At 33.0% G+C, this 72,089-nt stretch overlaps 2 protein-coding genes and 1 long non-coding RNA gene across 8 annotated transcripts in view; 2 read left to right on the top strand and 1 right to left on the bottom strand.

Moving 5' to 3' along the window:
- Nucleotides 1-21,314: 21,314 nt before the first annotated feature.
- Nucleotides 21,315-48,979, bottom strand: LOC100255714 (pentatricopeptide repeat-containing protein At2g34400). 2 transcript variants are annotated; one of them, XM_019222799.2, is made up of 5 exons: nucleotides 48,054-48,979; nucleotides 45,464-46,489; nucleotides 44,049-44,103; nucleotides 23,280-23,381; nucleotides 21,315-21,630 (listed from the first exon to the last, which is right to left on the bottom strand). In XM_019222799.2, exons 1-2 carry the CDS (start codon nucleotides 48,956-48,958, stop codon nucleotides 45,538-45,540), a joined length of 1,857 nt encoding a protein of 618 aa, XP_019078344.1. In that variant the 5' UTR covers nucleotides 48,959-48,979; the 3' UTR covers nucleotides 21,315-21,630; nucleotides 23,280-23,381; nucleotides 44,049-44,103; nucleotides 45,464-45,537. The 2 variants fall into 2 exon arrangements, with proteins under 2 accessions (XP_019078344.1, XP_002266689.1); XM_002266653.4 differs by lacking the exon at nucleotides 44,049-44,103.
- LOC104880771 (uncharacterized) lies at nucleotides 36,007-36,957 on the top strand. Of its 2 annotated transcripts, XR_009466936.1 has the most exons (3): nucleotides 36,007-36,161; nucleotides 36,267-36,596; nucleotides 36,686-36,957. It is a non-coding gene; the product is annotated as an uncharacterized LOC104880771 (long non-coding RNA). The 2 variants fall into 2 exon arrangements; XR_009466935.1 differs by having other exon boundaries at nucleotides 36,007-36,596.
- A 19,183-nt stretch (nucleotides 48,980-68,162) lies between the features above and the next one.
- Nucleotides 68,163-72,089, top strand: part of LOC132254645 (uncharacterized) — a 9,393-nt gene continuing 5,466 nt past the window's right edge. For 3 of the 4 annotated variants that reach the window (XM_059740801.1, XM_059740803.1, XM_059740802.1), the window contains exons 1-2: nucleotides 68,164-68,420; nucleotides 68,534-68,577. The gene's annotated coding sequence lies outside the window, so the exon portion shown is untranslated. Of the gene's footprint in view, nucleotides 68,421-68,533; nucleotides 68,578-72,089 lie in introns of all 4 variants that reach the window. The other variant, XM_059740800.1, reaches the window with a different exon arrangement.

The raw sequence follows: 72,089 nt of genomic DNA, 5'->3' as shown, positions 1-72,089 counted from the left end.
TCTCATGTTTAGTTGTAATATGAAAAATATTAAAGAAAATTAAATATAATTATGACTACTTAGAAATTTATACATTTTAAAATTATTTAAACTTTAAATCGAAGAGTTAAAATAGGTGAAATAAGTTTAAAGTAACAAATAAAAACAATTTATTGATCTTAAATTTTTTATTTTATTTTTATTGTTTACTCTTTACTCTTTCTTTCATTCCATTTTTCCTCTCTATATTTTTCTTTCACATTTTCTCTCAAAATTTTTGGGAACCACAATGCCTACGAAAAAAGGTTAAATCAATATAACCATTAAGGTAAACTTTTGAAAAAAATCATAAAACCTTATAAGTAGAAAAAGCCAATGTTTCAACAATGATGATTATATTAATGCCAAAAAATCATAGAGAATTCCAGCTCATAAAACATATCCTTGAGGATGACTTTATACAAGTTTTAGAATAAATAAATAAATAAATGATATATAAGAAAATACAAGAAAAAAAAAACTAAAAATAAAAAGTGGAAAGAAAATAACTTATGTGAATAAGTTTTTAACCAATTTTAATTATATTTGATTTAATTTTATATTTTTATAAGAAAACTAAGCATGAGAAAATAATTTTTTGACATTTTTTTATAATACTTTTTTAGGAACAAACATAGAGTTAATGTTTAATTAAAATGGTTATATCAATGAAAATGTCGATACCTTGATAGCATTGTTAAGGGAATTTGGCCTCATGGAAAATATGTGTGAAGAAAGGTTAGAATCTGTTTAGTAACTATTTTTTAAAAAAAATTCTAAAAAATAATTTTTGAAAATTATTTTCTTATTTTTGTAGAACAAAAGTTTATTTAGAAACCTAAAATATTTTTGACTTATTTTTAAAAATAATTTTTATATCTAATATTTTATTTTTAATCTTCTAATGTATAATTATTTATTAAAGTAGTTTTTAGAAAATAAGTGAAAATAAAAAAGTCAACTAAAAAGATGTTATTTAAAAACGTCCTGAACAAAAAATAGAAAACAATTTTCATTTGTCAAACATATTTTATGTGTTTTTTTATTTTAAAGAATAAAAAACAGTTCTAAAAACAATGTTGTACAAATTTTGGAGAACTAAGTTGGAAGCCAAGAAAGACCCTATATAGAAAAGCAAAATTTTGAAATAAACATAATAAATATTTTATAACATGATTTAAAATCATGGAAGATGAAAGAAATGTAGAGAAAATATTGATTCCATGCAAGTTTTGGGGTTGCCCAAAGCCAAGTTGCACCACTATATAAGAGGTACCATTGAAAACATGAACAACACGTGAAAATAAGTTTTTCAAAGGAATTTAGTGTAGAATATATGCATGGAATCCAACTTTAGGGCAAGGGGACATGCAAGGGGAATTGTATGGTTGTTTTCATTGACAATGTACAAAGCTAATTTGAAGATCGATGTGGGAATGATAAAGGGATAGGTATTATTAAAGTCAAGTTCGATCCACCTTGAAAATAATTAGGGTGATAGTAAGTTTAAAATTCTTTTCTTTTATTTTATTTAGAAAGATAGGCAGATTCTAGTTTTGCAAATATTAGTTTAAAGTAAAGAACTTTAACCATCAAGTAAATATTCTTTACTCAATCTTTCATTAAATTTGGTTAAAATTAATAAAAAAAAATGTTTCATTATAAAAGAATACTAATTCCATTTTTTATTATTTAAAACAAATATAAATTAATAAGTATAAATTATTTTACAATTTACAAAACAAATGGAAAGACGAAAAATAAAACAAATAAGGTATTTTAAAAAGAATCTAAAACATTAATTATGAGAACTTGTCAAACAGTAAAGTAATTTTAAACTCAAAAAGTTCATATAAACTAATAAAATCAAACATTTCTTTTAAACTCATACATATATATATGCATGGAAAATGCTAAAAACAAAAAATTGAATCATTGAATATATATGATGAAATTTAAATTGTTAAATGACGATAAAAATAAATGAGAGTATTTTAAGATTTGAAAATATATATGTAGGTGATACTTTTTACATTCAAAAAAGCACATTTGTGTGTTATAGTTGATCCGACACCGGTACATGACTAAGCATCAATTATATATTGTCCAATATGGTAAAAGGTGAGGTGGGTCCTAGGCATGTATTTGTGGAGCTTTGTCTTATAATTTTCTTTTTCTCTAAAAAAAAAAAAAAAAAAAAAGGACAAAAGAATAAGGAAGAGGCATAATTTTTCATTAGGCATTGTGGAATATCCATGAAGAGATGCCATCAATGAGAAAAATGTTTTGGAAAGAAACAAAGTTGGGAAACATCTATCTATTTCTTTATTTTTTGATATCTGACTTTATATTTCTTTTCAATGCCAAAATCTTTTGTACCACAATTGCAGTACACATAGTACTATATTTTAATATTAGTCTGCTCTTAAATCATATCAAATCAACCTATCTTTTTGCTTTCTCCTCAAACATGTATATATATACCTCATAGCCGTTTCACATTACATTTTTAATTCTTATTCATTGAATAATGGATGCTCAAAAGCCTTTCACACCCCCTTTCAAGTACCCACTTTGAGATTTCCTTGATTTCATTCTTCCTCTCTCTCTCTCTCTCTCTCTCTCTTCTTTTCTTCTTTTTTTATTTTTTTTATTTTTTATTTTTATAACCAAATCAAATGTGCTCTTTAAAGCATTTATATATACACATGTATACACAATGAACATGTAAAATATTCAGAAGATGATAATATTTTAAACCCTTCTCTTTTTTTATTCTAATGGGTGAAGATTGATTTAAAGTATTCCATGAGTGAGATTAATATGGGGTGGGGGGGTTTAAAGAGATGAATTAGGATTATTGTAATTAATGGATAAGATATTTAAAAAAAAAAGTTATGAAGGAATAAAAAGGGAGAAAGATGGTATCAAATGATGTGACTGCCAATGGAACTTGGATCATCCAAATAAGGTAGGATCCACCACTTTAATCTGTGACTGCAAACACATGATACTAATGGTGGAAATATTCTTTTGATATGGATTGTCCAATCACTAGACATTTCTAGCTTTATTAATCCAATATCTTTGCCTTGTCAGACTTGTTTTTATTAAAGGTTGTGAAATCAAAAATCACAAATATTACCCATTATGTAACATGGGTCAAGTAACATTTTTGCCCATAGGATTTATATGTCAAAATTTAATTAATATTTGAGTATAAGTAAAAAAGAGGAAAAAAAAAAAAAGTGTGCTTTAACAATATTTTTAATAATTTTAAAAAGCACTCTAAGTAATTTCAAAAATTACTTTTAACATGGGTTAATCATTTTCTTTGTACTTTTTTTTTTCCAAAAAATGCCACTATTGGGAACCCTAATGGGAGGGAACAAACATTAGTATGGAGAACCCGTCAGAGTCCACATGTTTGTGCTGGTTTTGGATGACAAATTCTGAGAAAAAGGAGACTTACAATCAAGGAAAAAGTCTGCTATATTCTGAGTTTAGCAGTGGACCAGGAAGAAACAAACTCCAGAAAGGTTACAACTAAAAACAGTGAAATAGAGGCCAAATGAATGCTGTTCCAAATTCCAAAGGAAGCAGACAAAGTAATGAGACAGCAGTGTCTAGTACTATCCACAATGTTAGCAGATGAAGAGGTGATTTTAGTTAGTACCCAAGGAAGGTTTGACAGACTGAGAAGCAAAAGTGATAGATATGGATAAAATTCAAGATAGATTCCCCATAGACAACATTGTGGTTGAAATCCTTTAGGCAGAAGGCATAAATGATTTCTGTGAATTCAAGAGTCAAGAAGACCATATGTTGTAGGAGGTTTCCATAAAATCATTATCAGCTTGCTAACTTCAAGCCATAAGATCACTGCAACACTTAATCTGGAAACCCATTTAAATGTTCACTTAGCGATATTATCTCTATTACTTAGCAACTCCATTCATGTGCCATCAAGCAAATAGCTCAAGAGTCCCAACAGTCGAAAAGTAGGCCTGCATGCTCACCTCAGTGTGAATTCACTCATCTTTACAATAAATCATAGTTAGGACCTGTCCCTTTCAGCATATAAATTAATATCTCAAGGACATATAGCCTTAAATCTGCCCCCTCTCTTTTTGTATCACTCCATGAGGCACCCTCTAGTTGTACTCCTTTACAGAAGTGTATCTCCACAAACAAAGATAAAAAAAAATAGCTAAATTAATTGAAGAAAAGAAAAGTATATATTCACCCAAATTGGTTATGATCCATTGGACTGTCTCCAATAGCAGTGGGTACGTCCAAATCTACAAAAAAAAAAAAAGAAGGGAAAAGGAAAAAACAAGCACAATGTGACAAAAGAGATTACATTAAGTTCATAAAATATATATGCACCATGACTAATCATACATTGTGAACACAGTATAATTTAATTTACAGGAGTGGGTTAAAAGGGGAACCCCATGATAGGTCTTTAAGTGCTAGAATTAAAAAGAAATGGAGGAGCCCACATATGATATTCTATGGCTATGGAAACTCCCACCCTTGGAGAAAGATTAGGGTTGTGATTATGGCTTTTTCATATACAAAAAGATTTGGCAAGTACGGGAATGGTAGCACTAGCAGATGACAATCATGTGCATTGCATACCAGAAGGGGGATCACAGAGAGAGCACTAAGAGTAGTTTCCATGGTGCAATTTTAAGTGCCATGTGTCACGTCAAGGGACACCACCAAGGCATGTTGCGTACCAAAATCGTCACACATCAGTTGGTGGACATGTGTCAGCAAACCACCAAAAACACGTCACCTCTTTGAAAAGGCTAGTTGAGAGATGATTGTGTAACAGGGCTTGTTAAGCATCCAGCCAAACAGCATTGCACCCATGCAGTAGATAGAGGCCTTCTATCAGGTCTGAAGGTGACAATGGGCTACACAGCAAGATACCAACAATGGGTGTCTGATTTTGAAAAGACCCCTTGAGAGAGATTGTGTTGGGGGGTTATTGGGTGCAGGCTTGAGTGCATTGCACAGTTGCACGTGCATCATGTCTCGGAGATGCTTCATGTTTTGCTCTTTATTGTTTAGGGATTTGAAAGGAAACAATGAACTAAACAATGGGGAATCCTCCTCTGAATTCATAATGAACTACTACTAGCTAACTACTCCATTAGAGAAAAGTCTCTCAACCTTGATGAAGGTGGAATATATATAACAGCACAAGTTTCAAATACAACAACTAGACACCTTACAGGAGAACTAGCTGCCAACTCCAATGAAGTCTTATACCCTTCCACATGACCTATCAATACTTTGTACAACCACCAACCTCTAATAGACCGGACTTGCCAAAAGCCAACAGCCTTGTCACACTATCTTGTGCACTATGTACAAGTAGTTTCTGTGGTGGGGGTGGGAGTGGTGGTGGTGGTGGTGGTGACCATGGTTTTCATATATAGTTGTACAAATTGTGCATGCTTCAGGATACCCTAGGTGGGAATTGGGATGAGGACCCCCTCTCAATGATTTAACACATTCATTTTGGTGGATGTTGCTGAATCATTTCGCAATTTGGACCAAGTACCTATTCCAATATTTCCTCCACTATGGTCTCTGTTCTTTTCTTTCTACAAATATGCTAAGGCAACAATAATTTCCTTTCTTGACTCCTGCTCTGTTTGATGCCTGGAAAGTCAAACAAATCATATAACTTGTTTTGGGTTCAAAGAACATGATTTCAAGTCATCATTCCTTCCTCTACATGCCTTTCTAATCATATAAATAAAGCCTCCACGCCCTGATAATATTGATATGGTGACAACTATGAACTAATCACAAAATATCTTCAAAATTTTGCACGACTGCTATACTCAACAGAATCTAGGTAATATGTAAGTTGTTTTCTAAACATTCTCCAAACTTGTCATATCAAGGAGATAAAAGAGTTTTTAGCATCCACATATAATATCAAACAGGAAAATGTAACTTGCCTTGCCTAGTGAAAGATCCTCTAACTCTGTGCAATCCACTATCTATTTTCAAAAGACAAGAAGCCATTAACGATTTTTACCTTGAGCATCTTGGGTCAAGATAAGATATAAAAATCTTGTTCATGCATATGATTCATTATCAAGGTGGGTAGGAGGAACATCACCTTTATGTCCCTTAATATATCTATGGGGAATGGAAATCTCATATGGACGGCAAGATTCCCATCCCACTAATAAAAACAAACACGCTAATGAAGTAACTTTATGTAATGTAAATAATTTTTATGATTCTAATCCTACAACTAATATATATATATATATATATATATATATATATATATATATTTTATAACGGAGGAACCTTCTATAGCCAAGTCCTAGGACTCTCTATGAAAACCTAAACCTCGGAGTGCTAACCATCTCATAACAACAAGCACTGGGCAAATTCAGTGTATTATTAATGGTAAGATTCAAATTCGGGACCATATGTCACTTACTAAGATTACACTTCTCAATATTTGCCTTGACCAATTAGACTACCTTGACAGATATAAGTAATATATTAATGTTACTAAATAATTTAAATGATTCATTCATATTTTTTGTTTAGCAATTAATTCTATTATATTTACTTTTAGTATTAAATTAATGATATATTCGGCATCCAACTAATTAATTAATTATATCCATGTCTTCTCTAAAAAAATTAACTCCATAATTTTTTTTTTTTATCAATGATGAGAAACTAAACTAGCCTTTTTCATGGGAGTTGTATCTTTCAACATATCTCATTTTCAGTTGATCTTCTCACTAAAGTAGCCGTTTATCATGGGAGTTGGTTTCTTTCAACAAATCTCATTTTCAGTTGGTCTTCTCACTAAACCAGCCTTTATCATGGGAGTTGGTTTCTTTCAACAAATCTCATTTTCAGTTGGTCTTCTCACTAAACCAGCCTTTATCATGGGAGTTGTATCTTTCAATAAATTTCATTTTCATTGGGTCTTCTCTTACACATTTTTGTACTAGTCAAACAGTATTTATCAGATGTTATAAGATTACATTCTTCACTACCAAAAAAAATTATCAAATCCAAAACATATTCTGATAGTGAATCAGACATGGGAATGGATATTGAACTCCTTTCATTTCTGGAGGGAGATAATATCCTGGGATGTGTGGATCCTCCCATACTGCTCACCTAAAGAATCAAACACAAGCCAACAACATGGTCAATAATTTCCTTGTATAACTTGGCTTTTCCTCAGAAGTTTTTCTTCTTCTAGTCCTGGGAGTTATTTTCAGTCCATTCCACTGGATCTTGAAGTAAAATGATAAATAATATGCAAACCATGTAAGGAAGGAACTCTCCACCAAGATATTGCTTAGAGTTGTGCTCCCAATGGTCTATCCATGCATCATGATTAAGCTTGAATTAAAGTCCAATCTAGATACAACCCAAGCTTAAGAATGGTTACTGTACACACAAAATGTTCTTAAATAAAAAATTGTGGACAAGTTGTACTTTGATTTATGAGATTGGGAAAGATCCATATATCATCTAATTGTAAAAGTCAAAAACATCCGCCAATCATTTTAATATCTAATTTTGGATAGATGTGTTCTAAATAAATATAATTTTTATTGAGCATCTTTAAATAAGATCTTATATTTCTTTGATTGAAACTTCAAATCTTCCAACAAAATCTCCAAATCTTTGTGAAAATCTCGGAATCTTCGATTGACAAATCTTGAAATCTTCCATTCTTTAATATGGAGATTTTATTTTTATTGTGATAATTACCCTTATTTTAATTATCACAAATTAAATAATCATGGTGATTATATTTTTCTAATTATCAAAATTAATTAATTTATTATTATCATTTTTTTAATTTATCATATGATTAGTCTTGCTTCTTATGAGACTCATGCGATACGTGTCATTATCTTACTTAGGGACATAAATGATATACAATCTACTATGCTATGAGTGTTGTTGACACATGGCATCATTTGACTTGCACAATTGACATTTTGTGACAAATGATTACAATGTAGGGCTAATTGAAGATTCTTTATCATTCACAAATGATTTCCTTTTGTGCGGTTATTCGTGGTTAAAGTTAAGTCAATTAGAAACCTCGGAGTTGCTATCGACAACTTTCAAACATCTCTTTGCATTTTCAAGGATCCAAGGGTTTAATCATATTTATATATGATTTTCTTTTTCATACACTGCCACGGTTTCGAGTATCAGAATCTGGTCTATAAATTAAAAGGGGTATGAAGTGAACACTTTTTTTAAAACTTTTTCTCTCAAAGAATTTTGCTTTATTTAGTTTCTTTTGAATTTTGAGGGATCGTAAATGAATTTTTTTTATTCAAATTAGATATTATCCAAGATTTTATATAACAAAATTTTAAAAAAGGAAAATCATATAACCATACATAAGGGTCTCCAAAAAGCCCGCGGCCCGCGGCCCGCTTTAGGCCCGGCCCGAGCCCGTTTATGGGCGGGCTGGGCCGGGGGCCTAATTTTAGGCCCGGCGGGCCGGCCCGTAGGCTCGCCCCTTTAAAAAAAAACTACAAAAATAAAAAGTATTAAAAAAAATATACTTTATTTTTATATATATATAACTAACTCATTTAATAAGCACAAAAGGAATGTAGCTCAGTTGGTTAGAGCCTTGAAATTTAAGCTTGAGGGGAGGGGTTCAAATTCCCCCCTCTCCCTTCCTTTATTTAAAAGTCATTTTGGCTTATTTAAAAAAGCCCGCGGCCCGGCCTGCTGGCCCGGCCCGCCCAGCCCGCCAGCCCCCGGGCCGCGGGCCTAGCATTTTAGCATGGCCCGGCCCGCCCGTTGGAGACGCTTAACCGAACTTTACTTTTTAATTTTAGTGTAAAATGGGAAAAAATATTATCTATTCGTGCACTCTAATAGGGTTTTTAAATTTGTTCCACAATTACCCTTAAAAGTAAATGACAAAGTACATACCACTTTAATATCTTGTTTGACAAGTACATATGTCATTTATTTTTATTATTTCTCTCAAATCAATATATTCCCACTTTTTTTTTCTTTTTTTTTCTTTTATTTCCCACTCCTGCCACCATAATCCATTGTCACCTATTATGGTTTTTATTATTATTTTTCTCTTTTTCCTTTATATTATTTTTAATATGCTCATGTATTTTCTCATAAAACTTCTTTAATTTTAAAATTTTTGACTCTCTAATTTCTCCATATTTATTGATTTTAATTATTTTTTGACATATTAAACTTAAAATGATAATCTATAATAAATAGTTAATATAAAAAATTAAATAAAAATAAAAATATATAATGGACAAAAAAAAATTATTATCCCACAAATAATATACTTGATGATTTTAAATATTAATCATAATAATACATTTTATAAATTAAGGTTTAAATTTAAAATTTTTATTTTATTATTTAGAAGCTTATGATATAAGATTTTTTTATATTAATATTAAACAAAAGATTTATTTATTTTGTAAATTCTATCACATGTAAAAGTAAAATATCTTTGTAATACTATTTTATTATTTGCATTATTTTTCTTTTAATTTTCATTTTAAATTTATCATATCAAAATCACAATAAGTGATGATGTTTTTATCATTTTTCTTATGATTTTAATTTGATCATGGATCTAACTTTTCTTTGGTTAAACTCTTTAATTTTTCATTAACATAAAATGTAAAAGAAAATATATTTTTCATAAAAAAATTGTATTTAACATTTTATATTAATTTCATAAAAAATAAGTACATTTTTTAAAAAAATAAATAAATAAAAAAGTAAATTCATGCTTAGGGAACTACAAACACTATCATACTTATCATGGTGTATATATTTCTTTGAGACCCTTAATAAGTAATTGGAGGTCCTCGCCCACCCAAAATGAACTTTGGAATCCTAGGTATATCAATTTTTAGAGGAACCAAGACCCCTATCTCCATTCTCATGGTTCATATATTCCTTTGGGGACCCTCAAGAAGGAATTAGAGGTTGTTCTCCACCCTGAAACGGACATTGGAACCCAAAGTACATCGTAAAGACAATTTGGTACATCATTTACAAAATTTGGTACATATTTCACAAAATTTTGCACATCCTTAAAACAATTTGGTATATCCAATCCATGAGCTACCGAGATCTCTAAATTATTACCCATGGTTCATTTATTTCCTTAGGGATCTTTAGGAAGTAATTAGAGATCGTTCCCTACTTTGAAACGAACTTTGAAGCCCTAGGTACATCTTTAAGGAAATTTGGTACATCGTTAAGAAATTTTGGTACATCCAATCCTCGGGCTATCAAGACCCCTCTCTATCTTCCCATGGTCCATATTATCCTTTGAGGACCCTTAGGTAGTGATTAAAGCTCATTTTCCATCTCGGAACAAACTTTAGCACTCTTGGTACATCATTTACAAAATTTGATACATTATTTACAAAATTTGGTATATTCTTAACAAAATTCGGTACATCTTTCACAAAATTTGGTACATCCTTAAAAATATTTGGAATATACAATCCTTGAGCTATTGAAACCTCAATCTTATTATCCATGGTCCATTTATTCCTTTAGGAATCTTTGGGAAGTAATTGGAGGTCGTTCCCTAATCCGAAATGTACTTTGGAACCCTAGGTACATCATCGAGAAAATTTGATACATCCAATCCTTGAGCTAACGAGACACCTATCTCCTTTTCTATGGTCCATTTCTTCCTTTAGAAAGCATCAGGAAGTGATTGGAGGTCATTCCTCACCCTAGAACGGACTTTGACAACCTTGGTACATCCTTTACAAAATTTGGTACATCCTTCACAAAATTTGGTACATTCTTAAAAAAGTTTGGTACATCCAATCCTTGAGCTACCGAGACCCCTATCTTATTACCCATGGTTTGTTCATTCCCTTAGGGATCTTTGGAAAGTGATTGGAGGTCGCTCCCTACTCCAAAACAGACTTTGGAACCCTAGGTATATCCTTAAGAAAATTTGATACATCTAATCATTGAGCTAACAGGACACCTATCTTCCTTCTCATGGTCCATTTATTCCTTTGGACAACCTTAGGAAGTGATTGGAGGTTGTTCCCCACTTTGGAATGGACTTTGGCCCCCTTAGTACATCCTTTACAAAATTTGGTGCATCATTTATACAATTTGGTACATCCTTCACAAAATTTGGTACATCCTTAAAAAAATTTGGTACATCCAATCCTTGAGCTATCAAAACCTCTATCTTATTACTCATGGTTCGCTTATTCCTTTAAGGATCTTTGGAAAGTGACTGGAGGTTGTTCCCTACTTCAAAACAGACTTTGGAACCCTAGGTACATAAAATTTGATACATCCAATCCTTGAGCTAATGGGACACCTATCTCCCTTCCCATGGTCCATTTCTTCCTTTGGAATCCCTTGGGAAATGATTAGAGGTTGTTTCCCATCTCAAAATGGACTTTGGCAACCTTGGTACATCATTTACAAAATTTGGTACATCCTTAAAAAAAAAAATTCTTTCATACAATTCTTGAGCTATCAAAACCTCTATCTTATTACCCATGGTCCATTTATTCCATTTATTCCTTGAGGAATCTTTGGGAAATGATTAGAGGTCGTTCCCCACTCCGAAACACACTTTGAAACCTTAGGTACATCCTTAAGAAAATTTGATACATCCAATCCTTGAGCTAACAGGACACTTATCTTCCTTCTCATGGTGCATTTCTTCCTTTGGAGACCTTTAGGAAGTGATTGGAGGTCGTTCCCTTCCTCGGAATGGACTTTGGCACCATTGATACATCCTTCACAAAATTTGGTATATCCTTAAAAAATTTTGGTACATCCAATTCTTGAGTTACCAAAATCTTTATCTTATTACCCATGGTCCATTTATTCCTTTAGGAATCTTTGGGAAGTGATTGAAGGTTGTTCCCTACTTCGAAACAGACTTTGGAACCCTAGGTACATCATTGAGAAAATTTGATATATCCAATCCTTAAGCTAACGAGACACCTATCATCCTTCCCATGGTTCATTTCTTCTTTTAAAGTCCCTCAGGAAGTGATTGGAGGGCGTTCCCCACCTCAGAACAGACTTGGCAACCTTGGTACACCCTTTACAAAATTTGGTACATCCTTCACAAAATTTGGTACATTCTTAAAAAAAAAAAATAGTACATTCAATCCTTGAGCTATCAAAATCTCTATCCTATTACCCACGGTCCATTTATTTCTTTAAGGATCTTTGGGAAGTGATTGAAGGTCCTTCCATACTATGAAACACACTTTGGAACCCTAGATACATCTTTAAGAAAATTTGATACATCCAATCCTTGAGCTAACGGGACACCTATCTCCCTTCTCATGGTGCATTTCTTCATTAGGAGGCCTTCGGGAAGTGATTAGAGGTTGTTCCCCACCTCGGAACGGACTTTCACACCCTTGGCACATCCTTTATAAAATTTGGTGTATATTTCACAAAATTTGGTACATTCTTAAAAAATATTTGGTACATCCAATCCTTGAGCTACTAGGACCCCTATCTTATTACCCATGGTTTGTTTATTCCTTTAAGGATTTTGGAAAATGATTGGAAATCGTTTCCTACTCCGAAAGCTACTTTGGAACCCTAGGTACATCCTTGAGAAAATTTGATACATCCAATCCTTGAGCTAATGGGACACCTATCTCCCTTCTCATGGTCCATTTCTTCCTTTGGAGACCCTTAGGAAGTGATTGAATGTCATTCTCCACCTCAGAAAGGAATTTGGCTACCTTGGTACATCATTTACAAAATTTAGTATATCTTTTACAAAATTTGGCATGTCCTACACAAAAATTGGTACATCCTTAAAAAAATTTGGTACATCCAATCCTTAAGCTACTAGGATCCCTATCTTATTACCCATGGTCCGTTCATTTCTTTAGGGATCTTTGGAAAGTGATTGGAATTCATTCCCTACTCCGAAACAGTCTTTGAAACCCTAGGTACCTCCTTAAGAAAATTTGATACATTCAATCATTAAGCTAGTGAGACACCTATCTTCCTTACCATGGTCCATTTATTTCTTTAAACAACCTTAGGAAGTGATTGGAGGTTGTTCCTCACTTCGGAATGGACTTTGGCCCCCTTGGCACATCATTTACAAAATTTGGTACGTCATTTATAAAATTTGGTACATTCTTCACAAAATTTGGTACATCCAATCCTTGAGCTATTGAAACCTCTATCTTATTACCCATGGTTTGTTTATTCTTTTAGGGATCTTTGGGAAGTGATTGGAGGACGTTTCCTACTTCAAAATGAATTTTGGAACCCTAGGTACATCCTTGAGAAAATCCTTGAGCTAACGAGACACCTATTTCCCTTCCCATGGTCCATTTCTTCCTTTAGAAACCCTCGGGGAGTGATTGGAGGTCGTTCCCCACCTCGGAACGAACTTTGGCAACCTTGGTATATTTTTTACAAAATTTGGTACATCATTCACAAAATTTGGTACATCTGTAAAAAAATTGGTACATCCAATCCTTGAGCTACTAGGACCCCTATCTTATTACCCATGCTTTGTTTATTCCTTTAGGGATCTCTGGAAAGTGATTGGAGGTTGTTCCTTACTCCGAAATCGACTTTGAAACCCTAGGTATATCCTTGCTAAAATTTGATACATCCAATCCTTGAGTTAATGAGACATCTATCTCCCTTCCCATGGTCCATTTTTTCCTTTGGAAACCCTCGAGAAGTGATTGGAGGTCGTTCATCACCTCAAAAAGGACTTTGGCAACCTTGGTATATCTTTTACAAAATTTGGTACATCCTTTACAAAATTTGGTACATCCAATCCTTGAGCTACTAAGACCCCTATCTTATTACTCATGCTCCGTTTATTCCTTTAGGGATTTTTGGAAAGTGATTGGTAGTAATTCCTTACTCAGACATGGACTTTGGTACCCTAGGTACATCCTTGAGATGTATCAAATTTTCTTAAGGATGTACCTAGGGTTCCAAAGTCTGTTTCAGAGTAGGGAACGACCTCCATTCACTTTCCAAATATCCCTAAAGGAATGAATGGACCATGGGTAATAAGATAGGGGACTCGGTAGCTCAAGGATTAGATGTAACAAAATTTTTTAAGGATGTACCAAATTTTATGAATGATGTACCAAATTTTGTGAAGGATGTACCAAATTTTGTAAAGGATGTACCAAGGGTGCCAAAGTCCATTTCGATGTGCGGAACGACCTCCAATCACTTCCCGAAGGTCTCCAAATGAAGAAATACACCATGAGAAGGGAGATAGGTGTCTCATTCGCTCAATGATTGGATGTATTAAATTTTCTTAAGGATATATCTAGGGTTCCAAAGTTTGTTTCATAGTAGGGAACAACCTCCAATCACTTTCCAAAGATTCCGAAAGGAATGAATGGACCATGGGTAATAAGATATGGGTCTCGGTAGCTCAAGGATTGGATGTACCAATTTTTTTTTTTATGAATATACCAAATTTTGTGAATGATGTACCAAAATTTATAAAGGATGTAACAAATTTTGTGAATGATGTACCAAGGATGCCAAAGTCCATTCCGAGGTAGGGAATGAGCTCCAATCACTTCTCGATGGTCTCCAAAGGAAGAAATGGACCATGGGAAGGGATATAGGTGTCCCGTTAGCTCAAGGATTGGATGTATCAAATTTTCTCAAGGATACACCTAGAGTTATAAAGTCCATTTTAGAGTAGGGAATGACCTCCAATCACTTCACAAATATCCCTAAAGGAATAAACGGAGCATGGGTAATAAGATAAGGGTCTTAGTAGCTCAAGGATTGTATATACCAAATTTTTTTAAAGATGTACCAAATTTTTTAAAGATGTACCAAAGGGGCTAAAGTCCATTCCGAAGTGGAAAATGACCTCCAATCACTTCTTGAGGGTCTCTAAAAGAAGAAATGGTTCATGAGAAGGAAGATAGGTGTCCCGTTAGCTCAAGGATTTGATGTATCAAATTTTCTCAAGGATGTTTCTAGGGTTCCAATTCATTTTCGAAGTAAGAAATGACCTCCAATCACTTTCTAAAGATTCCTAAATGAATAAATAGACCATGGGTAATAAGATAGAGGTTTTGATAACTCAAGGATTTGATGTACCAAATTTTATAAATGATATACCAAAGGAGTCAAGGTCCATTCCGAAGTGGGGAACAACCTCCAATCACTTCCTAAAGTTGTCCAAATGAATAAATGGATCATGGAAAGGAAGATAGGTATCCCCTTAGCTCAAGGATTGGATACATAAAATTTTCTTAAGGATGTACCTATGGTTCCAAAGTATATTTTGGAGTAGGGAACGACCTCTAATCACTTTCCAAAAATCCCTAAAGGAATGAACGGACCTTGGGTAATAAGATAGGGGTCCCAATAGCTCAAGGATTGGATGTACCAATTTTTTTTAAGAATGTACCAAATTTTGTGAAGGATGTACCAAAATTTGTAAAAGATGTACCAAGGTTGCCAAAATCCATTCCGAGGTGAGGAATGACCTTCAATCACTTCCCGAGGAACTCCAAATGAAGAAATTGACCATGAGAAGGGCAATAGGTGTCCTGTTAGCTTAAAGATTGGATGTATCAAATTTTCTCAAGAATGTACCTAGGGTTCCAAAGTCCATTTTGAAGTAGGGAACGACCTCTAATTACTTCCCAAAGATCCCTAAAGGAATAAATTGACCATGAGTAGTAAGATAGAGGTTTTGATAGCTCAAGGATTGGATGTACCAAATTTTTTTAAGGATGTACCAAATTTTGTAAAGGATGTACCAAATTTTATAAAGAATGTACCAAATTTAGTAAAAGGTGTACCAAGGGGTCCAAAGTCTGTTCCGAAGTGGGAAACAACCTCCAATCACTTCCTAAGGCTATCCAAAGGAATAAATGGACCATGAGAAGGAAGATATGTGTCCTGTTAGCTCAAGGAGTATATGTATAAATTTTTTTTTTAAGAATGTACCTAGGGTTCCAAAGTCTGTTTTGGAGTGGGAAATGATCTCTAATCACTTTCCAAATATCCCTAAAGAAATAAACATGTCATGGGTAATAAGATAGGGGTCCCGGTAGCTCATGAATTGGATGTACCAAATTTTTTTAAGAATATACCAAATTTTGTGAATGGTGTACCAAATTTTGTAAATGATGTACCAAGGTTGCCAAAGTCCATTTCAAGTAAACCTTAATTTATCAAATGTATTATTATAATTAATATTTAAAATCATCAAGTATATTATATGTGGGGTAATATTTTCGTTTTTGTCCATTATATATTTTTGTTTTTATTTAATTGTTATATTAACTATTTATTATATATTATCATTTGAAGTTTAATATGCCAAAAAATAATTAAAATCAATAAATATGGAGAAATTAGAGAGTAAAAATAAAGTAAAATTAAAGAAGTTTTATAAGAAAATACATGAGCATATTAAAAAATATATATAAAGGAAAAGAAAAAAAATAATAATAATAACTATAATAGGTGACAATGGATCATGGTGGCAGGAGAAGAAAAAAAATGAAAAAAAAAATGAAAAAAGAAAGAAGTAGGAATGTGGCAAGTTGTAAGGGGGATATATTGATGTGAGAGAAATAATAAAAATAAATGATATATGTACTTGTTAATAAGTGGTATTAAATTGGTATGTACTTTGTCTTTTACTTTTGAGGATAATTGTAGAACAAATTTGAAAGCACTATTGGAGTGCATGAATAGGTAATATTTTTTTTCCCATTTTATAGTTATATTTTTTGTAGTTGGTGTATGATTATATGATTTCCCCTTTTAAAAATTTAATAGGCCACAAAATTTAAGCCAATATATTTAATTAAATATTTTGAGATTTATATGTCACCAACATTTGAATTAAAAACCTCTAAAGATATCTAAGATTTTGTAAAACACAATTTAAAAGATTTAATTACCAGTTAAAAATCTTAAGATTTAAACCAAAAATAAATAAATAATCCAACAAATTTAAAGGAATATTTGGAGATTAAATGCCATAAAACAAGTCTTTTAAAGTAATTGATTTAATTGGGTTTTAAAAAACTAAAAAAAAAAAAAGAAATTGAATTCAAAGCTATGAAATTTAAATTTTGCATCAATAAAGTGAGATTTGGCTTCAATAAAAGGCCCACTATTCTGCAACAATCTTTTATTGTACTCTATTGTGATAATATTTGAAGTATTGATGAAGACTAGAAGGAACAATCCCATAATCACAAAGCCACGGTTGTCCTAATTGCATGGGATATGATGTTCTAGCTTCAATGACATGGAACAAAGCACTTGAAGGCATGTCTTCCGTCATGAAGTTGAGTTTAATCATTTTGATAGCCTTCTAGCCTCCTTGATTGAATCCTTGGATTGTTAAGGATCCATCAAAGAGTTCATCCATAGACATCCCAAGTTCTTTCATTGTACAAGTCAATAAAATGTTAACAATCAATCCTCCTTCAAAATCCTATTTACCTAATGCTCATGCACAAATCCTACCACAAATGAGTGGTTGGTTATAAGGCTTGGAGCCAAGGAGCAAGTCTTCATCTAAAAATGTAATTTTTGGCAAACAATTTTTGCAAACTTGGCATTGAGTATTTGAAACCCTCTTTGCACTATACTTCAAGATTGATTTTTCATCTTCACTTCTAGAAAATTCCTTATCATCATGTACTTCTTCATAACATACTTTAGAAAGATAGGACTCCTCGACTTTTGCTTTAGTCATTAAAATTAACCATAAATTCTTTCACCTTTATAAGGTTCCATTTCTTCTTTTACCTTTTGTCCATCTTAGACCCATGCTTAGTCTTTCGTAGTCTCATCAATGGTGACTTAGGTGGACCTAATCTCTAGTTTCTTCGATAAGTTATAGGAGTCCATCCTTCTTGAGTGATGGATGATTCCAACACTTCAAAAATGATTTTTTTTTTCCTTGTAGAACTGTCACAATGGGCTTTTTTCATGTTGTTTGGAATATAAGGAGCCTTAAAAGTTGTATGTGAAGTTGACTTGAATAAGGTCAAATGACCCAAACTAAATTCTATAAGTAGGATGGAGAACTGATGGCTTTGGTATATCTTTGGTAGGGACTCCATAGTTGTTGATATGAAGTTTGAAGTTGCTACATACTTGTCAAGATTGATTTTTCCTTAACAAGCCAATTTCATAACCTTACCCTTTAAAATAAACCATTGTTTGATAGGATAGATAACAAGTCATGGTACTTCCAATATGGGTCATCTACTCAATTAACCTCTTCAAGGCACTTCATTTGTAGTAGTTCTATCAAGTTTAACTTCAAGAGATCTTCAAGCATTCCAAGGACATCAATCAAGGAATGAATATTTCTCTTCCTACATTTCTTCAAAGTAAACTTCCTCTTACCATTATCCTTTTAGATAGTAGTCATTTCATCTTTCACTTTTCCTCATTTTGATTGGCGTTTGGTTGGAGCCATATTTGTAGTCATAGCCTCTTTATTACTAGTTTTAAGAGAAGTCTTGCACCCTTTATGGGTTTCTTGCTTCTCCTTACCTTTCCTTCGATCTTAGACAGGTGAGTCCATACTCCCATTAACAACAATGCTAAGCTTCATGTCATGAGCGTGTGTTACCAACTCCTTAAAGGTTCTTAGTCTCGTTCTTTAAAGGGTGTAGTGCAAACCCTAATGCATTCCTTGCATACACATTTCGATGGAAAAAGTTTTAGTTATCCTATCCTTATAGTCAAGGCTTAAGTTTCTCCATCTATTTATGTAATCAATTATAGGCTCATCCTTCCATTAGTGAGACATTGATGAGTGCAATCATATTAACAGTACGTTTAGTACTATAAAAGATATTAAGAAATTCTTGTTCCAATTGCTCCCAACTATCTATTCAACTTGGTGGAAGATTAATATACCAATTTAAGGTATTTCCTTTTAGTGAATGGACAACTTGCTTGACTAGAAGATCTCCATTGGTGCATGTATTATTGAATGTCATACAAAGTGAGTGACATGTTGTCATGAGTTGTGCTTTCCATTTGTTGGAATTTTAGAGATTGAAAACCTAGAGGCATTCTCAATCATTCAGTTCTCTGCTAATAAATCTTAGCATGAATATGAGAAGATAAAACACCACCTTCATCTTCACTCTTAAGAGCTTTGAGGATGAATTCCTTTAGTTGATTGATTAGGTTGACCCATGTAAAGAGACTCAAAGCTTTTTAAGGAGTTCTTATGCTCTCGAACTCTCAATAACTTGAGAAGGATTTCCTTTTAGTGGGAATCCTATGGATAGATCAACAACAATTTGGCTTGGTTCTTTCATAAATTTTATCTCGTCCATGAGCAAGCAATTTATGCATCTTTTTCATTCATGGTCTTGGTGAGGACTTCAATTTGTTTAGTCATTTGAGCAATTGACTCTTCTAACTAGATTGAATTTGCCATCATGACTATCATGATGGTGTTAGAAGTAACAAGATGAACTATTGTTGGTTGTGTTGCTTTTAAGGTCTCACATGAAGATGCTAGTGTAGATGTGTTGCTAGACTTATTGTCCTTTTTAGTAGAAGAGGACTTTGAATTTGCCTTCTGAGACATGGCTAGGTGTGATTCCACTTGTTCAACCATGTCGTTGTTCTTTGCCCCTAAAAATGCAACGAAAATTTCTAGATTTTTAGGGCATGTCACTTTAAAAACCCTAGTTGGCTTGAGTAATGAAGCAACTTTTACCTTATTTTAAGTTATGGGGTTGAGGCTTATTTCGATTCCAATAACTTTGGTTGGATCGGACTAGGTAAATCTAATTTCTTGATGACCACATTTGTTTTTTCTAGACTCCATTATTGATAGTGTAAATTTCTTGTAAAAAAAAATGATAGGTGGTAGAGATTTGTCCTATCGAGTGTACCAAAAAGTAGTACTCAAAATGTTCTTAAATAGAAAAATTGTAAGCTAGATTATATTTTAATTAATCAACAAGATTGGAAACAATCCCTATACTGCCCTTCAATTCTTCTTACAAAAGTAAAAAATGTTCCCAAGCATTTGAATGCTTAATTTTGGATCAAAGGTGTCTTTTGAATAAACATAGAATTTTTAATGAAGATCTTCAAATAAGATCTTATATTTTTCTAATTGAAGTCTACAAATCTTCGAACAAAATTTTCAATTCTTCATGAAAATCTCCAAATCATCGTAAGTCTTTATGAAAATCTTAAAGAAATCTTCAAATTTTCAGGAAAATCTTCCTCAAGTTTTCAAATCTCCAATACAAAGACTTGATCTTGAGCTCTCCTCAAATCTTCTTCAATGTAAAAAGCGTGTTCTCTAAAAAGGGAGGTCCCTATTTATATGATTGGAGAATTACCTTTGATATTATCTCTTAATATTTTAGACATAATTATTTTTATTGTGATAATTATCTTTCTTCTAATTATCACATATAAATTAATCATTCTAAGTGTATTATTTTTTAATTATCAAAATTTATTTATTTATTATTATCATTTTTTTTAACTTATGTTCTTCCTTCCTATGGAACCCATGTGAAGCACTCACTTGGAGACAAAGATGACATGGCACAATCTAATATATCGTATGTGTCAAGTAATTGACATGTGGCATCATTTTACTTGTCACAATTGTCATTTAGTGACACATGACAAGAAACGTGTCAATTTCTAATTAGTCATTTATCAACACATGGTAATTAATGAGGACAAAATTTGTCATTCTACGATTACCTAACCCATATGAACCAAGCTAAAGACCAATAAGGACTTGAATGATACAAAAGCCTTCTTGGATGGAATATTACTGATGCAGTCAGCCCAACCAATCCATGAACAGGACTTGAGAAGTTTAGACAACTTGCAGTAATAATTGATCTTGGTCTATGCAATGTGGGGTGCTACTGCTTTTGGATCATCAAACTAAACCTGTTCAAATTGCACTTAGACCTCCCAGTTTGAAGACATAACCCTTCTACCCAATCCAAAACACAATTAGCTGCTCAAGGGAACTATCCTAGTCACATTAGAATGCTACATTCACATAACCCAACCCAGACCCACACACCATCCTTATCCCCATCCCACATGCAAGTTTCAGCAAGTGTTAGAGAACAGGGCGTAAATTACAACAGAAGATCGCCTATGGGCCTCTTCCTTAGAAACTACAAGAGCTCTCATGTGGTACAGCAGCTATTGAGGCTGACCTGATGAGATTTGAATAACAAAAATGACCGCAAATCCCTTTTCAGTGGTTTCAACATGCAATATGTTTTGATGCTGTGTTAACAGAAACCAGTGGTCTTAACCTACTGACCAGTAACTACAAAGAAATGTGCTAAACAATTGAACTTTATGTAATGCTTCCATCCGACAAGTCAGTAGGTTGGCAGTATTTAGTGAAGATACAGGTGAGGATCACCTCAAGGAACCAAACTAAACATTGAACATTTAATATACCGTGAGGGATTACTGTAAGAATCAGGAATGACACCAATGCTTCTCTTGGACAAGTATGTGTGGTCAACTTGCAATGGCTTAATTTCCCTGCCATCATGAAAACAAAGTACCATTATTTATAAACAAGATTTTCAAAAGATGTATGTACTTCGTCTAAAGCTTTTTATAAAATTGCAATGATCAATTTAATTAGTTTCAACTCATAAGTTTTTTATTAATTGCAAAGATCAATTTAACGGGTATGCTAGTGCTTAAAGATAAATTTATATTTACTCTAATCAGCTTAGAAAGAAGGGTTATTCTCACAAAATATCAATAGTTCTTAAATTTTTCTTGGTAAGTTCAAATTCAAAATATCAAGTATTTCAGAAAATGCTAGAGACCAAATCGGGAAATTCAAAATTTTGAAAAACATACAAAGTTTTATGATGACAAAGAGAATAGGATGAGAAACAAGGTCATAATATCAAATAGGGTATGTTGGGCTCTTAAGTTAGAGAATGAAAGGTATCTTACTATTTTTCCTTCTTTTAAGTTCCTCCCCTTCCCCCCCACCCGAATAAGGGGTAAATGAATAAAGTTTTACAGATAAATGTTCATTTAAGTGTAAGGATTGAAGTCAAGCTTGTACATTTTTTTCAGGTTGGATTGCAGTCAACCAAGCCAAATTGCAACCCTAGCTTCACCAGCATGGCAAACTATCATCTTAAGACATGTTTTTGCATAGAGATAAGCCTTAGGAGCTCTCATTAGTAAAAAATTCCTAGTCTCCTTTCCCAATTAATTTCATGACATGTTATCATATCCACAATTGCACTGATGAATATCTAAAAGAGATTTGTATGTTCTGGAGTATACAGATATGGACACAGATCACATCAAGGCACAAGTAAAACACACCATATATAAGCTTGCATGGTCAATGGAAGAACAGTTATAAAGGTCAAGTTGTCATTCCACCATGTTCAGATAAGATGCATCTTATTTTCTCCCAAAAATAGGAATGTGAATGACAAAATGGCTTGGGAAGGGACAGTCCATTCCTGTTGCTGGATTTCTCTCTTGCCTAGATTTCCTGCTCATATTTCAAGCTTCCAGAACTTCAGGGAGACCCATTTTAGAAACCAATATTTTCATAACATTTTAAGTGAAATGAGGAGATTTTCTATTCATCTTCAACCAATTCCTACTACATAACTCATTCATTCTAGACTAGAAACCTATATCAGATTTTCCAATGCAATTTAAAGCCATACAGCCTTCTTCTTTACTCACAATTGTCTCCTTTAACCACTTCCTAGATGGGGTAGTGAATACTGATGGTCAACCCTAGCACTAGCCAAACCCCATTTAGGGCCAACCTTTCCCAAGATCTAATTTTGAGAAATTCCCATCAAAACTGATGTTGACCATAACCAGATTGCATTCCTTAATTTCACCCCAAGAAATCCAGGTAGTTAGTATTCTAAGCCAATGAAGCATGCATATATCAATTACCATGCAAGTAAAAAGGACAAAAAATACAGCAACGGTCTACAAAAATGATGCCATGAATCCAAATTGAATTTGAAAATCGCACCTTGAACCCAACATAAAACTATAAAGGTGCAAAATCAAAATTAAGTATTCTAAATGAAGCAAAAGTGACCATAAATTATTTTTTCCAAAACATATTAAGAACAGAAGAAATTAATCGATTAGAAGAAGAGAAACAAAGGAAGAAAAAAGTAGCCAACCTCCACGACATTTCCTGGTTCAGAATTCAGAGCTCAAATCTTAACACAGGGAACTTTTCCACACCCAGGAATTGCTTAGTTAAACAGCCATTGAGGTCCCTTCTAAAGAAATGGATGAGGAAAAATTATCAGGAACTGTCAAAAAATGGTAACAACAAACTTTTGAAACTGAATATTACATACCCCATTTAATTTAATTAGGTCCAGAAATCTCCCCAAATATCATAGAAAGTAAAAGAAGGAACAAAGAGAACTTTAAAAGGGCTGTAATAATGTGCTATGAAGTTCATGACCATATAACATTCTGATCCAAAACCACATGGCATAGGAAAACATGAAAATTTAAAACATCTTAGAGGGAGATCTTATGCACAAACCATAAAGATAATCAACAAAGAAATGCTAAATTACCAGTGAAATTAAGGTTAACTAGCTGCCCACAACCTTTTGGACATACATTAGATTATTTCTTCCATGAAACATATGCTCTTACTCAAGCATCTTTCAACCTTACATCAAAGAAATTATGTATATACTCAAAATTGTGTTATCAACTTTATAGAAACAAGTTGTGGACCCACATTTTTCAGGTGCAAACCCACTTGATGCCTAAACTCTTTTTTATTTGGAAATGCCTTTTCACTTTTGAAACTTCTTGGAGTCAACACTTATTTTATTTTATTTTTAAAGGGAAAAACAAATAAGAAAACTAAAACATAAAATGACTCCTTAAATGAAAGTAAGGCAGTGGCTACGAACCATGTCAAGTTCAAGGGGGGGTCAAGTTACTTATTAGGAGAGCATCAAGACATCCCTCTGTGCTGAAGTTCAAGCTTGGTCTCTGCTAGTATGTTGAGGGAAAATGGATTTTTAACTAATTAATGAATGGGTGCCTCATCAAAACACATGCACACACACATAGATATATCAATTAAAACATGATGGATCACGTACACAATTGAATTAAGCAATAAGGATGGTTCACTCAGTTTGGTTTTCATGGAAGTCGTATGAATCATAGCATATTTTTCCAACATTTTTTAAGGTGATAATCAGTCCAAAAAAATTCCCAAAAACCAGCCATTTTATTTCTTTAAGCAATGGAAAAAGAGGCAAGGAGTATGGGTAGTGAAATGGGCTAGTAATGGGCATCATGAGTGAGGGGAATTAGGGGAGTTTGCTGCCAGAGTGCGCTTGAGCGCCCCTGACAGTGGCCTTATGGCCCAATACTGAAAAAGGCGCTCCTTTGCTTTTTTGAACTCCTTTTGTTGATCAGTTTGAGGTAAAGAACTCTTTATTTGTCCCTGATTTATACAAATCAAAATGCTTTTGAGATTGAATCAATTTAAAGCCTTTTCCTTGGTTGGGAAAATTGAGTCTTATTCAAAGATTCTCAGGGCATTTAAAAAACTGACTTTTCAATCCCAAATGACTAAAAAGGTCAAGCTTTTATCGCTGAAACTCATATGTAAATGGATATGCCAATTCTCACTACACGCATCCCACAAATTTTCACATAAAAGAACATAAACATGATCCTTTCATTTGATTCCTTTTTAGATTAAAGAAGAGATGATACAATCATTATCCATGTGCACAAATCTTTGCAAATCAACCCCATTGATAAATCCATATATGATGTGAATCATGTACTTTAAGCATGTGATTGCTAAAATCAAGGGATAGAAGCAAGTATGATCAAATAGCAGAGGGCTAAGAGTCTTAACAATGATGAGGACAAAGAGAACTCGCCTAGTTTGGTGCATTCAAGATGGAAGAACCAGGCCCAAAGCCTTCTCAAGAATTCCCATTTCTCTTCCTTTCCTTCTCTTATTTGCTTCTTCGGTTTTTTGCCCTCAGCCCAGAATTCCTTAGATCCTTATTGTGAACCCTCCAAAATCTTAGCTCCCCTCTTTATGTTTGTCTCCCTTGCTCTCCAAGAAAAACTCAATGTGTTAAAAAAAGACCCCACCCCCACTCCACAAAATCCTCTTCTTTTTTCTTTTGCACTCAATCCCTCTTTTCCTTTTGTAATCCAATTAATCTTGAATTTCAAATACTTTTCCCTTTTCTTCTTTCAATCAACCACTTCCCTTTTTTTACCCCAATCAAAATTTCTTTTCCGACAATTCCTTCTACTTTCTTCTCTCGAAATTCCACACAAGCTTTTTGTTTTGAAGTTGAATATGCATATTACTTACCTTTCAAATAATGAATCTATATAATTTTATAGGAGTCGATACACAAAAAAAAAAATAGAAAAAACTAACTTCCTAAAACATATGTCCCAAAATCAAGAAATTGGAAAAATATATATATATATATATATATATATATATCAATGAAATAAAATTAGATGGATAAATAGGGAAAAAAAAAAAGTAATTTCCTAAATTTGAAAATCTATTATCAATCAACCTTTGACTTCCCTATTCTATAAGGATTCTTAACTAATTAGTCACCACTCCCCTTCAAGCTGGTGAATAGACATTGTCCATTCCCAGTATACTCATGATCATATGAAAGGCTTGACTTGTAAGTCTTTTTGTCAGAATATCTGCCAGTTGTCCTCCTGTTGAAACATATGGAGTGGAAACCAAGCCACTATCCAACTTATTTTTGACGAGGTGTCTATCAACTTTCACATGCTTTGTACAATCATGTTGGACATGAATATATTTAATATTAATAGCTAACTTGTTGTCACAATACAACTGCATTGTTCCTTTCCATTGCACTTGTATTAAACAACTCCTTGCTTTTTAGTTCTCTAAGCAAACAAGTTTCCTCCCAAGAATGTATAATATCTTGATGTTGACCTTCGATCTACAACTAACCCCACCCATTCGGCATCAATGTATGTTTCCAAACTTAACTCCATATTCCTTTTAAATATAATACCCTTTCTAGGAGTGAATTTGAAGTATCAAAGGATTCTGTAGACTACTTCAAGATGGATTTCTTTTGGTGAATGCATAAACTAACTTATGATGCTCACAGGATAGGCTATATCCAGTCTAGTATGGGATAAGTAAATCAACTTTCCAACCAGCCTTTGATACATGCCTCAATCTATGACAGCCGCCTCCTTAACATCAAGTCTGTGATTTTGTTCATGTTGGAAGATAATTCGAATAAAACCAAATCATTCTAATTATGGAAAGATTCTGTTTTAAACCAATAGCTGAATAATCAATTATTATTTGAACATTATTTGACCCTTTTGATGTTGAATAAATGTTGTTGATTAATAGCAACAAAATCTTATGAGATATGATTTTATTATTCTTAGAATTAAAGCTTATTTCACGTCCTACTTTGTATAAATTAGAGTTTGTACCTTTATTTTATTTTTAATAAGAATTCGGTGAATACTGATTTTTTCTCCTGATCGGTGACATGGTATCAATGCCAACCGACTTCTAGTTGAGAAAAAAACAATGGTCAAAACAGCCATGGTTGGAGCAAGCAGGAGTAGTGTTTCAGAGGAGCCGACACTTCTCAGACACCTACAATTGCTCTCACCATCTTAACCTCAAAAAATGCTCTGCTATAAATTACAACAAAAAAAAAAATTGAACAGGAAAAATTTTTGATAATGGTCAAGAGCAGTGCTAATGGTGGTTCAAGGCTGCAGCAAGCTAAGGTACTTGAACGACACCATTATTAAACCAACAAAAATAGACCCAACTTACCCCACATGGGACGCCAACAACTCAATTGTGATGTCTTGGTTGGTAAACTCCATGACTGATGAAGTACAAAGCAATTATCTTTGTTATCCTACTGCAAAAAAAATCTAAGACTCTAAATCTTGCATATTTTGACTCAGAAAATTCAGCTCAGGTTTTTGAGTTGCAGAATATGGCTAAAGCTCGAATGTGTCTACGTACTTCACATCACTCAATAAAATATGGCAAGAGTTGGACTTAGCTGATGATTGCAATTGGAGCTATGCCACAGATTGTGAAAGATATAGAGCTCAGATTAATAAGGAAAGGATCAATGACTTCTTAGCGGGGCTCAACAAGGAATTGGATGAGGTTCATGGTCGACTTCTTGGAATAAAGCCACTTCCAGTGATTGAAGAAATCTTCGTAAAGGTGAGGAGAGAGGAGACACACAAACGTGTGATGCTTGGTATGGTAAAAACTCCTACTGTTCTTGGCAATACCACTACTGATAACTCAGCCCTGGCAGCCCATAAAAATGATAGTTCCCATGGAGATACGCACAATAACAGAAGAAACGACAACCTTTGGTGTGATCACTATCAAAAATCCAATCACAGCTGTGAAAACTGCTGGAAGTTGAATGGCAGACCACCGAATTTCAAAGATAACTGACGCACATCAGACCACTTCGGACACTGAATAGCAACCAGAAGAGAATTCTGTCAATATTTCCTTAAACAAAGAGTAATTAGAGCAACTCTACAAATTGTTAACATCATCCTTAGCCTCGATACCAGCACAATCAAGCACTACTACATCCCAAAACCTCATTAACTCATCATTCCTAGCCCAGAAAGGTACATTTCAAACTGCTTTGAGTGGAACAAAAAAAAAATTCAACCCTTGGATCATAGATTCAGGGGCAACAGACCATATGACAGGTTGTACAAGTCTTTTTTCTACTTATACTCCAGGTTCTAGACACATTAAAGTCAAAATTGCAGATGGATCCCTTACTATTGTTGCAGTGACTGGTACTATAATTTAATGGCCTCATATAACCCTTTTCAATGTTCTCCATGTCCCAAAACTGTCATGTAACTTGCTATCCATTAGCAAACTTACCAAAGATTTGAATTGTGCTACCTATTTCTTGCCTAATCATTGTGAATTTCAGGATGTGACTTCAGGAAAGAGGATTGGCAGTGCTGGGGAATATGGAGAGCTCTACCACTTCAAGGAAGACAATACAAGGATGGACAAGCTCTAACAGCTAGTTGTAAATCTTCCTCTAGGACTAAGCAACAAGAAATAATGTTGTGACACTTTAGGTTAGGCTATCCAAATTTTCAATATTTGAAATATTTTTTCCTTCTCTTTTCAATAATAAAGATGTCTTTCAGTGTGATATTTGTCAATGTGCCAAACATCAATGATCCAATTATCCTTCTCAACCCTACAAAGCATCCAAACCTTTTGCAATGATACATAGTGACATATAGGGTCCCTCACATCTACAAATTCTAATTGGGAAAAGGTGGTTTATCACGTTTATTGATGATCACACACGAACTACATGGCTTTATCTCTTGAAAGAAAAAAATGAGGCAAAACCAAAATTCAAAATTTTTTATCAAATGATTCAAAACCAGTTTAATACTGAAATCCAAATCTTAGGAATAGATAATGGGGAAGAGTATTTTAACACCATTCTAGGGAATTATTTGTTAGAAAAAGGGATTATGCATCAAAGTTCAAGTGTAGGTACACCTCAACAAAATGGAGTGGCCGAGCGAAGGAATAGACATTCATTGGAAGTAGCCCGATCTATTATATTTACCACAAACGTACCAAAACAATTTTGGGGGGATTCCATTCTTACAGCCTGTTACCTTATAAATCGTATGCCAACCCGAGTTCTCAATTAGCAAACACCATTAAAAAGCTTCCTTCAATTCTATCCACAAACTTGGTCCATCAACCAACTTCCTCTTAAGGTTTTTGGCTGTAAAGCCTTTGTTCATGTTCCTGACCAGAATCAAACCAAACTGGATCCTAGAGCATTAGCTTGTGTCTTCCTTGGTTATTCAGCCACACAAAAGGAGTATCGTTGTTACTCTATTGAAAAACAAAAATACTTTGTCACAATGGATGTTACATTTTTTTAGAACCAACCTTATTTCTCCCAAAATTCACTTCAGGGGGAGAATGTAGGTAAAGAAAATTTTTAGGAATTATCATTGCTAAGCCTACTACCAGAACAACCACCAAACTTGTTGCCTAATCCAGCTGTATCACCAGAACATCTATTAAACCAACCTTCTCACCAACTTGAACAACCACCAAACTCGTTGCTTAACCCAACTGTCTCACTAGAAAAACTATTAAACCAACCTTCTCACCCACTTGAATAGCTAGAACACTTCCTTAACCAACCAGTGTTTGAAACTGATGAACCAGAACAACCTAACCCAATTGAACCTAGGGTGTCAACAACAAAAACAAATTCAAGGCCAAGGGGAGATTCACTGTAGCAACCAGAACTTCGTGTCTATTCAAGGAGGAGTAACCCAAGAATAGTAAAGGCCAAAATGGACCAACAGTGTTGTCAAGAATCAGAAACAATTGTCCTTCCTGAGGTAAGTGACGTTGATTTGCCTATAGCCATGAGAAAAGGAGTTTGATCATGTACTAAACACCCAATAATTCTAGGAGAAATTGGTGTGAAGGAGGAGATGCCAATGAAGATGTATTGTGACAATAAGGCGACCATCAACACATCACACACCCAGTTCATCATGATCGGACTAAACACGTAGAAATTGACAGACACTTTATAAATGAGAAGGTTGAAGACGGTACAATTTACAAATAAACAAGTAGCTGATGTACTCACCAAAGCACTATTAAAAAGATCATTCGAGCAACTAGTAGACAAACTAGGTATGTTCAATTTGTGCAACCCAACTTGACGGGGGAGTATTGGAAGATAATTCAAATAAAATCATATCATTCTAATTATGGACAGATTTTGTTTTAAACCGATAGCCGAATAATCAGCTATTATTTAAACGTTATTTGACTTTTTTATTTTGAATAAATGTTGTTGATTAATAGCAATAGAATCTTAGGAGAAATGATTTTATTATTCCTAGAATTAAGGCTAATTTCACGTCCTATTTTGTATAAATTAGGGTTTGTACCTTTGATTTATTTTTAATAAGAATTCGGTGAATGTTGGTTTTTTCTCCTGATCAGTGGCAATTCAATGGTAGTGTCAACAAGCTTACATCCTAGCATTTGGGTTTGTCTTAGCAAATCAATGACATATTTTTATTTTTTTTTGTGAAATAAAAAGACCACCCTTTGAATGAGTTACTTCAATCTCCCAAGATATTTTATTTTAAACTCTACAAATAGGTGTTTTTTAAGCCATTTTTTTTTCTCCAAATCATCTCCAATAATAATTATATCATCCACAAAGACAATTAAGGCAACAACCTTTCTTGAAATTGAGTTACTAACAAAGAGTGTATGATTTCCCTCACTTATTCGATACTTCATCCCCACTATAGCCTCGGTGAATCTACCAAACCACGCTCTAGGAAATTGTTTAAGTCCATGTAAAGCCTTTTTTATATTGCACAGAAGGTTGTTACTAAAATTCTTATTAAATCCTAGAGAGCTTCCATATAAACTTCCTTCTGCAATTCACCATGGAAAACACATCCTTAACATCAAATTACTGAAATGACCAACCAAGGATAACTAAACATAACAAGATACGAATAGTATTTATCTTTGCCATCAGGGTAAAAGTTTCTTAATAATCACCTCCATAGGTCTATTATGACCCTTGGCTACTAATCTAGTTTTATCTCTCTAGAGTCCCAGTTGTGTTGTATTTTACAGCGAATACTTATAACCAAACGGCCCTTTTCTCTTCAAAAATTCTATAATTTCCTATGTTTGACACTTTTCAAGTGCTTTCAATTCCTCACTCACGGATTTTCTTCAATTCTCATTCCTAAGAGCCTATTGGACTATTTTTAGAATTTCAATGGGATTTAGGTGACAAAGAAAGGCTTTATGTGAAGATGACAATTTATCAAATGAGATAAAACGGGAAATAAGGTGTTGAGTCCACTTTTGAGTTTCGTTCCTAATAGTAATAAGTAAATTTAGGTCCTCAAAAACAGGTTCATCATGAGAATCATCAATGTTTTTCAACCTATGTTTAATATATGGAGAAGAAAGCAATTCAAAAGAAGTAAACAATTCAATGCCCATCATAGCAATTCAAGTGTTTGGTTGTATCTCTTATGTTCATATCCTAGTATTTTGGGGTCAAGTTTGCTACGGTTTTGATATGAACATAGGAGATACAACCGAACACTTTGGGAGGGAGTTAAGCAAAACCATGTAAATCTAGGAAAAACTTTGAGAAAACAACCATTGGAAATCAATGATCCAAGACTCTAGAAGGCATTCTATTTATTAGATATGTGGCTGTTAAAACTGCTTCATCCTAATAAGACTTAAGCATATACTTCGAAAATAATAGTGGCCTTGTAACTTCTAGAAGATGCCTATTTTTTGTCTCTACAACCTCATTTTGTTGTGGAGAATTATTACAAGAAGATTGATGAATGATGTCTTTTTCTAAGAAAAATGTTGATAAAACCTTATTGGAGTAATTCTTCCTATTATCAGACCTTGCATTTTTTATTTGAACCTCAAACTAGTTATCAATTATTTTATGGAATATAGGAAACACATTGCTCACATCATATTTATTTTTCAACAAATACAACTAGGTGACTCTAGAGCAATCATCAATGAAAGACACAAACTATCGAGATCCAGAAATATTTGAAATAAGAGGACCCCCCACATCTATATGAATCAAAGTTGTAGAAACTAAGAATCATACAAATTGTATATTCAATCGTGTGTTTTTTACATAATCGGGTCCCTATTTAACATATGTGTATAGAGAGCAAAATATGGAAATATAAAAATCAAACCAAACATTTAGCCTAAATATCATATCTAATTGGGGCCTCAATCTTCTACCACAATATCCTACAAATCACCCCCCAAATCATACGGGATTTCCACACTCCCCCTCAAGTTGGATCATAGATATTAATCATGTCCAACTTACAAATAAAATCTTCAAAACTAGATTTTTGTAATATATCTGTCAATTGTTCCCTTGTAAGGATATAAGTCATGCAAATAGTCCCCTTCTCAATTTTCTCCTTTATAAAGTGTTTATCCACTTCTATATGTTTGGTCTTGTCGTACTGAACAGGATTATGAGAAATACTAATGACAGCTTTGTTGTCGCAATAGAGTTTGATGGGGAACTCTACTGTAATGTGTAGTTCTTCCAACAGTTTCTGCAACCATAGTCCTTCACACATACCTTGTGCAACTGCTCTAAATTTAGTCTCAGCACTACTTCTAGCTACTACACTCTGTTTCTTACTTCTCCATGTTACTAGATTTCCCCAGACATAGGTACAGTAGTCGATAGTAGACCTTCTGTCTTTTGTTGATCCCGCCCAATCTACATCTGTATAGATCTCTACCTTTTTACTATCACTCTTCTTAAAGAATAGTCCTTTCCCTAGAGAACCCTTTAGATATTTGAGGATCTTATACACTGCTTCCAAGCATGGTTCAAAGTCACAGTATCGGTCACTAACTCGGAGGGTCCCGAGGCATATCGGTCTCGGTATATCGGTTTGGTATCGGACGATACGTAAAATAAGCTAATTAAAAAATTCAAGAAATTATAAAAATATTATGTAAATCATCATAAATATATATACAATTAAATAAACTCAAAAAATTAATAAAATAAAATGGTATCACATTTAACATTATTTAAATAGTTATAAAAGTATTTGCTCAAAGTTATTTATGATAATGCTAATAAAAGTAAATATATCAGTCTCGAAATCAACTTGAAGTCAACTATAATCAATATGACCTTTAGAGGTAAGATCTATAGACGGGGTGCATAAATAAAACAAAATTATCAATTTAGACTAATACATCAACATAATTATTATTTTAAGCAATTACTTAAATTATCAATCTCCTTCCGAGGTAATATTAATACATTATTCTTATATGATTCTTTAAACAAATTTTAATTTAATTTTTTTATATATAATTAATTTTAATTATATTCGATTTTTTTTATATTTTTATAAAAAAAATGCATGAAAATTTTATTTTTCTTAATATATTTTGCAAGAAATTATTTTTTTCCATAAGCTTAAAACACCAAATTTTTATTTTTTTATTTTTTTTTATAAAGAAATACATGGACTGCAGGCTTTCATGAATTGAACTTGGGCTGGGCCTAATCTGGTGGGCCGAACCAATGTTTTTAAAGGCATTTGTGGGGCGCGCCTCTTGAGGTGAGGCGCAGCGAAAACGCGTTGAGGCGTTAAAAATAAAACGAAACACCTGAAAGGCGTACGCTTTTCCGATGAGGCGTGATTGAGGCGCGCTTTGATCGCGCCTTTCACGCTCCAAGAAGAAGGCGTACGCTTCGTCGGATCTGATGTGGCAATGAACAGAGATTTAAAAAAAACCCTAAGTAATCCCTAAAACCCCAGTCCTGACTAAAAACAAACCCAAAACGAAACCCTACCTCCAACGACTCAAGCGGCGACGGAGTGCTCACCCTCGGCAGCGACCAATCGCAACGATCTTCTCCGGCGACAATCCCTCTCATCTCCAGGTATGTTGCGAACTCCCTCTTCCATGGTTTCTCCTTCTTCGTTTCTCTCTCTGCAATCCACACGGGCGTTGGCTCTTCATCCAATTTTTTTTTTTTTATCAAATCAGATGTGCTATATATCTATTTATATTTAAACCCTTTTTTCTCTCTCTCACAGCATTTAAATTCTCTCACAGCCCACACTTCCCGTCCACACTTTTCTCTCTCTCCCAGTAGGCTTTTCATCTTTTTTTTTTTTTTTTTTTTAATTATCAAATCAGATGTGCCTTTTGTTAATAAGATTTTTTTTTGAAGTTTTTTATATGTTTGCTTATAGTATCAACAAACAAATATAATTAAAATTATATAAAAGATAATTATTTGTGAATTTTGAATTTTTTATTTTTGGTTTAATTTTAATTCTCACCTCAATTTTCTTTATTTCATTATTAAATTCCAATTAAAATTTATGTGTATAATTTTTAAACTCCTTTTAAAAAAATTGGTTTTTTTTTTAATTTAAACCAATTAAATTTTGTATTTCATTTTTAAATTTCTTTTAATTGTGCTTTGTTATTATTTTTTAGTCAATTATATTGTTATATGGAAATTTGAATATTATTATTGGTGATTTTTTTTAGAATGAGTTCCTCCGATTCGAAAAATTCAAGAAAGGATTTTGTGTGGAAGTATGTGATTGAAGTTTCTGGAGAGCAATATTCAAGATGTAAATTTTGCAATCAAAGATGTACGGGAGGGGTGAATAGACTAAAGCATCACTTAGCCGAAACTCATCATGGTATGAAACCATGCAACAAAGTTAGTGAAGATGCTAGATTGGAATGTAAAGAGGCATTGGCTAATTTTAAGGATAAAAAAACGAAGTGAAATGAATTGCTCCAAGAAATTGGTATGGGTCCAACTTCAATGCATGAAAGTGCCTTGTCTAAAACAATAGGGACATTAGGGAGTGGGAGTGAGAGTGTAAGTGGGAGTGGGGAACCTATTCCTAGGGGACCCATGGATAAATTTACCACTTCACAACCTAGACAAAGTACTTTAAATTCAAAGTGGAAGTAAGAAGAAATGAAGGAAGTGTGTAGAAAAATTGGTAGGTTTATGTATTCAAAAGGTCTCCCATTCAACACTGTGAATGATCCTTATTGGTTTCCTATGATAGATATTGTTGCAAACTTTGGGCCCGGGTTTAAGCCTCCATCTATGCACGAATTGAGGACATGGATTCTTAAAGAAGAGGTGAATGACCTAAGTATCATTATGGAAGATCACAAAAAAGCTTGGAAACAATATGGATGTTCAATTATGTCAGATGGTTGGACAGATGGAAAAAGTAGGTGTCTAATCAATTTTTTGGTGAATAATCCTGCTGGCACTTGGTTTATGAAATCAATTGATGCTTCTGATACAATAAAAAATGGGGAATTGATGTTCAAATATCTTGATGAGGTGGTTGAAGAAATTGGAGAGGAGAATGTTGTGCAAGTCATCACTGATAATGCCTCTAATTATGTGAATGCTGGAATGATGCTTATGGAAAAAAGGAGTAGATTGTGGTGGACTCCTTGTGCTGCTCATTGCATTGATTTGATGTTGGAGGATATTGGAAAGCTAAATGTTCATGCTACTACACTTTCTCGAGCTAGGCAAGTTGTGAAGTTTATATATGGGCATACTTGGGTTCTTAGCTTGATGAGAACATTTACAAAAAATCATGAACTTATTCGTCCAGCAATTACACGATTTGCTACTGCATTTCTTACTCTCCAAAGTCTTTATAAGCAAAAGCAAGCTCTTATAGCAATGTTCTCCTCAGAAAAATGGTGTTCAAGCACATGGGCTAAAAAGGTAGAAGGTGTGAAAACTCGAAGTACAGTGTTGTTTGATCCAAATTTTTGGCCTCATGTTGCTTTTTGCATAAAGACCACTGTTCCATTAGTTAGTGTCTTGAGAGAGGTTGATTCAGAGGAAAGACCAGCGATGGGTTATATTTATGAGTTGATGGATTCAGCTAAGGAGAAGATTGCATTTAATTGTCGAGGCATGGAGAGAAAATATGGCCCAATTTGGAGAAAAATTGATGCAAGATGGACTCCGCAACTTCATCGACCTTTACATGCAGCAGGCTATTATCTTAATCCTCAATTGCGGTATGGAGATAAGTTCTCTAATGTTGATGAGGTGAGGAAGGGATTATTTGAATGCATGGATAGGATGTTGGATTATCAAGAACGTTTAAAAGCTGACATTCAGTTGGACTTATATGACCAAGCAATGGGTGAATTTAGGAGTCGTATAGCAATTGATTCTCGAACATTAAGAAGTCCTACAAGTTGGTGGATGCGTTTTGGGGGTTCAACACCGGAGTTGCAAAAGTTTGCTATTCGAGTCCTTAGCCTTGCTTGTAGTGCTTCGGGATGTGAAAGAAATTGGAGCACATTTGAATCGGTAATACTTCTATTTTTGTAAATTTTTATACATATATTTCTATTTCAATGTTAGAGAACTTTATTTCATTTTAACACATAAAATTGTTTCTTTTATTATTTGTAGATCCATACAAAAAAAAAAGAAATAGACTTGAACATCAAAGGTTGAATGCTCTAGTGTATGTAAGGAACAACACTAGATTGAGAGAGCGAAGTCTACAAAGGAAACAAAATGTTGATCCAATCTTGGTAGAGGAGATTGATTCCGATGATGAATGGATTGCGGAGAAAGAAGATCCCCTCCTCCCCCTTGATCTTTGTTGACTTCAAGATAATGAATTATTCAATGTTGATGCCATTAGAGTTGTGTCATCCAACTCCCAAGAGACGCAAGCATCATCGGATCATATGGTTTCTTCACATTCCTACAAAAGGAAACATAATGAAGTACCAAGTAAGCACTCAAAAATTGAAATCATAAATTTGATTAAATTTAATAAAAAAAACTTTTAATATTTACACATAATTAATACTTTATGCTAGGTACAAGTGGAGGCAAAGGCAAAGAGAAGGAATTGAATTTGACACCAATTGATGAAGATGAAGATTTAGATGAAATGGGGATACATGATAGTGGACATTTTCCTACTATTGATACATTGGATGAGGATGATGATGACCTTGGAGAGGAGGATTTAAGTTGAAACAATTTACTCTAGTTGTTATTTCATGACTTAGTTATGGATTTTTTGTAAAAGTTTAGAACTATTATTATGGTTGACTCTATTTTCTATTTCATGACTTAGTTATGGCTTTTTGTTAAAGTTTGAAACTATTAGTATAGTTGAATCTATAATCTATTTTATAAATTTGTTATGGTTTTTTGTGAAAGTAGGGAACTAGTATGTTTTTTTTTATGATTCTAATGAATTGTTTTCATGTTTTTATTTATGCTATTTTATTTTATATATTTTAAAATATTAATTAATTATATAATGTAAGGCTCAAAAAGCTTACGCCTCAACGCCTCGAGGCTTACGCCTCGCCTCACGAACACAAAAATGCCTTGCCTTACGCTTTCGCCTTTAAAAACTTTGGGCCGAACCCGTAAAAAAATGTCATGGTGCTGACCCACATAGGATCACCAATCCTCAACCTCAAGACCTATCTTCTTCTATCTTGCCCTCCACAGCTCCACTGAAAGCAGAGAGTGCAAGCTGCAGAGAGTGAAACCGCCATGGCCACCTCTCTCTTCTCCTATCTTGCCCTCCACCGTGGACACTCACGACGTTGGTTCCGCTGGTGGTGCAGTCAAAGCCTCTTTCCTTCACTGCACAAAGCTCTTCTCTACTCCCAAACTCGGAAGGAGGGTTGTCTAGTCAGCGTCCAGTCACCGTTGCGGCACCAACAGCGCACCAAAGATGAAAAATCTACACTCCTGATTTCTTTAAAAATGTTGATTCTTGTTGTAATGGGTTTCGGAATCTGTTGATTGTTTTTTTTCCGAGTCGACCGAGTTAACTCGGAATATCGGTCAAGTCATCTGAGTCCAACCGATTCAAGGCCGAATCTAGGTATAAACTGTATCTGGTATCGGACTCGTCGCGGTCAGCGTCAAGGCTGATACGACTCGGCCAAGTCATACCGAACTCGGCCGATTTTTTGAACTCTGCTTCCAGGTGACTTTCCTTTGGTGAATGCATGCACTGGCTAATCATGCTTACGATGAAAGCAATGTCTAGTCTAGTGTGAGAAAGGTAGATCAATCTACCTACTAGTCGCTAATATCTCTCTCTATCCACAGGTTTTCCGTCGCTTTCCGTCATTTTTCTTGCCTTGATAGGGGTACCGCTTGGCTTGCAACCAAGCATGACAGTCTCCGTCAGCAAGTCAAGTACATACATTCTTTGGGATATAATAATTCCCTTCCTTGATTTGGCGACCTCCATTCCTAAGAAATACCACATTTGACCCAGATCATTTACCTCAAACTCTGTGGCTAAGACCTTCTTCAACCTCTCCACTTCTCCTGTGTTATCTCCGGTGAGAATGATGTCATCGACATACATGATTAGGATGGTCATCCTTCCATCGTTGGATTGTTTGAAGAACATAGTATGATCTGAATGTCCCTGTTGGTATCCTTGGTTCTTAATCACCTTTGCAAATCTATCGAACCATGCTCTCGGAGATTGCTTGAGACCATACAGAGATTTCTTCAATTTGCATACCCTAGTTTCTTCTTCTTCCTTACAAAACCCTGGCAGTAGCGTCATAAATACTTCTTCTTCCAGCTCACCATTCAGAAAGGCATTCTTGATATCAAACTGATGGAATGGCCAGTCTAGGTTTGCTGACAAGGATAAGAGAACTCATAAGGTGTTCAGCTTTGCCACTGGTGCAAATGTCTCGGTATAGTCGATGTCGTAGGTCTAAGTGAACCCCTTTGCAACCAGGCGGGCTTTGTATCGTTCTACTGTGCCATCCGCCTTATATTTCACTATGAATACCCATTTATAGCCCACTGGTTTCTTTCCTCTTGGCAAAGTCATCACTTCCCAAGTCCCATTTTTTTCCAATGCCCTTATTTCTTCCATCACTGCCTCTCTCCATTCTGGAATCTCCAAGGCTTCTTGAATGTTTTTAGGAATCTGGATTCTATCAAGGTTAGTCGTAAAAGCACGACACTTTGCTTTGCAAAAAGAGCATTATAAGACACAAATTTTGAGATAGGATAGAGAGTACATGAACGAGGTTGCTTCCTAAAAAGCAATGGGTAAGTCATCTGTTACCTGATCAAGATTGGAGGCAAACTCCTAAAGGGTTGGAACTATCACCGGTTCTGACTCTTTTAGTGCTTTAGAGGTGAGTGTCTCATTAGACTTCGATTTTGGCCTCCTTGAGTAGACGAGTGTTTCCCTATTTGTCTGTATTTTCGTATCTCCCCCTGAGTTCAAGTGTCCTTCTATATTAGGCGAAGGGGTAGATATAAGGCTCAGAGTGGACTCGAACACAGCAACATCGAGGTAGTCTAAGGTTAAGGGTGGTCTAGCTTCACTCACAGACTCCCCCTGAAGCGAGTAGTAAGGAGTATGCTCAAAGAATGTGACATCTAGGCTAACATATGGCTTATGTGAAATTGGGTCATAGCATTTCTAGCCCTTTTGTGTGAAAGAGTAGTCAAGAAAGACACATTTAAGCACTCTAGGATCCAATTTGTTTCACTTAGGTGTGTGAGCATGGACAAACACAGTGGACCCAAAGACACGAAGTGGAAGATGTGCACTGAGTATAGAATGGGGAAAAAACTCATGGAATTTCTGGAGAGGTGTGTCAAAAGATAGGACTCAGGCATTCAGTTAATAAGCTATGTGGCTGTCAAAATGAAGTCACCCCAAAATTGTGAGGGCATGTGAGAGGTAAACAGCAAGGCACGAGCAACTTCAAGAATATGTCTATTTTTCCATTCTGCAACCCCATTTTGCTAAGAGGTGTCAACGCAAGAACTTTGATGAATAATACCATTTTCTTGTAAATAAGTGCTCAAGGAGTGATTGAAATACTCAATACCATTATCAGTACAAAGAATTTGAATTTTAGTGTAAAACTGAGTTTGTATCATAGAGTGAAAGTTTATGAAGATTGATCAAACCTCAGTTTTATCAGTCAACAAATATACCCAACACAGGCGAGTGTAATCATTAATAAAAGTAATAAACCATTTTTTATGGGTCTTATTAGGGGTACGTGAGGGTCCCCATAGATCACTATGAATTAGAGTAAACGGTATGGATGGTTTATACTTAGATTTAGGAAAAGATGCACAATGGTGTTTGGCAAGTTCACACACATCACACTGAAAAACCCATGAAGCTTTATTTGAACATGGTGAAGAAAATAAATGTTGCAAGTATTGAAAACTAGGATGACCCATCCTTTTGTGCCATAACAAAAGTTCACTTTCCCTAGGACTAGATGTAGAATTACAAACAATAGGAGGACACTGTCCATGCATATTAGCTTCGCCGAAGTAATATAGCCCCTCACGTTCCTTAGCACTGCCAATCATCTTCCCTGATGATAGGTCCTGAAAAACACAATGAGAGGGTAGGAATTTAGCTGAGCAATTAGACTGTTTCGTTAACTGGCTAATAGACAGCAAATTGCAAGATAAATTAGGAACATGTAGGAAAGGGTCGAGAGCAATAAACTCAGAAATACGAATACTCCATTTGCCAGCAACTAGGGATAAAGTACCATCTGCAATTTTTATTTGCAAATTACTGGCACAAGGAGAGTATGTAGAAAATAAATGATGAGCATCGGTCATATGATCAGATGCACCAGAGTCAATAATCCAGGGAGTAATATGAGACTTGGTACTAAGTGCTGTTAGAAAAGTACTTTTGTGGGCTAAAGAATTAGAGGACAGAGTAGTAGAAGACTGACCAGAGGCTTGGAAATTAAAAAAAGTAGCTCATATAATTTCGCAAGCTGGTCGGAATTAAACCCCACACTAGAAGCTAACTGATGATTTTCTATAAGTGTTTTGTCTGTCTGGGTTTCGGTGGAGGCCTAATGACTATGGGTTTTATTAGGCTGTTTGGGCTTCCAATCTACGGGCTTACCATGTAAAGTCTAGCAAATGTCTTTAGTGTGGCCCGTTTTCTTACAATGCTCACAATAAGTCCTCTTAGACTACCATGGGCCAGATCCAACATGAGGCCCACGGGTTACAAGTGCTGAAGCCTCGGACCCAGAAGTGAGATGTTCCCACAACATCACTTTCCTTCTGCTCTCCTCACGTCACACGTCAAAGAAGACCTCTCGGATGGAAGGCAGTGGCCGACGACTAAGAACTCTGCTCCTAACGTCGTCAAGCTCGCATTTCAACCCCGCTAGAAACTCAAAGACTCTCTCATTCTCCATCTTTTTCTTTAATCACACACTGTCACTTGTGCACTCTCATTCCTCTTCGCAGCTAAGATCAAGATCTTGCCACAAACCCAGCATCTCGATATAGTATTATGTGACTTCCCGATCTCCTTGCTTCATCAGCCAAAGTTGCATCTTGAGTTCGAAGATTCGGGAAGCATTCTTGACATCGGAGTATGTTTCCCGTATTGCATCCCACACATCTTTTGCCATCGGGAGGAACATATACGGTTTACCAATGGCTAGCTTCATGGAGTTGATCAAGCATGAGGTGATGAAGGAGTTTTCGGATCGCCATTTATAGGATGTTGCTGCATCAATCAGAGGTGGTCGCCGAGTCTTGCCGGTAAGAAACCCTAGCTTTCCCTTTCCGTCAATAACAAGCTTGATTGCCTGTGCCCACTCTCTGTAATTCTTACCGTTCAATTTTTCAACGGTAAGATGGAGTGGGGAGTTGTCGAATGCACCAGCCGAGCCCATGGAGGAGTTTATCTCCGACTCTCTTTCCTGGGTTACCGATTGACTGGACTCATGGTTGTCTCCTTTTTGGGCAGCCATGGATTGATTAGGGTTTAGAGCAATCTGTTCTCTAATACCATGCAGAAACTAAGAATCATACAATTGTACATTCAATCGTGTGTTTTTTACATGATCAGGTCCCTATTTAACATATACACAAAGAGCAAAATATGGAAATATAAAAATCAAACCAAACATTTAGCCTAAATATCACATCTAATTGGGGCCTCAATCTTTTGCCACAATATCCTACAAATCACCCCCCAAATCATATGGGATTTCCACAAAAGTAAATGGATGAGATGATTGTTTATTATTCGATGGAAATGAGGAGCTATGATGTTTGGCCAATTCACAAACTTCATGATGGAACACATTGATATCTCAATTCTTGAATAGCAAAGTAAATATTTTTGTCAATAAAAGAAATGATGAATGTCCTAATCGGAGGTGATGTAGCCAAATTTGGTCTTTTTTGGATTGGAGATTTTCTGAAAGATAAAAGAGTGGTAGTTTATCACCACTTTCATTACTAGGTTCAAGGAAGTAGAGCTATTCCTATTCTTTAGTATGCTTGATCATCTTCCCTGTAACTTAGTCATACAATAAGAAGGGAAAAATGTTCACATTACAAGTTAAATCTTAGTTGATGGACTGATAAAGATAAATAAAAGTTTTGGCACATGTAAGATTGGCTTCAAGGACAAAGATGATGACAAATTTATTGTACCTTGACTAGCTACTTTAGATAAAGCATCATCAACTATTTTAATCTTTTTATTTCCAATTCAGGGACATGGACTAAGCATCGAGAAACAATGTGAAGAATCTGTCATAAGGTCAGTAGTGCTCAAGTCACTGACCCAAGAACTTCAGAAACAATCGTTCAAGGCACTAAGAGCTTGAGAATCAGAATACTTACCTGAGTGTGCCAAAGAGAACGAAGCACTCGGGTTTTCAAGTGATGAGAGGAGATTTCTCAGTTGCTCAATTTCCTCTTTCTTGAATCCTCCAATTCCAAAATTGTTTGTTGTATGCTCTTGGTGGGCTTCTTCAGTATGAGCAACATATGCTTGTCCTACTCACTGTCCAGTTTGTGCTCCTCAGTTGTCATTGTTTTGGTTGGATGACCAAGGTTTGCCACAAGGCTTTCTTAAGGATTCATTCAGAGTTTTCCATCTTAGCAATGAATGAAGAGGCTTTGGTCATTGATTATTGGTGCATATAGCAACGTCATTGAAATCCAAAAATTTTTAGAAGTTTTTATGATTGAGAACTAGAATTGATGGATGGAATCATGGCTTGCATTTATCATAGTATCCCTAGGGAGGATAGGGAGGCCATTAGAGTTCACCTTTTTAGTTACTTCATTTTTTAAGCCAAACATTTATTTCCTGTTCTGATATGGGGTTCTGATTCCCCATCCAAGGTAGTCTTTTAATGCAAGAAAGGGTTCAGGTAAAGATCCTCACCATTGATCAACTGATTAGTTGACTGCTCTTCCTGTCTGCACAAGGTACACTAATCCATTGTGAGGCCTCCAGAAGCCTCTGCACTATATTGTTTTCGGTCTTTACCATGTCTTTTGTGCTGCCTTGTTAAGTAAAGGAAACTTGGTCAGCCTGGCTTGATGGTTTTGTAGGGAAGAGGTAGAAAGGGTGGAGAATGCACCCTTTTAGCTTAATCTGGTGCATCAGGAAGAAGTAAAATTAGAGAATCCTTTTGAAGAGGGGGGCTTCTGAATCAAAGTTGAAAAACATATCCCTGAAATTTTGGTTTTATTGGTTGGTGGACTCCCTTAGGTAGGGACATTTGTCTTCCAGATTTCAAAGATAGGATATATGTGACCTGAGCCCTTTTCAGGAATCCCTTTACTCTCTTTTGCCTTGTTTAGGCATTTGTATAACCCGTGTACCAAATGTGTGCACCCTTTAGAGGCATATTGATTATAATTCCATTCTTGCTTGCTTATCAGAAAAATAGAAAAGAAAAGAAAAGAAGCTAAGTTGAATGGAGAATCTCAAATCTCCTAATCCATAGAACAGACAAAAAACATTCTCTCACAATGGATAATCAAAAATACCAAAATGCTATTGAAAATTAAAAAGGATTAAGAAAAACAACCCGTTTCTTTAAAAGTCAGCTTAAGAGCTTAGCTTCTGATGTATTGCAAAAGACAAGAACTGTATTAGTGTTAAAGAAGTATAGATTTTGAAAAAACTAAAAATATTCCCAACATAATAACGGGAAACCAAACAAGTAAAAAACTTTAAAAAAATATAGAACACTCTATTAAGTCAATTATAAGAACACAAGAGAGTAGTGGTCAAGAAGAATAGCACGAACACTTCTGATCAAAATAAAAAAATAACACAAACACCCATAGACAGGGACAAAGACACAGAGACAGAGACATTATAAGTTAAAAATTGAGAAAGAGATAGAGTTGAACCTCTTTGAAAGCTCTCAACTGTGTCAACCCCCTGCAGCTTTGACTTTCTTGTTTTCTAACTCAAACAGAATGAGAGAGAAACACTTGATTAGCTATTTTTTAGTACTTTAAAAATCCATCAGCTTCTTTAGAAACTATAGCAGCTCATGTAAGTAAGCACTCAAATTGCCAGGTGGAGCTTATCTCTTTAAAACAACAATCTTTAATTGGGGATGGCTTTTGGGTTCTCAAGTCCCATAGACAGAAACACTTGACAATCCAGGCATTTTCATGTCCAATCTCCAGTTCTCACAACATCAGGGAGCAGGTAAAGTAGCATTCTCTACATGAGTATAATCCGGAACCGATAGTAGAAATTTCTAGCATATGCAAATAAGGCATTTTATTCAGCATGGCACAATACTCGCATAAGCAGAAATGTCGAAGGGAGTAGTTTCAAGACTTTCTACTCTGATGTTTAGGCCAGTATCAGTGTCTTGGAATGGTAGGACACCTCACCTTATGGATGACTATGCAAGGAATGTATGTCAAGGTTCACTTCATAAAGCACAGATCAGAAATCAATATCATCTTCAAGAGTGAAGGCTAAGGTTGAGAAGCAGACTGACAAAATGTGAAGCACTTGAGGGCTAATATCAGCTTAGAATATAGGGAAAATGACTTCTTTGATATTTGTAGGCAATAATGCATAACTAAGCATTTTCCAGCTCCAGGAACCCACAATAAAATTGGGTAGCAGGACAAATCATTAGAACTTTGGTAGAGAAGGCAAGATATGTTAGGTTAAATGCAAGTTTTCCAAAGACTTTCAGGACCACAGCAGCTAACTTGCTAAACTGTTAATAGGTTTCCTTCACCAGTTACTTCAAAGTTCCAGAAAAGGTCTGCAGAGGCAATCCTGAAGATAACTCTATTATGGAAATGTTTGGTAATGTGGATTATGTTTATCTGCAGAGTAAAGAACATCCAAAGTGGAATGCAAACTTAAGGCAAAAGCATTCAGGTTGCAGTTCCAGGAAAAAATTAAAAATTAAAAATTTTAAAAATAAAATAAAATAAAATAACCAAAAAAACAAGTAGGAAGACAGATTGTAGAGTTGGAGCTCAAGAATCTCCAATGGAAGAGGGTGGGTGATAATTATTGGGAGGATCACAGCAGTCCAAGACAAGCCATATTCTATTGTGAAATAGGTTCCAATAGAAGTACAGAGGTAAAGTTTTGAGCCTAAGGTTTCTTTTGCAGTGGTATCAGATAACCGTTCTTGTCATAAAGAAAATGTACCCAAAATCACATTAATGGTATCTCAAGCGGCAGCACAATATTCATACAGAGTTTAAAAATGGTAAAACTTCATTTTGTCCCATGCTTACAACAATAATATACAACAGCAAAAGAGTTAACTAAATTCACCAACCTGACAAGACATGATGGCTCCAAGCATGTTATTTGGTAGTTGACAAGCTTGGCAAGTAAAGCACACTTCCCTTTCTATAGAAAATCAACCTTTGGACCATAACCTTCTACCTTCATCTCCTCATTTAGCAAGTTAATTACCTGGCACATATCTTGCGAAATGAAGTGTAAGACATCACCAGCATGAAATTCATGCACTTGATTCTCAATCTCAATCCAGCTACAACCAGGAGTTTTGGTGACACCCCTCTGCCTCATCAACACTCTCATCCTAGCTGAATCATCCCACCTCTTCATGTTTGCAAATATCTTTGATGAGATTATATAGTTTCCAGAATTCAAAGGCTCCATCTCTAAAAGCATATGCATTACACGCTCACTGACATCTACATTTCTGCGTTTCTGACAGGCACCGAGCAATGCCCCTAATACAACTTCATCTGGTTTTTCAGGCATCTTCTCAATGAAGTCCCAAGCTTCATGCACATGTCCTGCACGTGCCAAAAGATCAACCATGCAAGAGTGGTGTTCAATTTTTGGAACCAATCCAAAAGATGAACTCATCAAATCAAATAATTGACGGCCCTCATCAACCAAACCAGCATGTACACATGCAGATAGAACTCCTATAAATGAGATATCATTTGGTCGGACAGCACCACCCTCCTTTGACATGCGCTTAAATAGTGACAAGGACTCTTGGGGCCGCCCATGAAAAGCAAGGGCAGAAATCATGGCATTCCAAGACACCTCATTTTTCTGGGGCATGTCTTCAAAAACTCTAAGTGCATCATCTAAGCTCCCACACTTTGCATACATATCAATTAAGGCAGTAGAAACGTAAATGTCATTTTGTAAGCCTCTTTCTGATGCATATGTATCAAGCCACTTTCCAAAGTCAAGGGCCCCAATTGAGGCACATGCAGACAATACTCCAACCAATGTGATTTTATCTGGGTTAACACCTGATTCTCTCATGCCGCTAAATAGTATGATTGCTTCATCTGACACTCCATTTTGTGCATATCTATCATTGATGAGCAGAATCATAATTCATATAGAACTTAATAAATAAATATTCATTAAATCAAAAGACAACCACCAAATGTTCAGTCATGGCTGACTTTTCAAGTTGAAAACAAGGTCATAAAGAAACAAAGAAAAAGACAAATGTTAGGAAGAAAAACCAAAAATTTAATCTCTTGACACAAAATTAACCCAGTCAATAGTCCAACATGTATATTCTTCAAAGTGTTGAGAAACATTAGGATACTAAATTTATAAAAGACTAAATTCATAAATCTTTTATAACTCATACTGTTACAATCACTCAGCTAGACCAATATTTCCTACAAGGCATGTCCCAGCTGCAGTTGCTATCCACTAAGGCTGCCTATCAGCTAAGCTTGGTTTATTCAATGTCAACATAAACCAGAACTGACCAAGAGGTTTCTCATTTCTTCCCAGAACATGAACTAACCAGGTTATTTCATCCAATGTAAATGACCAACAGCTGAAGGTTAAAAATTAGGTCTATGTTGTACACATCCAATCTTTATAAGATTAATAAAATTTTCTTTTTGATGAATAAATGTGTTCAATATCATACACACACACACTAAGGTGACATTTGATTTTTTTACTTAAATCTAAATAGAACTTAATTTAACTTAACTCTAAATACAACTTAATACTAATAAGTATTAAGTTGTTTGTTTTTATTATTTTATTTTTATTAAGTATTAAATATTGATAGGATGAAGGCTGTGTTGAGAATATGTTTTAGTTGTTTCAAAAAGTTATTTTTAGCATTCAGAAAAAGCCAAATATTTTGGCTTTTTCTATTCAATCAAAAAAAAATTAAAATAAGTAATAATTAGAAAAAAAAATAAAGTTAAAAACAAACTATCTAAAGTCTAAAAGCAAATTGCATTCAGCATTAAGTTGAAAAAACAAACACCATCTAAGTACAACAGGGTGTGGTTCTGGATGATTGACTTACCCAAGGCAATCTAAACAGAACACTACTGCCTTGTTGCATTCCCATTCTCTTAGGTCTTAACCCACAAGCAAACCTAGGTGCAAGCAGGGACAGACTCAAATTGCACTAAGAATTATACCATAGTACAGGTAATAGTTGAAGAAGGAAAAGTATGGCGCTTATGTTTGAACAAGGACACCTCTAAAGCTTTCCCTTCTCCTTCAAACAGAGAATATCATTCTGCCTTCCCTTCAGTAGAAAACAGTAAAATGTGACCTTCCATTGGACAAATTATTCTTCTAAGAAGAATTATGCAGAAGGCATTTTCATAAGAATATTTCCTTATGATAAAAGTCTTTATCTTTCAGCTATTGAAATCTATTGTCCCTTCTAAAACTTGAGTCATTGCCAAAATTACTGAGTCAAAAATAAATGCTATTCAACAACTCAATGTCATTACCAAAAACACCCTATCAAAATGAATACTACTGAAAATTTCACTGCCATTGTCAACCAATATAAACCAACAAAAGAACAAACCAAGTTCCATCTGAGACATTCCTGAGAATGAATTATAACAATAGATAAGCACAAAGGAAAATTTTCTCACCCAGTAATCATAGCATTCCAAGTGACCACATCTTTCTTCACCATTCTGTCAAACACCCTCCTGGCCGATGACAAATCCCCACATTTGCCATACATACCAATCAGTGCAGAACCCACAAACGAGTTCAAATCCATCTCATTTTCCACAACAAAACCCTCAATCCAACTTCCCAAACCCAAGTCCCCCAAGTCCCCACAGGCACCAAGAATGCTCACCAAAGTCATCTCATCCGGTTCAAACCCTGCATCCCTCATTTCTCCAAACAACCCCACCGCATCCCCTGCATACCCCATCCTTGAATACCCCGATATCATCGAATTCCACGACACCAAATCCTTTTCACTAATTTCATCAAACACCCTCCGAGCACACCCCAGTTCCCCACACCGGGAATACATCGTGATCAAAGAATGTCTCACATGGCCATCCGCGCACAACCCACTTTTCAAAACCCCCGAATGAGCACATTGCCCATGATTCAACACTAAAAGATTGGCACAAGCAATAAACACAAATGGGTAAGTGAAATTATTAGGCCTTATGCCAAAGTCCTTCATTTGGTAATAAAACTCAATAGTGAGATTGAATTTTTGCCATGTGGTCGTTAGGCCGCGGATCATAATGTTGAAGGCATACTCATTGGGATACGGGATTTGGGAGAAGAGAAGGGAAGCATTGTTGAAGTCTTTGAGATCAATGAATCTGTGGAGGAGGAAATTGGGTTTGTGAATGGCGTTGATGATCATTTGGGTGTGAATTTGTTGGAGTGATTTGGTGGAAGTGCATTGTTTCAAGAGAGATAATAGCTTGTCAGTGAGGGTTTGTTGTGCGTGACGTTGGGATTTAGCAAGGGCTTTTGTGAAATGGCGGGAAATGAGATGTGAAGATGCTTTTGGTTTGAGCATTTGATTGGGGAGGATCCGGAGTTGTCCACCTTACCGCTTGTCCATGTATATTTAACATGCCCACTTCTTCTTTCCCCTTTTTTTTTTTTTTTTTTAATCTCTCAATATTTTTTAATATTTAAAGTTATTTTAAATTACATTTGATTGAGAAAAAATAAGATGTATTATCTTATTATATTTCATGTTTAATCAAATATGAAATAAGATAAAAAATAAAATATATTATTCATATTTTTTTCTTATATTCTCTTTACACTTCAGTTACGATAATGGAACATACACAATTTTTATATTACATATTTTGTAAAGCAAAAAAAAATTATTCAAAAAATTAAATTTGTTATTAAAAAAGAGAAGTAATATATATAATATAATATATGAAAAAATAATACTAATATGTTGTAAAATAAAAGAATAATAAGAAGAAAAGACGAGAGAATAAACAAAGATATTCAAAGAAAAGTAAAATAAAATGTAGGAAGAGAACGAAATAAATTTTCATTAGAGGTATCTCGCTTTTATAGGGAGTTGCAAAGAGATATGCATCAATATAGATAATCATCCACAAGTTTTCATACTCTCATAAATTCTCATATTTTACAACACTTCCCCTTGGATGATCATAAGAATATGTCTCATTAAAACTTTACTAGGAAAAACCCTAGTGAAGGAAAAAAAAAGTACAATATATTCTTTTGGATTACTACAATTGTCTTGTTAAAAACCTTGTCAATAAAACCCAATGAGACAAAACTTGGATGAAGGAAAAAAGAGTACAGCATAGTGATATTATTATCAATTAGTTCCTCCTCATATTGACATGATTATATTTTCTCTAGTAGCATAGCATCGGATCTTTGAGTCGGCGTATTCCAATAAACATCTTGAGTATTGCAATTGACAATGTCTTTGTGAATAGATCTACTAAATTGTCACTTGATCTTATTTGTTGAATAACAATTTCATCACTCTTCTAGAGTTAATGAAAGTAAAAGACTTGGGTGATATATGCTTAATTCTATCACCCTTAATGTATCATTCTTTAATTTGTGCAATGCATGCAACATTATTAACTTGATAACATTACCTCTTATGGAGGGTAGTCCACATGTTTCCATTATTTGCTTGATTGATCTCCATAATATTGTCGTACCACCATTGATAAATACATACCTCATTTGAGATTGAGCTTTGTGGGGCTTTGAAAGATAGTCAACATCTACATATTCAAGTAATTAAGATTTTGATCCTTTAGAATAACATAAACCCATGTTATTATAGTACATGATTAATTTTATTCCAATGTCTCTGAGTTGGTGCAAAACTATATCTCACAAGGAATGCAATATCTAGTTTTATGTAATTTGTAAGATTTATCGGTGCACCAATAACACTGTAATATGGTACTTTTGGACCAAATAGTTCTTCATTATCTTCTTTAGGACAAAAAAGGTCATTTTTCACTTCAAGTGAATGAATTATCATCAGAGAACTTAATGGATGTGATTCATCCATATGAAAGTGCTTCAAAACTTTCTTTATATATGTTGACTAATAAACTAATATTTCATTTGAAAAATACTTGATTTGCAAGCCAAGGAAAAAAAATTTATTTTTCAAGATCTTTCATTTCAAATTTACTTTTCAAATAGTCAACTATTTTTCTAAGCTTTTCAGTAGTTCCAACAAAATTCAATGTTCCACATATACTTTAATAATTGAAAATATTCAACATAATGAATATGCATAGACAAATAAGATAATACATACATACTTCTCACTTCAAATATTCATTGAAGTGATCATACCACATGTCTTTGGATTGCTTAATCAATACAAGGATCTTTGTAGCTTAATTGAGTATATGCTACAATGTTTTGAATTAGTTGCTTCAAGCATTGAAACCCTTCAAGGATTTTCATATATATATATATATATATATATATATATCATTATCTAAAGATCCATGTAAAAATGCAGTAATGACATCCATGAGACGCAAATCAAATCCTTATAAGACTGTTAAATAAATTAGATATCTAAATATGGTTGCGTTCATCATAGAAGAATATGTTTCCTTGTAGTCAATACTAGGTTTTTGTGGGAAACCTTGAGCTATGAGTCACGTTTTATATCTCGTGATTTCATTTTTCTCATTACACTTTTTTATAAATACTCATTTATATCCAACAAGTTTGACAACTTCAGGAATCTAGACTATAGGTCCAAATACTTCTCATTTTTCTAATGAGTCTAATTTTTTTTTTTAAGGGTCTATTATTTCCATTATGACCAATCTTTTTTATGTTGACATTCATTCATAGTTTCTACTTTGGGATCCTCATCATTTCTTATGATGTCAATAGCTATTTGGAAAGAAAATATATTGTCAATGACAAGAGTATTTCAATCCCATTTTTCTTTATATATAAGTATATAATTGAGATCTCATCAATATCAAGTACTTGTACCTTCTCAAGAGCTAATTGTAAAACATATGCCTCTCATAGGGCTACTTGTTTAAACTATGCCTCTTTAGGGGTTGTTTGAGACTGATTAATCATTTTAATAACTCACCTTATATGCAACTTCTTCAAAAGTGTCACATTTCATATATCTTTTCTTGTGTTTTCCTCTTCTATGGAATGTGTTTGCCTTTTTAGGGTCTACCAGGCTTCAAGCATGCCTTAAACTCATTATTTAATTGTCTTTCAAAGACATCAACTCAATATTTAATTGCCCTTCAGGGACATCAACACATTATTTAATTGTCCTTCAGGGACATCAATTCATATTGGAATATTCTAGGTCAGTGAAAATGATTTTGTTACTTTATTTGCATCAATGAAAGCATTTGGTAGTTGATTTGCAAGTTCTTGCAAATAAATAATCTTTTGAACTTCTAGTTCACATTGACTGGTACAAGGATCAAGATAAGTCAAAATTAATGCATAATTTCACACCGTTCTTCTGGAACTAGCCCTTCTCTTCCTAATGCGCAAGAAAATTATCTCATTAAAATTATAATTTGCACAACATGTCATTCTATCTTTCAAGTGTATAGGTAGACTAATCACTAAATAAAAACTTATGGCTTTATAATGTACATCCATATGACCTTTTACTTCGGGGGACCAAGTTGGTCTTACAAGATTCTTCTAGATCTAGCATCGTATAAAATGTCATTCACATGGAATCAAATACTACTAATGACATAGTATAAGCTCTTTTGGAGTCTTTAATCAAGTTTCCATCACCTGATATAGTATTAACATTATTTGTCATCAACGTTGTGCAATTAATGAGACAAGAGTTTCATCAAAATAACAAGTCATAAAACATTGTCATAAAGATCTCGTTTTTATAGAGTTGAAGAAATATTATCATAGAGAAAGAGTTAAAATCAATAGAAAAATATTAGTCATTAATGATGACTTAATAAGTTGAGAAAAAGCAATGAGAACATATATAACACAATAAAACAAATATGAAAAAGATAATTTAAAGTTATATATTTCTTAAATAATCTCACATTTGATTTTGTAAGTATGGAACAATTTATACATGAAATAACGAGGAAGTATTTCAATAATCAAACTAACTGTAGTGATAGATTAATAATTTTATTCAAAATATTATTATGATCTAAATCAATGTGCAAAAATTAATTCATAAATCAAAATTTCAAGAGGACATATAATGATTTAAAGCATCTTGTTGTCTCAAAACTTTAATTGAAATACAACAAATCCATCTAAACATATATGTAAAGATATAACATAATATATTGAGAACAATAGTTGAACTTATTGTAATGTTAAAATTATTTTTGGATAATAAAATTATTGCATTAATAAGAATACCATATGTGGCAACATGCAATAATATATATTATTTTATATAACTCAAAAATTTTCAATCATAAAAATATGCTATAAAGAAAATTGACATGCAAAACCAATTTATTAATCATATGACCAAGTCATATATTTCTCATGCATCCCAAAAAATCTCAATTTTCTAAATCAAAAGATTATTGTGTATTAAAAAACTAGAATAAAAAAAATTATTCCAAACTATCACCTCTAATATAAAAATATCATACTGTAGACCCCCATATGGGGCTCGGTTTTCATGCAGCCTGTTTTGCCAAGTGTCACAATTCCATAAGGCCATGTGTTGATTTCTAGTTGGCTGCTGGGAATCAGAGTAGTGGAATTGGAGGACCAATGAGAGGTCGACGCGTGGCAAGAAGATTCCAAGGAATCTGCAAAAGCCGTTATGGAGGAGCGTCTCTGGCAGCTGGAGAGGAGGGTGCTTTTCAGAGTTGGTTAGGATATACAATCGGGGATGCTGCAAAGGAGGGGGTGATTCTTTTCCGGGGGGAGCTGTTGAGGAGAGCTCAGAGGGAAAACTAGGAGGAGTTTTGGCCAAGATATCCAGAGAGAACAGAGAGCTTGAGGGGGAAGAAAAGCGAGGTATGACTGCCATGGATCCTTCATTTTCTTTATCAGTATGTAGTTTCATTCCTTTTGCTTGATTTTGTCTGTGACTTGTTTGGGTATACGTTCTATCTTATGGTTCCTGCTTGGTTCTCGGATTCCTTGGCGGCTATCTTGCCTATTTTCCTTATGATGATTTGAGAATGGCTCAGCTCTGTTTTAGTTTTCGCTATGCCACATATAGGATTTTTGTCTTGTTCTTATCTCTTTAGGACGTATTCTAACTCACCCACCTACAACCAAGTCTGTTGATCTAAACATGAAACACGGCTCTGGTTGTTTTATTTGTTTCATTGGTTTGTGCTCTGTTTTGCTTTGCCATTCCCCTGTTCTGGGCATCCTACCTTGTTGTATATCAGGTTGTGCATCCCTATCTGAGGGAATCAGGTAATGCCATCACCGCACATAGCTCATGAGTGTTGAGGATGAATAAATCTCCTCCAGGTGGTTTGGGCTTGCACCGAGATCTTGAATGGGGGCGATTTCTGGGTATATTCAGAATGATTATATGGATGAGGCTCTGTTTTTGTTTCATATGAAGTCTCTTGAAGTTATGATGTTTGGGACCGATTTCCCGATGTTTGCCACTTCTCGTTTCAGACTGTACACCGCCTCAACAAATATGCTCGTTGGAATTGCATGAGAAAGTATGTTTTATGGAAAAAATTCATAGAGATCGAAATACGTGAGGAGATTGTTGCAGTTACTGGGTTTTGTGAGAATTTATTTAGCATTTGGGTTGTTCTTGAGGATCAAGTGTCATTTGATGTTGAAATCCAAGTTTCTGAGACCAGGGAAGAGCCATAGTTGAAGAGGCAGGTGTGTTTATGGCATCTCAAACTGCTGGAGGGGTTCTTGGTTGCAACTGTCGTATATCAATGGACAACTATATGACTGAATCTCTTTGATAGAGATCAGTGCATCAACTGTAGCCAAGGAGTCACCGTGCCCATACTCCCACCCTCCATGCATGTCGTTTCATCATTACACCCAGCGTTCCAATGCAAATATGCCCATGACCATACCCTTTTCTCTATTATTTACAAACTGCCATTATACCCATATCCCTATTTTTCTTAAAGTACCCACTAAACCTATCTTTCCCTCACCACTGTATTCACTACCCATTTTCTATTCACACGCAGGGAAGCATGCATATACGGCCATCCTTCATATTCCCACACATATCTCCATACCCATTTCTCACTCACCTACACCTTCTATTCCACCTTTCTCACCCTTTCAAACCCACTACTCATATTTCATGCTTCATCACATCTCATCCCATACCCTCCATGCATATCATTCACCTCATCTTAGATACCCATCACCTTCAGCTTCGGACCCATCTTCCATCATTCCATATGAGACCCAGCTTAGACGTGCCAAGAGTCTCATTCCACGTGTCTCTCTCATTTCGAAATCTTTGAATGATGGAAAAGAGGAGGGTTATAGAAGAAAACATAATCATAAAGAGGGCGACTCCAGCGGCTTCATATCCATAACGCTGCCTTTCAATGACTTTAGAAAAGGAACTCCCAAGCAATGAGAAGTTTCTGTTGGTAGCAATGAGGTTTTCCACCTAATCTGGTTCCCGCTTCGGTTCGAATATGTCGTCCCTATACCCATTAGAGGAGGTGCCTGGCCGCTTTTAGTTGGTGAAACTGTCAGTGGTTATCTGGTAAAGAAAAGTAGCATGTGGTTGGATGGTACAGCACAGGACCAACACTACAGGAGAACGACCTAGATATTCACGGACTGTTCCATGACTATGTTCCTAATCCTGTCTTAGTCATAATGGATGTCCAACCAAAGGAGATAGGAATTCCCACCAAGGCTTATTATGCTGTTGAGGAAGTGAAAGAGAGTGCAACCCAGAAAAGCCAGAATGGTTCAAGCAGCTGACTCACTACCGAATCTGGTGTTAGAGCTGAAGCAGATTGCAATCTTGTCAGGATTTGCATCCCTTAATGACCATGTATATCAAAGAAAGGCACCTGAAGTCGTTTCCTTTTCTACGTGTTTAAGGATTCAAAATGATGGGGTCTTTTCTTTCAAGAGCTCTCATGCTGACTTTTGGTTATGATTATCCTGCATATGAATGCTCCAAAACTATGGACAAGAATAAGCCAGTAGCGAGCCAATATCAAGTAAACTGGAAGCAGAAAATGCAAATGCATATTCTCCTTAGAAAGTGACTGTCATTGAGGAAGCAATCCGGGTTGAGGATGATGAATTTCTGGAAGCAGCTATTAATGCAGTAGAGGTAGTTTAGAACCGTGGGCTGCTCAAGCGAGTTGGGGTTTGCCATGGCATTAGTGGGAATGCTCATGTGTTTCTCTCACTGTACCGACTGTAGAGGACTTGGCTGAGAACACTTGGCAGCATTTGAAAACAAGCCTAAGTCTTGTTGATGCTGCCATGGGAATGATTGCACAAGGTAACGCAGATGGGTTGAACCGGATGAACCGATTCTAGAATATGGGAAGTTATACACTGGACCAAGGGTCAATATATGAAGGGCGCCCAAGCAGGATGAAGTCTCGTGTACTTCGCTGAAGAAGAGGTGGAGATGTGAAGGTTGCATCATTTATTTGGTAGTGAATAGAAGATTAATCGATAATAATTGGAATTCCCACTTTATTCTAAAGATGAATTGAAATGGCAAATCAGCGGGGATTCCATCACAGTCCTTTGCCACTGGAGATGCCTTGGTTTGCCACTCACTGTTTTGGTTAGATAAGTCTTTGAGATGTGGCACAGACGGCAGCGCTGGTGGTGGCTCCGGCGGGTTCGGCAGTGACCGGGCTAGCACGACTGATCATGATTGTTTGACCCTCCATCTTTCTGAATCATGGCTTGATGAACTGATGCAGACAAAGCTAGTGGAACTCCATCAACAGTGAAAGTGAAAAATTGGATTATAGGCGCATGAGGGTCCTTGGTCTTACCTTGCAATTCTCATTGGTGTAGCTCTTGGTAAAGCGTTGAGAACCACCCCACTGAAGAATCCCGAGACCCATTCTCTTCCAGGCAGATGCATGACCACCTTTTGGGCCACGTGTCATTTATTCATTTATTTGTTTATCTATTTATTTCTTTATCTTCAATTCTAAAATAATTTCCAAATTTCCCATTTTCAAATAGCTTCCAATTTCTCGATTTTCAAATAATTTTAACTTTTCAAATCTTCATCCTTACTTTTAGTTTTTATTAGGTCTCAAAATGTCAACTTTAATAAAATTTGTTTCCGTTTTCTATTCGACAAGCCATTTTCAAATCTTTCATGATCTTTTAAAATGTTTTAAAAAATAAGCAAGAATTCATTTCCATAATTCCAAATAATGGAATTTATGAAATTAATTCATGCAAAATAAACGGGCTTTAGTGGGGGCCCCACATATATGATCTCGTGACTGATTGACCATTTGGTTGATTTATTTGCCATGCGTGTTTGATTTATTCTGTTCCTTGACATGCGTATAAGTATATGTACATATTCATGTTCACTGATCCTGTTTCATGATAGCGCATTTGTCACAGGAGGTCCAGGTACGCACTCATTCTTATTTTGATTATTCTCTATGCATGCTCTTATTTTCATATGTGCAAGTTTGATTTGAGTATTCGATGATTTCCTCATTGATTGTCACGTCAGCTTCAGTCTATTAGTAGAGACCCGACTTTAGGGACTTAGAGGGGTGCTACGGTCTTTACCGTACCTTCCCGATAAGTAACCTGACCCCCGAACCCGATCCGGTTTTTCGTAGACCCACCTTTTCCAAAATAAGGAGTCACACTTAGGGTTTTTCTTTCTTATTTTGTTTACCCTTTAAAAATAAAACAAAAATAAGTGGCGACTCCAAGTCATTTTTCTTAATCAATAAAATCAATTTTTTCAAATAAAAATCGAGCTCGCCATTCAGTGGGAAACGCATTGAGCACGAAATGCGGGGTCCACACATACTTTCATGCAATCCGAAATTCCACATCTATACTAATGATAGTATAACTTCTAATAATAGAAATTTATAAAAACTATCAAACACTTACCTATTTGTATAACTTGCTATACAAAATATTAATATTTTAATAATATGTAAATATTATCTATATGCTTGTTATCATAGTTTCAGGCTATAATATATTTCATTATAACTTTTGGTTATATAAATTTCATAAAATTGTACAAAATTGTTAGTTAACAATTTTGTTCTCTATAGCTTCTAGTTATAAGAAAGTACATATTAACAACTTTGGTATAACCTTTGATTAGCACAAAGAATATTGATTTTCTTATTTTCATAACTTCGGGTTATGAATAACAATATTTATATAACTTCTAGTTATATAACAAAATTTAAAAAAATTATGTATCTTTTAGGTACATAGTTGTTCATTGACAATTTTGTTTTGTATAACTTATGGTTATACAAGAGAATTATAAATTGTATACATAGTTTCTAACTATGAAACAATTGTTAATAAAAATTGTTTTCCATAATTCTAGTTGTGAAAAATAAGTGAATACGAAATAAAAATTAAAAACCAATATTTTTCATAACTTTGAGTTATGATTATTTTGTCAAACTAAGAAAATATGCAAATTTGTACATAGCTTCAGACTATAAACTATTTATGTATAACTTCCGATTACACAATATAATTAAAAAAAATTAAAAGTTAATATATTTTATAGCTTCTGGCTATGACTATTTTGTGAGAACAAGAAAAATATTTAAATTAGTACATATTTTTCATAACTTCTGGTTATGAATTTACCCCATAATCTATAATTTATCCCATAACCTTTGGTTATAGGGATTGTACATATTTATGCATTCAAATAAAATAAGTGAAAATAGAGAGTCAAAGAGTAATAAAGTTGAAAATCATGATATAAGTTTATCACGTATCTTTTTGTGAGAAAGAAAAGAGAAGAGTTTTTCTATTTCTTTAAATAGAGAAAAATCTTTCTATTTCTTTTGTAGAGACTATTTGTGCTGATAACATATTGTCAAATAAAAAAATAAGGAGATGAAAATACGAGAGAATAAACAAAGATATTCAAAGAAAAGTATAATAGAATGTAGGAAGAAAACAAGATAAATTTTCATTAGAGGTATCTCCCTTTTATAGGGAGTTACAACGAAATATATATCAATATGAATGATCATTCACAAGTTTCCATAATCCGATAAATTCTCATATTTTATAACATAATATATATTATTTAATATATACAAATAATTTTTATATATATTTAACAATATAATATATATATTTTTTATAATTTTTAAATATTTTAATCATGCATATTTTAGGCTTTATTTGAACACACTTTTTCTTTTTTAGTTTTAAGAATAGAACTTTCCATATAAAAAATTTTAAAATTTGAGGTGGTAAAATATATGCTTCTAAAAGTTATTATATTTTATATAGAAGTTATTATTATTTTTTATTTTTTAGAAAACAAGAAATGTATCGAAATGAACACCTGTTAAATTATAAATTATATAATAATTTCCAAATAATATTAAACATGAGTGAGATTTCATACTTTTTCTAATAGCAAAGATTGTGATGCAATATAATTTTTATTTTAAATATATGAAATTCAATATATTTTTTATTTCATTTTTTTTACAAATTAAATACAAGCATAGCATAATATATACCCTATACTATTAGACCAAAGTTTGATTGAACTTATATTTTGATGACAACAAAATAATGATTGAATTTAATACATAAGTTTAGTATGTTGGATAATAACATTTCCAAAGAAATATCGAATAAGAAGTTACTTAGGAAATAAGAAAGAGAAAGTTTCAAAAATAAGATTTATCAAGTTTTTTTTTAAGATTAATTTCTTGGTAAGATTGTTGGTGCACCAAGTTAATATTGCATTGCATCTGTTTTTATAGAACCTTATTTCATCCATAGGTTTTTAATCGACTTTATATTTTTACAATTTGAATAAAAATCAATTTGTGTAAAAACCTAAACTTAAATCGATTAAGAATATTTTTATAAAAGTTTTTCAATTACTAAATAGTTAATAACTACATTTTATTGAATTTTAGAACTTAGAATTACAAATTTATCAAGAATTAAGGGAATCAATTGATTGAAGGGTCAACCTCACTGAGAATGGCTAGATATTGTGTTAACAGGTTAAGGTAAGACCTCGACTAGCCCAGAAACTAGTTCAACCAATTGGTCTAATGGTCATGTGTTGTCCCTTTCATTTTCCAACAATAAGTCGACTAATTTAATTGGAAAGTTGATCGATCAAACCCTAACTATGCCTTATAGTTAGTTTGTGTTTCAACTCTTATATAAACGTTCCAAACTTCATATATTGATGAGAAGAGAGTTTTGAATCCTTACTAAAATATCCTTTGAGGCTTTGTAAAATGTTTTGAGTGCATTGAGCCTTGCATTCCATTTTTAGTGTACCTTGTAATCCTAAGTTGAATTGTAATCCCTTAAGCACAAACTTGTAACTAAAATTTTATTTATATCATTATATCTTTGTGAGAGAAAAATCTAAATGTGAGATATCACTTAAAAGATTTGTCAAGTGTGGGTTATTACTTAGCAAGTTTAAGAGTGCAACATCTCTTGAAAACAATTGTAAAGGCTCATTGGTGTCAATTAATCTAAGTATAAAGCTTGAAGGCTTTGTTTGAAAGCCTTAATATTATATAACCCCGAGCTTAGGATTATAGTGAGAAGAGAGAGGATGTAGGTCAAATTGCAAGCTAAGTCCATGAATTGGTTAAGAACAAATCATCTAGTTACAAAAAACTCATGACTTAAATTTTTCTATATAATTTCTAATACACTCAAATCATGTACAATGCAAGAGATGCAAAACACAAATGCTTAACAAGTGTAATGCATGAATAGGATAGATAAAATAGGAAAACAAGAATCTTATAATTAAATGATAAATCCATTATTAACAATATGTCATGCTTTCAAGGGTTTTATCCTAATACACACACACACACACACACACACATACATACATACATGCATATATGTATGTATATATATGTATGATATTGTAGAATAAACATATTTTATGATATACACATTTTATCATCTATCTAACTAACCAAATGTAACCCTAGATGATGTTTTGTTTATCAAATATAACATAGAATGAGATAAGAGATGAAATAATATATTTTATCACATATTTGATTGACGATACAATAAGATTAATATTATATTACTTATCATATCACATATTCAACCAAACATGACAATGATAAGTAGGAAGATATATTATCCAATATTTTTTTTAACAACTCCTCCACATAGGATATGATAATCATAAGTTGATATGCGAAATAAAATATCTCATGAATTGTAAGTTTATTCTTTTCATTTGTTACCTTAATTTTTTTTTTTCAATTAGTGAAACAAAATATTTGGATTACAACATAAAAAATGTAATTCGAAAAAAAAAACTTTAAAAAATGTATAAAATATAACGTAAAATAATACTAATATATTATTTAATAAATATAAAAAATGTTTTTATATATATTTAACAAAATAATACGATTTTTATTTATAAAATAATAATATTAGTAACAAAAAAATAAAAATTACTTACCGAATGAAAATTGTACAACAATTTTTAGATTGTACTAAAATACAAAAGTGATTTCATATTTTTTTAATAGAAAATATTATGATGTAATATAAATTTCAAATATTGAAATACAATGTGTTTTTTATGTCAATTTTTTGTTAATTTCTTGTATAAATCAAATATGAGCTGCTACGTAGATATAATATTTAAGATTATTATATCTCACACTATAAATAAAATCCTAAGCAAGGATGAAAATATCGGTAATCATGGATATATCGGTGCTTCAATTTTATGGATATATCGGAGATATATCGGCGAATATTTTGGAAAAAATATCGGTAGGCTTAAAATTATTAAAAACTCATGGAAATGCAAGAAAAATCTTATATTAATATAATTAGAAGTATAATAGACATTTTAAAGTTGTTTTATTGAAGAATTTGATATACATATGATATAATTTGCGATATTAGATGTAATTATATCATGTCGATCTATAAGAAATGTTAATTTTGTAATTGTTCTCATTATAAAGTCACATAAAATACTTCATTTCATTAAATATCAATAATTTGTACACATTACATTGCAATGTCCCTTTAGTACCAAAATGAGGATCGATGTGGTTCAATGGGATTGATAAATGAAGGAACCCCGTCTTGCTGTTGGAGATAATATTGGTACCAACTTAATGAGCCTCGATAATATTGGTTAAAAATTCTAACATGCCATGCATATATATCTTGAGTCCTGCCCATTGCCTCTACATGGATAGGATACTCAAAGTTCACCCATGTGTTAATGTCAAATCCTCCTTCCATTTGATATGGAACTTGGTATGGCATTTTTCTGGAAGGGGAACAACGCAACATACCATACTCTTCATCGGTTGAACTTGAAGGTTGACCATAACTCATCACATGAAGAGGGTAGACATTAGCCTCATTCGAGGAGTCACTAAATTGAGTCCCTATACTCATAGATTCAGAACTCCTTGAAAGTAACTCCTCGTTATATGGTTCCATCATTCGTTTTCTTCCTCTATAGGGCTTCCCAATAGCTCCTATGTCTGGACCAGCTCTTCTAGAGCCATGGTTTTCATCTTGTGTGTAGTGTGTGAAATCATTTTCACTGGTAAATTGACTGATTGGATATTGACTATGTTGATGTTCATGAATATCTCCTCCTACATTATCACCTCCATCATCAGTTCCACCTCTTGAACCATCGTAACCAGAAGCAGAAGGACTTGTAGCACTAGGTCTACTACTATGACCAACACTTGTGGAGTCAATCTCTTGGTGGGAATTCAATGCGGTTTGAACTGAATCATCAGTATCTTTGCTAAAACTTTCAGAGTGAACTTCTTTGGACAACACACGTTCAACATTAACTCCAAATTCTTGAGCATGAGCGGCAATTCGTGGATCAGGATTTCCAACTTTGTCATCCAAGTGTATAGGCCTAACCCATTGGAACAACTGATTATCTTCTTCTTCACCCACCTCGGTTGAAATGTCAAGAAGATCAAGGTAATCTTTTTTAGCAACTCGATCATTTTCTGTCTCCATATCGCATAACTTTAGTCTCATATTATAGTAACAAAAAACTAATTGCTCTAATCGAGGGCAAGCCAAATGATTTCGTTGCTTTGTGTGGATGAGAGCAAATGTGCTCCAATTTCTCTCACAGGCAAAATATGACGCAATCTGTGAGAGAACTTTGATGGCTAACTTCCTCAATGTAGGTGTTTGATTCACATACATAAACCACCATTCAGCTGCAACCAATTTGATAATCATATAAATACTTATGTGGTGAATTTACAATAATGATAATCAATTTTTTCCTATAAAGACTCACTGGGCACCATGGTTGACCTTGCTGCAATCGCTGCTCGATCATTGAATCCTCTTTTTGCATCTCGAAAAAGCACAAGCTATGTATTCAACATTTAATTTGTTAATATCATATTTGTTAGTAAACGTTCAAATAAATTGATGAATGAAATTATTGTTTTATTGACAAAAATAACGGTTTTTTATTTACCTCATTTCCAAATTAACCAAGTGATTCAATAGTTAGATTTAATTTTGCAAGAACATCATGGACCGCTTGAAGTAGTTCCTAATCACTACCGATTTCACGCCTATATTGAAATCTTGGATCCAAGAAGTATGCTACAATAAAATTAATTAGAGTTAGTATTTTTTTTAAAAGAAAATTAAATACAAAGTAAAAACTTATAAAGATAGATAGTACTTAAGTACCTGCTGCATGAAGTGGATGTTTTAGTGTTTTCTCCCAACGATCTTTTATTATTTTGAAGATCCAATTTCTAGCTCTTTGACTAATAAGGTTCTCTTTCATCACGTGCATAAGCTCGTACACAAATGGCATTGTGGGAACAACTTCAGAATCCACAAGTCGAAGCACCACGTATAATGGCTCATATAATGAAACTATATTTGCCAATCTGTCCCAATACGTATGGTCAAACAATAATTGCTCCAACCTTTGTCCAAGTTTTGTTCGACTGAGCTTGTGTTGTGTCCATTCATCACTCATAAACAATTTTTTCAAATCAACCATTTTTTTAAGAAGATTGTCAAGAGCAACCCATAGAAATTACAAATTGTTCCATTTCTGTTACCCTGAATTGGTGAACAATACTTCCAAGCTGGATCTCGCCCTGGCATAGCAAAACCACCTTCACTAGCCATGCTAAATCTATTGCAAGAGAAATACACTTGAATGTGATTTCAATGTAAACAAAAATTAAGTCAACATTTAAATTTAAATCTATGAGAAATCTACAAAATAATCATAAAGAATGAACATATTTGATATTCCAAATATACTAGTTCATGTTAATTAAACTAATTAAATAATTTAGCTAAGTTAATTTTTTGAATCTAAATGTATTCTATGAAAAAAATTACTAAATATAAAAATTAATCATAATTGAATATGAAAATAAATCGCAATAATCATGCCAATTGAACATATTTGATATTCCAAATATACTAGTTCATGTTAATTAAACTAATTAAATAATTTTTTGAATCTAAATGTAATTCTATGAAAAATTTACTAAATATATAAATTAATCATAATTGAATATGAAAATAAATCGCAATAATTATGTCAATTAAACATATTTGATATTCCAAATATACTAGTTCATGTTAATTAAACTAATTAAATAATTTATCTAAGTTAATTTTTTGAATCTAAATGTAACTTCTATTAAAAATTTACTAAATATAAAAATTAATTATAATTGAATATGAAAATAAATCACAATAATCATAAAAATGAACATATTTGATATTCCAAATATACTAGTTCATGTTAATTAAATTAATTAAATAATTTATCTAAGTTAACTAGTTGAATCTAATTCTAACTAGAATGAATGTGAAAATAAATCACAAATAATCATCTAAAATAAACATATCAATTTATAATTAAATAATCAAATTAACCTAAGTTAATTCAATAAAAATATACAAATTAATTACAATTGAATGTAAAAATAACGTTAAATCATCCATATTGCAAATATACTAATTAATTGAAAATACATGAATTAATTACAATTGAAAATAAAATTAATTAAAATTTAAAACAAACATACCTTAAAATGATTAAATAATTGAGCAACCTTAGAAAAAATTGGAGTAATGAGAGAGCAAATGAAAAATGAAATCAAAGGTCGATGAAATTGATGCAAAATGAGCTATTTATAGGAGAAATTTGGGCCAAAATAGCCATTGGAAGATTATTTTACCTTTGAAAAACAATTTTGGCCGTTGGATCAAAATCTGGGCGAAATCTGACCGTTGGATTGTGATATTACCATTGGATCAAACCCAGATTCAATCTGGGGTTTTGGATAGATGACCGTAGCAGGCAGACGTGGCGGGCAACATCTAGGCCGTTGGATCAACACGGGCGTGATCTGGGCCGTCAGATCAAGCTGGAAAAAGGAGCAAAGATGTCACCAAAAAATCGGTTATTTTATTCTGTCAAGGGTCGTTTCTCCATTAAATTGGTGATTTATCGCCTGATACTGATAAATCGGCGATATATTGACAATTTTTTTATCGATTTTTACAGAAATTTCTCATCTCCGATTTTTCTCCATAAAATATTGTGTCGACCTCTCTCGATACACGATATATCGTCGATGTATCCCAACATTTTCCTCCTTGATCCTAAGTTGATGTATATTAATTTATGTTAACAATTTTACTCCGAAGACAAAAAAAAAAAAAGGTTTTTAATGACGAATCTTTAGTCACGGCCACAAATATAGTGACCAAAGATATTATTTTGTCACGACCAAGATAAAGTTGTGACTATATGTGTTAATGGGAAAAAAAAAACATGTTTAGTCACAGTGATTTTATCAACCGTCACCAAAAGGATTGATGAGAGGGTATTTTAGTCACGGATTTATTTGAAACCATGACTATTTGTAAATTTATGGAGGGAAATTTTGACGCCAATAATTTTAGTCACGGTAATTTTATCATCCGTGACAAAAAATGTAACGAAATGATGTTTTAGTCATGGTTTTTTGTGAAACCGTGACCATATATATATTTTGTGACTTTTAGTCACGCCATTGATTGACCGTGATTGTAGGGGAAAACCTATAGTCACGAATTTCTCATAACCGTGACAAAATGCATAGAGGTTTATTTTAAATATTTTGAACCTATGGTCACGGGGTTTACACAATCGTGACCAAAAGTCTATTATTTATTTTAAACCATTTTTTGGATTACCTATTATAATTTTTTTAGAAAATTATATATATATATATATATCATAAATAGAAATTATCATTAGTAGTAATAATAATAGTTCTTATTAATTATAAAATGTTTAAAGTTATATTACTATATTTTTTTAAGTTAAGAAACAAATTAGTGTGTTACCTATTTTTCTTTAGTTAAAATTATTTAATTTCCTTGTTATGATTAATGTTTTAATAAGAAGCAAAATAAAGTTTAATATGTTAGTTTAAAAATATGATGGTTTAATTTGATATTATTTGATAAAAAGTTTAAATGCAAGTGAGTTAGCAAATTAAAAAAAAAAATTTGATTTTATATATGATAAATAATTCTTATTATATTTAAAGTATCAATAGTCGTGATAACTAAATTTTACTATGAACAAGTAAAATTGTTTATAGTTTTATTTAATTTTCAATCATAAAATATTTTTTAATCTTTATGATTTTTGCAATACAGAAACAGTTTATAACTACAAAAATAATATTCTTTGTTTATGATTAAAAATAAAAGTTCTAAACTTTTATAATTCTTAAATTTGTAAAATTAACAAATTTATAAAGTTAAAATTCATGGAAAATATTCTTAAACACACAATTCTCTGTTTATGTTTATTATCTTTAGTACCAAATGGAAGTCTGAAATTCTGTTGTCCAAATGTATGATGAAATTAAGCTACAAGCATATGGGATAAGGTAGAAATTAATATCATCAAATATGAAAAAATGATACCATATGATAAAATAATAATAGATTGGTATAAGATATAAAGGGACACGTGACTGAAAATAATGAAGACAGAATAGGAGTAGGATGCACATATAACATTTCCTAGCACCTAAGGCCCACAAAAATACTAATAAATTATAGTTTTATTTGTGAAGTATTTTGACATTTTCAAAAATAGTTATACAAAAACGGTTTTTTAAAACATTTTTAAAAATTTGTTTGCGGATGAATTTTAAAATAAAAGTCGATTTAGAAACCTATAATATTCTTAATATATTTTTTTTATGTTTTTAAATATATTTAAAAAATAAATTTTATATGTTATATTTTATTTTTAATTATTCTTTGTATTTATATAATTATTTTTGAAAATATCTTTTACTCTAATAAGTGAAAACAATTTAAGATAACTAAAAATATTAATATTTTTTGTTTTGAAGAACAAAAAATTGTTTCCTCTTTATGGTTTACTTACTTATTTATTTATTTATTATTAAGAATAAAAAAATGGTTATAATTAAAAGCTCGTTAGCAAACACTACCTATACCTTTGAATTATTTTAGAAAAAGAACATTTTATATATGATAAATAATAGGTTTTATAATAAGATAAGTTATTATTAGAAGATTTTATTAAATTTTATCATCATTAATATTAACATCATTAAGACCAATTATTTCTTTTTTAGTAAACTTAAATTTACTAAACATGTTTAACTATTAAAATTTTAAAATATAGAACTTGATAAATTTCTAATATAAAATTTTAAAATTTTAAAACTTGATAAGCTTGATAAAACTTTGAAAATAACAATTTTAAAATATAAAACTTGATAATTTTCTCATATATAATTACAAAATTTAAAATTTTAAAACTTGATAAAAAATTTAAAATATAAAACTTGATAAATTTCTAATATAAAATTTGAAAATTTTAAACTTGATAATTTTAAAACTTGAAAAACTTGATAAAACTTTTAAAACAACACTTTGAGTAAATTATTGAACTTTCAAAATTAATTTAAAATTTTAAAATAATTTAAAATTTTAAAAACTTGATAATTTTAAATCTTTAAAAACTTTCAACATTAATAGTTCTGAACACAAAACAATAACAGTAAAATTAAATTAATTTTTTTTCTTTTTTTGTGTGATTAAATACGCATGTGATAATTATAAAATATTCAATAGATAAATTGGATAAAATAAAAAGACAAAGCAAAAAAAAAATCAAGACATCAAATTTTTTATATAAAAAAAAACTCTACTATGAAAAAAAGTCATTAGACTTAATCCTATTCAAATCTTTCACTATGAAAAATAATGAAATAATGAACCATGTGGGTATATAAAAACTCTACTATGAAAAAAAACCATAAGATTTGATAATAACCCAGGCCAACATTTTAACCATATATAAAGCCATGAGTATAAAGCCTCACATCACTTTCCAATATAACATTTTAACCATGTGGGCCAACATTTTAACCATTGAATATAAAGCCTCACATCACTTTCCAATATAAAATACACATCCAACATTTTAACCCACAAAACCCTTCTCCTGCAATCATTTCCAATATAAAGCCTTTCTCTCTCCTGCCAACAAAACCCATTTTCTCTTCCTCTCCAAAACCCACGGCCATAAAACCCACAAAACCTACCCACAACCCCCATTGCTTGGAGGAAGCCATTACCGGAAAAAGATTATGGAAGCCATGCCGAAGAAGCTCCATGGAAGCTATGGTCCATAAAGCCAAAGCCACCTCCAAGAAATTCTCGTAAAAATCGTTTCTCTCTAGGTTTTGGTGAGTTTTGGGGAATTTTTTTTTTTTTTTTGGTTTTGTTAGTTGGTATTTTGGAAATGTTTGTGATTAGGTTTGAGATTCCATTGTTATTGGGTTTATTTCCATTTTTATAGGGTTTTGGTGCTTTTGGAAAAACCGCATTTAATTACTTCCCAAGGTACAATTTCTCTCTAGTTTCTCTCTATTTTTTCTATGATTTAATTCTGATTTCATTGTTATTGTGTAATGAAAGAATTTTTCTTTTGTGTGTGTTGCATTCTCTTCAATTGTCTATTTCCATTGGGTTTAATTACTGTGTTGTATTCCTAATTTGATTAGTTTTCAACAAAGTTAGCTTCATTAATTTATCTTTTTGTCTATTTCTACGTGTTGCTTTTTCTTTGTTTCTGTAGCTTTGAGTTTGATTTTGCTTTGAGTTTCTATAGCTTTGGGAACTCATATTGCCAACTATCTAAAATTCATGATATTTTAAGTAGATAAAAAAATTATAATTTAAGAACTATTAATTATATAATAAGAGATACAAATAATTATGGAAAAGTTTGTATACAAATAACTGTTTAAAAAAATAATTATATAAATATATAAAATAAAATATTATACATAAAATTTATTTTAAAAATATTTTAAAATTTTAAATATTCTTTTTTTTATTAAACATAATTATTAAAACTCTTTTTAAAATTAATTATCAAACATGCTATTAAAATTTTTGAATCATAATTCTTTCTAAATAAATTCATTATACAACTAATAATATAGAATGAAACTTAAGTATGTAATAGCTCCCACCGTAGGTCCCCTAAAATTTAATGATTTTCCACGTGGCATGACATCATGTCATAGTCAAATCATTTCCATCCTAAAATAAATAAAGAAATTTACAATGGTGGTGCAAACTGGATTGCAATGGTGGATTAATTAAAGTTAAAGCAAATCCCTCAATGCATCCAAATTTACATGATTAAAGAAATTTTATAAATTAGAATTATGAAATGAATAAAATAATAAAGGATGGATTATTGATTAGCTTAATTGACAACTATTTTATAGGCGTCGAGATACAAATAAGAGATACAAATAGACATTTTATTTTATATATACAAATAAGTATTTTTTATTTTTTATATATTTTTAAAAATAAGTGAGTCAAAACCCATTTTTCTTTAAAAAAAGAAAAAAAAAAGTTTGAATTGAATTTAGGTAATAAATTAGATTAGATAAAACTTCCTATACGTGATTTATTAAAATTTTGACTGCATACATTTAATTTTCATTGATTCCAAATTCCTTTAATATATATATATATATATATATATATATATATATATATATATATATAATTTTTTTTTTTTTTTGGATAGAGTTTGAGTTGGCAATCAACTAGACCCCCAATCCACATGAACTACACATTACAACCACTAATGCTGAGTTGGATATAGGCCTTGAATCTGCATATATATTATAATCTAAAATTCATGATATTTTAAGGAAATAATGATATGACTTATGAAAAAATGCATTTCAAAATATTTTTAAATGAATTATTTATAAAAATTGGGTTTATTTATTTATTTATTTATTTTTAAAAATAAGTGAGTCAAAACCCACTTTTCTTAAAAAAAAAAAAAAAAAGTTTGAATTGAATTTAGGTAATAAATTAGATTAGATAAGACTTCCTATACGTGATTTATTAAAATTTTGACCGAATACATTTAATTTCCATTGATTCCAAATTTCTTTAATATATACATATATATAATTTTTTTTTTGGATAGAGTTTGAGTTGGCAATCAAACCCCCAATCCACATGAGCTACATGTTACACCCACTAATGATGAGTTGGATATAGGCCTTTGAATCTGCATATATATTATAATCTAAAATTCATGATATTTTAAGTAGATAAAAAAAAATAGAAAGTAGATAAAAAAATTATAATTTAAGAACTATTAATTATATTGTATGTACCTTCATGAAAAATAGATGGAGAAAATAATTTTTTTTTATCTTTGAATTCCCAAATATAATTTAAGAACTATTAATTAAACCATGCTTGACTTTAGTGAAATATTTACATTTTTAATTATTGTCAAAAGTAAAAAATAAAAAATAAAATTTTTGAAAGTGATACAAGTAAAATCTATTCTCAAATTTATATCTTTCTTTTTATGATTTAATTTATAAGTTGTGTCTTTTTATTTATTTAAAATAAAGTAATTAGTTTTTAAAGTTTAAAGATAGTAAACTTATATAATATTTTTAATTAAATATACTCTCAAATAATATCCTACTTCCAAAACAACTTCTCAACAAAAACCATTTTTTATTTAAAAAAAAAAAAACAATATCAAAACTATTCTAGAAAAAGAATAGGAATATTTAGAAAATTTTTGTTTTGCACCCAAATTAGAAAATTAAGAAATTTTTTGTTTTGTTTCATCTTATTTATACCTTACCCTTTCGTTACTTCATGATCTAAGATATGCATATGTTGCATCTATTGTGAGGCCTTATTTATGATTTTATATTTTATTATTGTTATCTGTGAACTAACCCTCGTTGATTTTATGCAATAGAAATATTAGTAATTCATTTCTATAAATTATCGAATGTGTTAGTCTCATTGTGTGTTTTTATCTATTTCTTTTTTAATATTATTTGTCATTAATTTTATCATTTACTTATTTTCATTTTAGAAAACCCCAGAATTCCCGTTCAAGTATCCTTGCTTGACAAATGTCTCTTTTATCATATATTAAAAACATATAAGTTGTAGACGTGTGGATATGATTATTTGTTGTGGTTATATTTAAGTTTTCAACCTATATGTTTTGTATATGATTGGTAGAATTGTCTGCAAATGATACTTGAATTGTCCGTTTGGACAGTTTGGAAATACATAATATCTATGAAATCACACGCTTATACTTTAACATATTGATAAGATTTGATAGTGATTCCCCTTGTTCTCTGAGTGTATATTTGGACAAGGTGACATATTGTTAGCAGCTTAGTTAAGCTAACTAATAGTATGTTTATACCTTAGCCAATTCGTGTACTTGGATAACTATGGGGAAATGCTGCCGAAATTTTATCAAAATGAAACTAAGCATGTTAGTGATTGATTCATAGGGATTATGTATTTCTAAATGGGATAAGAACCACTACCAAATATAGAAGTTTGAGATGATAAAAAACATATCACATTCATTATAAGTTGATATGAAGATTCATTATTATGTGATTGAAGGGTTTAATTTGCGGAAGTACGAGAAAAATGCCAATAGATAAGAGTTGGATGCAGAAGTCAAGAGTAAGTAGTGAATATCATATAGGAGTTTTGGAGTTCTTAAATTTTGCCTTTACCAATGCACTTGGAAAAGAAATGCTCCCATGTCCTTGCATTCGTTGCAGTAATTGTGTTATGCAGAAATGAGAAATCATGTATGACCATTTGTTGGACAATGGGATAGCTAGAAATTATGTGTGATGGTTGATGCATGGGGAATATGAGTTTTGTGAACCTACGAATACTAGCACTAATGAGTCTGATATGCATGATGAGATAGAAGAAATGTTAAATGATGCATTTGGAATGTCAATGCGAAATGAGGAATCTGAACGAAGTCCACATGTGCATGAGGAGTTTGAAAAACCAAATAAGGA

Source organism: Vitis vinifera, chromosome 11, assembly GCF_030704535.1.
Source record: "Vitis vinifera cultivar Pinot Noir 40024 chromosome 11, ASM3070453v1".
Taxonomy (NCBI): domain Eukaryota; kingdom Viridiplantae; phylum Streptophyta; class Magnoliopsida; order Vitales; family Vitaceae; genus Vitis; species Vitis vinifera.
This window is presented reverse-complemented; position numbering and strand designations above follow the sequence as displayed.

Excerpts from the sequence above, each read along its gene's own strand:
- LOC100255714 (XM_019222799.2), bottom strand. The coding sequence starts at position 48,958 with ATGCTCAAACCAAAAGCATCTTCACATCTCATTTCCCGCCATTTCACA. Across the intron at positions 46,490-48,053 it reads TGGAATGCTATGATTACTGG|ATATGCACAAAATGGAGTGT; the intron begins GTGAGAAAATTT and ends CATCAATGATAG.